Raw genomic sequence first — 72089 nt, forward strand, 5'->3', positions numbered from 1 at the left:
CGAGCTGAACATCCATATTTGTTTTGATGTTTTGTACTTTTCATTGTAAGAAAGATTTGTACTATGTTCAGTTGTAATAAAGTACTTTAGTGTTTATTTCTGCACTTTCCTCAGAACTAAATTTCGAGGACGAAATTTTTTAAGTGTGGGATAATGTAGTGACCCATAACCAAATAAGGTTATTAAGAGATTAATCACAACTAATTAAATAATTAAATAAAGGGAAGTTCGGAAGATCGGAAGCTCCGGAGGAGTTCGGACGATCCGATCAGATTTTGGAGGCTCCGATCTCTAGCAGCCAGCTGTCCGAAATATTACGTCATTGGTGACGTCATTGAGGGGACTTTGGATGCTCTGAAGAGGGGTTCGGAGGCTCCGAACTAGTTTTAGCAGGCGTCCTCTGGAAGCTAGACACGTGTATGGCCAGTAGAGATAGGACAGTTGGATCGAACGGTCCGAATCGGATCAGAGGCTCCGAACCCAAGATCAGACGCTCCAATCTCCGTCTATATAAAGGGTTGCCGTGCTCATTTCGGATTTCACCGAGTTCCTTTCTCCTCTCTTCTTCCTCTAGCTAGTTTTAGGCTTTCTAGGCATCCTATTGACGAGCCGCAAGTGGCTAGGCACTGCGGGGCTAGTAGCGGAGCTGTGCCTAAGTTTTGAGGCAATCGACAGCAAAGGGATGACGAAGGACGCAGGTATAGATTTGGATTCCTAAAAATATTTAAGAGTATGGAATAGCTTAGTTAAGGCTTTTAGAGATTATTTAAAGATGCATGGATGTTTGCATTGTAGGCTCAATAGAGTGGACTTGTAGGCATGGAACTAGACCAGTGGTGCTAGGATTTGGCCTAGAGTGTTAGAAGGTACGTAAGTACTAACCGAGTTAGCCGGCATGATATATATGCTTATATGTTGCATTTGTATGTGCTATGTGTTTTTCATGTTTTACTGCTTTAGCACATAAACACTTTTCATTGGACTACATCTCATGAGAGGTGAGTCATTGACAGTCTCCATAGGAAACTTGCACCTCATTTTGGACTCGAGTCAGGCATTGACAGTTTTCCATATGAGACTTGTATCTTATTTTGGATTCAGGTCACGATTTGGGGAGGCTCAGCCCAGGTTTTGCTATCACGAGGAGCGACCACGACGGTGGAGGAGACGCTATAGTAGGTAGGAGAATATACGAGTATCCCGTGGAGGCGCTCTCTTAGCACGATACTTTGTATTCATGGCGCCCTAAGCAAAGCGTGTTACCCTTGTTTTAAAGTCATTTATGTGTTGCATATTTGTTTATATATCATTTCTTTCGTATTGAGCGTATTCGCTCACGCCCCTGTGTTTGGTATTTTGGGATACCTTGTGGCGGGACAGGTTTGAGGCTGGACGGTCCTGGAGGTTCGCACTAGGAGTGAGACCGATGCCAGTTGCAGTGAGAGTTTAGTGGTAGGGATTGTTACCCCTAGAACTTTCAAATTGGTTGTATAAGAGTAATTTATACACTTTATTTGTCGTCGGTTGTATTCTGTCGATCAGATTTGTTGTATCTTAATTATCTACTTTTACGCTTCAGTTTAATTATTGCATGCGCTACTTTAAAACTCTGATTAGGTAGTGGATCCGGATTGGGTCGCTACAGGTTTTGATTGAGTGATTGGACTTGAGAGAGTTCGGAAGCTCCGAACCAGAGTTCAGAAATTCCAAACTGTGTTGACAGCAATGTGTTGTCCAATCAGAAACACACGTTCGATAGAGGGAGTTCGGAAGGAAGATCAGTTGTTTCAAAGTGCGTTCGGAACATCCGAACTAGGGATCGGAAGTTCCGATCATGGTCTATAAATAAGAGCCGAGAGTTCATTTTTTCTTTCCAATTCCTAAATCTCTCTCTCGACTTTGGAATGTTCTAGCTAGTTGGTTTTGGGCTTGTTTTAGACATCGTTTCGATGGTTGTTTGATAGTAGAGCGCTACAGGGATCATAGCAGATTTGTGCCTAAGTTTTTAGGCCATCACCATCAAAGAACTGACTACGGACGCAGATATATCACTAGCTTATGTTTAGATTCAGTGAGTAGATATTAGTTTAGTTAATAATTTTAGTAGACTTTTAGTGATACGGTGATTGTCTTCTTATAGGCTTGAACTAGGAGCCAGTATCGCTAGGTTGCTTGTTTTGAGGTACGGACGTACTATTCGAGATACCTTGATTGAGTATGCATGTTCTATGTTTGCATGGTTTATATGACATGTACATTTATTATGTCACGATTATTATGATGCATGCACTTATCACTTTGATCCTATACCTTGATATTACCTGTAGAGTAGTTGCTCAATCCCGAGGTTTTTGTGGATGGATGCCATGGATTTAGGTCTGGATAATCCACTTACTTCTTATGGTATGGAAGTACCTCCTGATGCAATGTCCCATTGTGCTACATAACATGGTGCCACTTTTCGAGCAAGAGTTTCTACTGTGATAGGATTTCGATACCCGGTCATTTGCATTTAGCATTCATAGCATGTGTATACTCATATTTTCATACTGAGCATTGTTCTCTCATGTCCTAGGTTTTGGTTCTGGACACCTGACTTCATGGGGCAGGACTTAGGTTGGACGGATCGGGTGAGAGCGATCTTTGAGCAGTAGCAGGGTGGATTGTACTGTACCAGGTTTCTCTTTGTGGAGTATTAGCATTATCTTCGATTGGATTGTATAACATTTATCGATACTTGTTTATTGGGACCGATTGTATTCTTGTCGGTAGTTTTTATTTGAATTGATAAAGTTTCCACATGTATATTTGGTAATTGCTTATTAAGTCATTTTGCATGCTTAAGCTTTGTTTACTTAGTGATTCTGGGATGGGTCACTACATTTTTGGTATCAGATCATTTGTTGATATTTAGGATCTAGGTAAACAGTCTTGAGGTTAAAATTCGGTTACTTTTATAGATAGCAGGACGTGGAGATGAGAGTCATGGGAGTTTCGGTGGTCGTTGGGGTGATGAAGAGGGGAGAGATCAACCTCGAAGACACCGTCTCCACAGAGAGGACATACACTGCTTTGACTTACATACGTTTGTTCAGATGACTCCTAAGCCATTAGCAGGAGGCGAGACTCCGAAAGACACGGAGAACTTGTTAGAGAGGTTGGAGAACTGCTTTGAGGTCTAACACTGCAATGTTGAGCATAGGATACAGGTTGTTAATTTCCTTTTGGAAGAGAGTGCCCGCAAGTGGTGGAGATCTACTTCCACGCCCTTTGTATTTGCGCGAGGCTCAGCTACTTGGGCCGAGTTCCGTGAGTTGTTCATGAAGATATACTTCTCTCCAGCACTCCGTCAGTCTAAGATGAACGAGTTGAAGAACTTTAGTTAGGGAAACATGTCTATCGACGAGTACCAACATAAGTTCTTTGAGCTGCTACCATATTTCCCGTATGTTGCCAACTGTTCCGAGGTCAAGTATGATCACTTTCTGCAAGGCCTTAACCAAGAGATACATGGCCGTATAATTATTTGTGATGACCCGATGTCATATAAGGTGCTGGTGAACCGTTGTCGGCAGGCTGAGGAAAAAATCAAGCGCAACAGGAACTTCTCCTCCTTCCAACCAAGTAACTCTTTAGGTCTTAAAGCCCAGTCCTTCAAGAAGCCTGTTGCGTATTCTTTTTCAGGTTCAAGTTCCGGTGGAGGTGTGTTCCACTTGAGGAAGAAGAGTTAGTGCGAGAAGTGTGGGAGATTTCATCCTACTGATAGATGTCGTGGAGCAAGTGGTGCTTGTTTCCGTTGTGGGTAGATGGGTCACATGAAGAGGGATTGTCCGCAGATGAGTGGAGTGTCAGCATCCAGCTTGGGTTCTCAGGCATCAACTCCGCAGAGGCCGTTAGGACAGTCATTTGAGAGAACCAACCAGAGGCCACGTATCCTCTGGAAAGTCTTTGCGCTGAGCCAAGATCAGATTCAGAAAGAGAATGTGGAGGTTATCGCAGTGACATTTATTTTGTGCGGAGTTCCTGCTTTTGTTCTCATAGATACTGGTGCATCGAATTCATTCATTTCAGCATGTTTTGTTAAGCGTCATAGATTATCATACATACCCATAGACATAGCTCTTTCTGTACCTACCCCGATAGGACATTCGGCCTTGGCCAAGCGTTTATTCTTGGGTTGTTCATTAGAGTTTGAAGCTCTGAGTAATCAGCAAATCTTATGATTTTAGCGATGGAGGATTTTAACTGTATTTTGGGTTTCGCTATTTTGACTTCTTATCGAGCTAATGTGGATTTATATCAAAAGGGTTTTCAGTTTCGTCTGGTTGAGGGCGATAGTTGGTTTTTCTATTGTGAGGGAGCGTGACCCTTTATGCCTCTGGTATCAGCTCTGAAGGTTTGTCAGGTTTTATAGGCGGGTGGGAAAGCTACCTTATCTATGCGATTGATGCGTCCGCAGGTAGTAGGTATGTTGAGGAGTTACTAGTAGTTTGTGAGTATCCAGATGTTTTTCCGGATGAGATTCTAGGGTTTCCTATAGTTCGAGAGGTCGAGTTTGGGATTGAGCTTGTTCCCAGGATGACACCGATTTCTTGTGCACCTTATTGTCTAGCATTAGCAGAGAAGAGGGAGTTGCAGCAGTAGTTGTAGCATTTGTTAGATAAGGGATATATCTGACTTATCGTTTCACCTTGGGGAGCTCCTGTTCTTTTTTTCAAAAAGAAGGATGGTTCCATGCGTCTCTGTATCGACTACATATAGTTGAACCAAGAGACAGTTAAGAACAAGTATTCTTTGCCACGGATTGATGATTTTTTTGAACAACTTTAGGGTACCTCTGTGTATTTCAAGATTGATCTGAGGTCAAAGTATCATAAATTACATGTTCAAGAGGCGAATGTTTTGAAGACAGCATTTCGTACCAGGTATGGTCATTGCGAGTTTCTAGTGATGGCTTTTTGATTGACTAACGCACTTGCAGTGTTCATGGATTTGCTGAACAGAGTCTTCCGCGATTATCTGGACAAGCTTTTTGTTGTTTTCATAGACAACATTTTGGTATACTCTTGTAGTATTGACGAGCATGCGCAGCACTTGAGGCTTGTATAGTAGATTCTCCATGAGAAGTTGTTATATGTCAAGTTCAGTAAGTGCGAGTTTTGGATTGACCGAGTGGTATTTCTTGGTCATGTCATTTCTCGGGCAGGTGTATCAGTGGACCTGAGTAAGACTGAAAATATATTGAATTCGTCGTGTCCTACGTCAGCTTTAGAGATTCATAGCTTTTTGGGTTTAGCAAAGTATTACCGTCGATTCATCAAGAATTTCTCACGGATTGCAAGACCATTGACACAGCTGACGAGGAAGGATGGTTTTTTGTCTGGTCGAGCGAGTGTGAGAAGAGCTTCGAGGAGTTGAGGAGTCAACTGACTACAGCGCATGTTCTTGCATTACTATCTGGACCCGGAGGCTATGTGGTTTACACCAATGCATCTCTTCAAGGGTTGGGCTATGTGTTGACACAGAATGGGCATGTGATTGCCTATGCTTCTAGACAATTTAAGACCCACGAAATGAATTACCCAGTGCATGATCTAGAGCTTGCAGCGATCGTGTTTGCATTAAAGATTTGGCGCCATTATCTGTATGGCGAGCGGTTCTAAATATTTTCGAAGCACAAGATTTTGAAGTAATTGTTCACCCTGACATAGTTGAACATGCGGCAGCTTTGTTGTATGGATCTTCTCAAGGACTATGGTTGTGAGATTAAGTATCATCCATGTACTGCAAATCTAGTGGCAGACGCACTTAGCCGTAAGGTGAGTATTAGTGCTCTCCGCACTAGTGTAGTGGCTAGTATAGTTCAGGAATGTTGTTATTTGGACTTCATGTTCCGACATAAGAGAGGACAACAGGGGATCCGAGTATTTTCAGTGCTAGCTGATCCATCTTTGTTTGCCCATATCCTAGAAGTGCAGTTTTCTGATGCGAAGACGCAAAAGTTAGCGAGACTTGCTCAGGGAGACAACACATATTGTGGACAGGTTGTCCAAATCTGCTCATTTTCTTCCATATAACCATGAGTTCACTTTTGATCGCATGACGAGGTTATACATCCAAGAGATAGTGCGATTGCATGGAGTTTCTTTGAGCATAATCAGCGATAGAAATCTGAGGTTCACCTTACGGTTTTGGGGTAGCTATCAGCGAGCTTTGGGTACTACTTTGAGTTTGAGTACTGCGTATCAACCAGAGACCGACGGTCAGTCTGAGAGGACTATTCGAACATTAGAGGATATAGTGATGGATTTTGTGTTATCCTGGTAGGATCACTTGCCGATGATAAAGTTCTCTTACAACAATAGTTATCATCGTAGTATTGAAATGGCACCATTCGAGTAGGGGTGTCAATTCGGGTGGGTCGGGCAGGTTCGGGTCGGGTTGACAAAATAATTTTTAAAAATTCATCAACTCGAACCCGACCCAAACCCGAATCAACCCAAAAATGCCCAACCCGAACCCAAACCCGGCTAACCCGATCAACCCGAACCAACCCGATTTTATTTTTAAATTTTTAACAAAATAATTAAATAAAAATTCAAAACACACAATAATAATATTAATATTTAATTTAATCACATAATAACAAAATCTAAGCTTATATAAAATTTAAATTTGAAATTTTAGTTGTAAAAAATTTAAAGTGTTCTTATTACAAAAAATAAAAAATTATTTTAAAAAATAAAAATTGTATAAAATAAAAATTAAATGACGAAAATCTATTATATCAATATACAATAAATTTTTTTCAAACATACAACGTATAAAAATGTAGAAATTTATCTTAATTTTATATAAAAATAATAATAATTAAAAGTTTCGGGTCAACGCGGGTTGACCTGAACCCAACCTGAACCCGATTAATTTTTTTGGGTTAGCTTTTGGGTCAACCTGATTCGACCCAAACCCAAAAACCCCCAACCCTAACCTGATATTTTTGGGTCGACTCGTGTCGGGTTGGCGGGTTGAGTTGAGTTTTGACACCCCTACATTCGAGGCTCCTTAAGGTCGCTGTTTTTGGACACCCTTATTTTGGGAAGAAGTAAGGGAACGACAGGTTGAAGGATCGAAATTGATCCAACAGATCGTTTACAAATTTGAGTTGATCAAGAAGAGGATCAAGACCACACAAGATAGACATGACAATTATTCCAACAACAAGCGCAGACCATTGAATTTTGAGGCGGGAGAACATGTTTTCCTACAAGTATCGTCTTTCCGGAAGGTGTTGAAATTTGGTCTGAAGGGAAAGTTAGCGCCTAGATTCATTGGAATGATCCATTTATAATACTAGAGAATGTTGTAGATGTGGCTTACCGTTTGGAGTTACCAATGTATCTCTCCATTATTAACAATGTGTTCCACTTATCGTTACTCTGTCAATATATTGCAGATGAGTCGCACATTCTGCATCTGACAAAGGTTTAGCTTGAACATGATTTGTCATACATGGAGAGGCCGCTCAGAATTCTCGACAGGAAGGAGAAGGTGCTTCGGAATAAATGCATTCCTCTAGTTATGGTTTAGTGGCAGCGATAAGACACTGAGGAAGAGACTTGGGAGAGAGTCGTATGCTTTCCGAACATCCAGAGTTGTTTTGATCGTATTTTGTTTTCCTTTGAGTAGTAGTTGTATTTGTAACTGCAGTATTTAATAACGTTGTTTTAGTGTTATTATTCTGATTATCTTAGTTTGGATTTCGAGGACGAAATCTCTTTAAGTACCCTTTAGGTACCTAGATCTTGATTAAACCTTTATGTACCCAGATCTGGATCAGTCTCACTAACTTACCATTTTCTGTGTTCCTAAAAGTTTGTGTAGATGTAGGTGTATGTGAACGTGGTGTGTGGTGAGCAGTTGATACTAAATATTTTTTAAACTTTTCCACTTCATCTAGTTGCCTGTATCTTTTCTGAACGGGCCTTTCTGTTATAATTTTGTCTTTGGTTTGCTCTCATAGAATTGTTCCTTGCCCCATTGAACCAATTAGGCATCCAGTTTGGCTTGGTTCTAGAATTCTCAAAAACAAAACCGATTCCAAACTTTTTCTCATTCGTCTTTTTATCTAGCCTTTCAACTTGAGGGATATATTTTTCTTGAATTATTCCATGTTCATTTCCCATATTGGACTTTACATATTGTATATCTTACATTTACACATGTTCAGTTTTGGGAGAGTACTCGACTCACCAATGCAATCATCTTTACCAAACCCGAGACCACTTTTGTCTCCAGCGGATTTTTCTCATTTTACGTCTTTATGCCAAGACTACAAAAATAGTTTTTAATGTCTTTGTGTGAAAACTCTCACTCAACTAATATTTACAAATCATCTCTTATTTGTGTGTGAGTGAGTTGGGTGTGAAGAATTTGACTGTGAAGGCTCAAGAAATCTGTTGTGTTTTTCACACCAAGGGAAAGCTCTCAAGAAGCTAACTAATCTGTTTTACATGCCCCATATGATTTATATCTTCTAATTTCATCTGATATTCTTTATATATGCTTCCCATGCATTTAATGCTCATGGAAAGTAGTTATTTGTTCTTCTCAATATTGTATTTATGATCAATTATTTGATCTTCTCAATGTTATATTTATGGGGTGTTGTTTGAGCTTCACAATTTTGTATTGGAATTGACTATATGATCTGGTTCTTCAACTGATCTCTCTCAACTAGTCTTGCTTCAACTGGTTCGCTCAAATAGTCTCGCTCAACTGGTTTCGTTTTGGAGCAGTCCGCCTTGAATGAAGTAGTCAATATTTGAAGAAGCAGTTGGAGCATGATTTGTTGATTTCTGGGCAAAGTGATGAACAATAAAGTTGTATCCCTTTCTCTTAGATTTCCAACGCATCAAGAATCACTCAATTTGGATTTGATATGAAAGAGTTAAACTTGAAATACCAGACTATGCCATAAATTCTGCTCTGCAGAATTTCAGTGCAGACAAAGATAATTAAATGCAGTTTATCATATTTTTATGCTCTGATTCAGATCTTGACTTGTGAAGATGACTTGTAGATCATGTTCTTAGATTTGCAATGCATAGTGAATCATTCCATTTGGATAACCTAGTTTCAAGATATGACCAAAATACCAGAGCTGATATGTCAAACTGCTTGTTTGTTGTCATCTTATTCGTCCAGTTCAATGTTGAGGAAGCAGTTTGACCTAGATAACATCCTAATTGAACCAACTAGTCTGAAATATAACTTGTAGATATTTGAGTTGGCTGTTCAATAGTTTTGGCTTCTGGTCATTTGGATCATTGATCTATGAGATACGCTCGAAACAAGAATCTGCGCCATAAACTCGGTTTGGTTGAATTCGAGTTCATTATCTCAAAACTTCCAAAATATGATCTACCAACTACACACTTAATTAAATATGTTAGAAACATAATAACAAGTTTTGTTATCATCAAAATCAAGATTGATCTATAAAACAGACCCAACAGCAAGACTGAAGACTTGTTCCAAGATCTTACCAAATCATTCAATTTTTTATTTTCAACAGTAAGCTTCAGGTAATTTGTCTTTACTTGCTCATTCTCAATTTTTAGTTTAGAAATCTTTGCTTCCAGACTTATTTTCTCGACTGATTGTTCTTAATTGGGTTCAATAAAGATTTCTCGTAGATCATGTTGTTTCGCTTTAACTTCCACGAATGCTACAAAGAGTTTTTGGTACTCAATTGCCATATCGTGAAGTGCATTTATCAAATCATCTCGTATAAATTCATCGGAACTAAAGTAAAATACATGCTCACAAGTTGACTCCAGCTCTCGATCATTGGCCATCAAGCAAGCTTCTTTATCATCACTCGAACTAGAGGAGCAGTCTGACTCAGATGAGTCACTAGCTATCAGTCTCTGCCCACTTGGATTTGCTTTCCTCAGCAACTAGAGTTTCATGTTTCTTTTTGGACAAATTTCCATCATCTATGGAACTTCTTCTCTTTTCATAAGGCTATTTTTTCCCTTGTTAGTTGACTTTCTCTCATCCTTCTTGGACTTTGAGTAGTCTGCTATGAAGTGACCAGTTTTCCCACAATTGAAAACTTCTTAAGACTCATCGACTGAATCCTTCTTCTAATAATTTCTTCTGTGAGAACCTCCTTGATTTTTTCGTAGGAATTTTCCAAACTTTTTCACAAACAGTGACATGGCATCACTGCTCAATTGTTCTGCAGTCCTTTCCGCCAAAACTGATGGTTCTAGTTTTACTGCTACAAGGGCTTTGATCAATTGAGGGGTGGACTGATCTTACTCTCTGGTCTTCAACTCAAACTTATAAGATTTTATATCAGCAAATATTTCATGGAGTTCAAGCTTGTTCAATTCTTTTGATTCACGCATTGCCATTATTTTGACATCCTCTCTTTGGGAAGTCCTCTGATAACCTTCAAAATTATTTTTGGTTTGGATACACTTTGCCAAGTTCATTGAGTTCGGTGATGATGCTGCTTACTCTTTCATCAAATCCGGTCATTTATTCTCTAGTCTTCATCCGGATGTTGTCAAATTTTTGTGTTGCCATAGACAATTTGTTCTCCTTGATTTGATCATTCCCTTCGCAAAGCTGAATGAGTTTCTCCCATATTTTCGTTGCAGTTTTGCACATATTGATTTTCTTAAAGGTATTTCTGTCAAGAATTTTATACAATATGTCCCTAGAAACATTATCCATATTAGTTTTCTTTTTGTCTTCATTTGTCCATTCGCTTCTAAGCTTTTCAACAGTTTAAGGAGCTCCTTCTATAATCACTATTGTTGTATTGGCCTTTGTGATGGTAATGAGACTATCAGTGATAACATACCACATGTCATCATCCAAAGCAGAAAAGTGTGCTTGCATCCTTATCTTACAGTCATCAAAATATTTTCTTGAGAACATGGAAATCTTGTTGAATGAAGTCATCTTGATGTTGTGTTCAGAGACAAGAAAGATCATGTGCTCTGATACCACTTGATATGATCGATTAAGGTTTAGAGGGGGTATGAATACATCACAAAAATTTATTCAACGAAAACTAGAATTGAATCTCCTCTTTCTTGGGTGTCGATGCTAATTGGAAAACAAATTTCATTCTGCGGAATAATGCCAACTAACAGATCTAAACACTAAGTATAAAAATGAAATGCTAGACTGAAAAAGATAGTAAACTGAAATGAAGAACACAAAAAAATGTTTTTGGATGTTCGGATAATTAAATACTCCTACGTCACCCCTTCTTCCTTGACAGGAAAGTTTCCATTAGAAGATTTTAAACTTTTCAACTCTTTGCAAAATCTCAATCCAAGACTAGGGCTTACACCACTGTCTATCTCAGAATTCCTAGTAACTCAACAATAAGACAGTCTTAGACCGGATCTATTACAAAGTGTTTACAACTTGATTAAACTAGCACAAAGTGACTCTTCAATGATCAGATAATTTCTTCGAATGTGTGCTTCGAGTTCTTGATCAGTTTTTTTAAGTATACTCTGAAAGCTTTGGTAGACTAATATAAGCGAGAAAGCAAGTTCGTGCAAGAGAGTCTCCAAAACTGATCTTGTTGCCTATTATAGGCTTTGTTGTCAACGATCATAAATATTTAAATAATATCCATTCCTCTCACGATTTTCCCGTTTCACTGTTTGTATTGTCACATCAACATTCTCTGATGAAATAGTACAATTGTGCACGGATGCGATTGAAATGTATCAGTGTACGGAAAAATTTATCCAATGGAGTAGACTGACATCAACCGATTATTTTGAGAAAGTTGATAGAATGACTTCATCAAATGCTTCTGAGTGACGTGCTTCAGTCTGGCTAAGATTCGGTTTAGGTCATCATCACTTTGGGTGTGCAGTCTGGGTAGGTAAACTGTTTGGTCCATATAGCAGTTTGGGTCTGGAACAGTTTACTCATCCAGTTTTGGTTTGTCTTGTCCAGTTCAGTTTGATGATGCAGTTTGGCTTTGCATTTGACTAAAAATTCCGAAACTTAATTTCTCCAACAGCTTAACATAAATAACAATTGAGAAATTGTGTCATAAAAATTTCATTGTTAATAATTCGAAATACTGAATCATAAGAATCAAATTATTTCCAACATGTCTTCAGTCTCTTCAAGAGATTTCTTGTAATGCATTTAACGCATGATAAGTGCATTTTGTATGCATTATTTCGTGATATTTTTATGTCTATTTTGTGTGCATTCATATTATTTTTATGTGTTTTAGTGCATTTATGTGTATTTCACTCTCCGGATTAATTTTGTAGGAAAATGGATTTTTGAAAAATAAATTACGGAGCAGCCTTGGTTAAAAAATTATTTTTAATTTTAGTGAATCCAAATCCAATCTCCACCGTTCAAAATGAAGTTCAATATTTTTGAAGCTGCTGCCTAAATTTCAGCTCGATCTGACGGCTGAACTTGAGATATGATTTTTTCAAGAAAACTGTGCGCTGGAAAGAACACATACACGGACCCTGGCACAGACCTGGCATGGGGTCCGTGCACATCGCAAAATTTTCAGAATTGGGACAGAAAATTTCTCGCTCGAGCGCACCTTGAGACCGCTCGAGCGAGAATTACAGACAGGAAAAAAATAATACAAAAGATCTCTCGCTCGAGCGCACCTTGAGCCCGCTCGAGCGAGATGGCGTGCAGAATTTTTATTTTTGGAAGCTCTTATTCGCGAAGGATGCAATCTTTTGAAGATATGGGGCATATAAATAGGGTTTTTATCATCAGATAAAGGGTTCCAGACGTGTTCTATCATAGAAGAGAGGCGGCTACAGGCTTGGGAGAGAAGATTTCTCATTTCTTTCTTATTTTCTTCTTATTATTTTTAGTTCATGATTAAAAACTTTGTTTGAATCATGATTTCGTTTATGGAGTAGTTATTTCATTTCGATCAAGGCCACGTGATTGGGCCGAACAAATTTATGTAGAAAACTTGGATGTTTGTTTGGGATTGTACATATTTGATTTGATTTTATTGATTGTCAGGTTTATATTTGTCCTGTGAATAGCATGATCAACTGTTTTCTTGCATGTTAATCGGTTTCAAGTCGACAGAAGAGGGATTGATTTTGATCATTCTGATAATTAACACATGGTAAAATCGACTAGAAATAGAATTCGGTTTCAGTGTGCGGTTTGGGTGTAAACTGAATTTTCACAAATATTTAATGCATTCAAATTTGATTAGAATTACGAAAGATTAATCCGTCAATATTTGAGTAGGTTTGATTGTTCTTAGACCTTTGAACAAGATAGGAGAATTCACGTGATCTAAGATTAAATCTAAATCCTAAATCTACTACTTGTTACATAATTTGTCTGTTGTCTACGTGTGTCCTTGAACGAGTTTTTCTTATATTGAATCTAATCCAAAATTTTTGTTGCGTTTTTATTGAATCGAATTTTATTTTCAATTTAAGTTTTTAGTTTAAAATCTGAATTTTCATCGCTCTTATTGATTAGTCTAGATTAAGTAAGAATAATCATATTCTGGTACTCATTCAAATACAGTCCCTGTGGGTTCGACATCTAATTTTTATTCAATATCTATAACTTGACCTGGTGCACTTGCCAGTAGATTGTTAATCAAACCAATTTAAGCGGTCAAGTTTTTGGCGCCGTTGCCGGGTACTGTTTTTATATCAGAATTTTTATTTCACTTGAGATTAGACTTAATATTTATTTATTTTATTAATTAAATCTGAATTTTCTTCTTTTCTTGGTGATTTTTAGGTACTGTCTGATTGTTTATGCGTAGCACTCGACGCACCAAAGATCTCTTACCACTTGACTTGGAGATCGAGCGTACACTGAGCATAATTCAAAAAGCAAAGAGGAATCTTAATCTAGTACTTGAATCAAAATCTGAGGAAGAGATGGCAAACGGAGTTGATAATCGTACAGTTCTTGATCTAATTCTTCCGCTAGTTGAAGGTTACGGATCTAGCATAGTTCGCTCGGCTGTTGAGGCAAACCCTTTCGAGCTGAATCCCTGTATTATTCAGATGATCCAGCTTCAGACACGTTTTGGGGGCACATCTATGAAAGACCCCTACGGTCATCTGGAGCGTTTTCTGTCAATCTGCGGCACGTTTACGTTCAATTGGCTAACCTCTGATGTAGTGAGACTGCGATTATTCCCATTTTCTCTACAGGAAGATGCACTTGAGTGGCTAGATGATCTGCCTGTGGGTTCCATCACTACTTGGACCCAACTTGTTTAAACTTTTTTGAAAAAGTATTTTCCTCCTACGAAGATGGCGAAGTTATTTTTTGAAATTATCTCATTCAAGAAAAAGGATGGAGAATCTCTACATGCGGCATGGACCAGATTTAAAAAGATATTTAGGATGTGTCCTCAACATAATCTTACTCAGAGCCAGCAGACTCAGACTTTCTTCAATGGGGCTTATCAGTCTGTTCGATCCATGTTGGATGCTGCTGCTAATGGAAAGCTTATTCAGGAAAACACCAGTAGATGCATGGGAGATCATTGGTAATATGGCAGAGAGTAATATTGGGTGGTTGGATGTGAAGAAGGAGAAGAAGGCTGGAGTTCTAGAGGTCGATGCTTTAATGACCCTAAATTCAAAGATTGACGCTCTAACCCACCAAGTGGCACTTATGAAAGTAGCGCCAATGACTCAAGTACAAGGGAATCTGCAAGAAGAACAACAGTTGTTTGAAGTTGAAGCGTAATTTTGCAGAAAATCAAGGACGACAATCGTACAACTCCTACAACAACACCTACAATTAGAACTGGCAGAGTCAACCTAAGCAAGAGGTGCAGAAGCCGAGCTTTGAGGAGATAATGATGAAGTAGGTGGTTGGTAAAGAAGCTCGGCTACAGAATTAAGAAGCTATGCTGCAGAAGTTGTAGACTCAGATGGCTCAGAAAGAACCAACTGTCTACACGTCCTACTGGAGCTTTGCCGAGTAACACTGAATTAAATCCCAGAGGTGTAAATGCTATCATGGTCGTGACTCGAGCACAATATAAAAAACCTGAGCAGGCGGACGAAGAAAAACTATGGAAGGGCCGAAAAATTCAGATTCCAAGAAGGATGCGCGTGCTGAAAATTCCTCCACGGCAGGTAAGAAAGGTAAAACTTCAAAATTTGAAGTTAATGCTGATGTTGATATTTCTACTTTACCTTTCCCCCATAGAGCTAAACAGTTATTGTTTGATTTTTAATTTAAAAAGTTTCTTGAAATTTTCAAGAAACTGCATATTAACATACCTTTTGCAGAACTTTTAGCTCAGATTCCAAATTATGCCAAATTTCTGAAGGATTTATTGAGGAATAAAAAGCGTTGAACAACGTGACGCAGGTTGCAATTAATGAGGACTACTCGGCGGTGCTGCATAATAATCTTCCAAACAAATCTCACGATCCAGGGAGTTTCTCCATACCTTGTCATATTGGAAGTTTATCATTTGATAATGTGTTGTGTGATTTAGGATCGAGCATAAATTTGATGCCTCATGCACTTGTTAAGAAATTGGGTATATGCAACATTGAACCAGTAAATATTTCTCTTAAATTTGCTGATGGATCTATTAAATACCCAAGAGGAGTCGTGGAAAATGTTTTAATCAAGATAGACAAATTTAATTATCCTGTAGATTTTGTTATTCTTGACATAGATGAAAATTGTGAAGTTCACATGATTCTAGGACGTCCCTTTTTAGCCATGAGTCGAGCATTAGTTGATGTTGAAAAGGGAAAATTGGTGTTAAGACGGAATGGAGAGCAAGTTGTGTTCCATATGTTTAAGTCAGCTAGCGAGGGCCCATATTTTAAGTCTAGTTTTGCTGTGAATTTTATTGGTATGATTCATGAAAATGTCTGTGCATATGTGCAGGGTAATATTCTGAAGGAATCGAGCCTATGAATTTTTTTGAGCAAAGCGGAACAAGAACAGGCTGCAAAATTCCTAAGAATTGTTCCAAAAGAGTGGAGGAACCACCTTGAATGTCGCCACTAAATAGAGGAATATAGTCGGGCTATAGACTATAAATTTAGCGTTGACTGGGAGGCAACCCAATGTTCTTTACCTTGATTTTTAGTTTTTTTTGCGTAGTTTTATTTTTTATCTTTATTTGATTTTTTCTTCTTTCCCATGCCAGTTTTCCGTGAATGCCGATTCACCCAGTCTGCTATTGTCACCTCAAAAGATGTCGCTGCTAGAGTGTGAAGAGGAAGAGAACGATGGATCATGCACCGCATTAGACCAGGGGAGTTTTGTTCATGTTTTGCATTTTGTTCTTTGCATTTGTTCGTTGTTAATTGTTGTTGTGTTTGTGTTTCTAGAGCAATGAGGGCAATGCTTTGGATAAGTATGGGGGTGTTATTTAGTTTTGTTTCGTTCATCTTATGTTTTGCATTCATATGGTTTAGTTCTTTGCATTTAGTTCGTAATCATGCATATCATTATGTTTTGTGTTTGTGTTGTGTGAATAATTAGAATGATGAATGTTGGCCGATAATGATAGAGTTGTGAATTTTTATTTTTTTTTAGAAAATGTTGTTTTTGATTGAACAAGAGAAGCTGTTGGTTAAATCGTGAATAATTTTAAGCATACATGTTAGACTGGTGTAATGTAGCGAAGTAATTGATGAAGTTCGTGTTTGCTCATTGCACGACAATAGATGTTTGTTGATCATGATAGTGTCTTTGGATTCCTGATGATTTTATAACATTTCATGTATGATTTTGGATGCACCTAGAAAATTTTTGAAATATTTTGGTTGAAACTTAAGTTAACTCCATCCGGGTTACGAGTAGGGATTGAAATCCTAATCCCTTGTTTTTGACTAAGTATGCGAAGTCCATGGGGTTAAAATTTTGAAAATTTTAAAAATAACAATTTCATCCGGGCTTGGAAAATGATTGAAATTCTAATCATTTTTCCATAGCTAAGTTTGCGGGCTTAATGGGATTGTAGCTCCATCCGGGCTATAGACGGGGGGATTGAAATTCTAATCCTATCTTAATCATAGCTAAGTTTGCGAGTAATTATTGGGACTTAAGAAAAACCGAGTGCAAAATCCGGAGGTGCGTAATTTATCTCAATAAAGTTGTGTTTTTGTTAGAAATTGTTGGGATGAAAGAGTGCTGAAGTGTGACACTTGCACTGATTTTTCATAGGTCGCTAAGCATTCTTAGGACAGATTCTTTTTAAATTGCATGAAACTTGAATGACATGGCACACACACACGTTTACGTTAAACTGATAGTGTATTGTGGTCAATCAGAAGTATTTGTGGTTTTTAGTTGTTGAAGTTGGAACTTATCTGAGGCTATGTTGTTCATGATTCATTCTTACTTATGTCGTTGTTTGCATATTATTTTTGCATGTCTTGCTCGAGGGCGAGCAAGAGTTAAGTATGGGGGTGTTGATGAGTGCATTTTGTATGCATTATTTCGTGATATTTTTATGTCTATTTTGTGTGCATTCATATTATTTTTATGTGTTTTAGTGTATGTGTGTGTATTTCACTCTTCGGGTTAATTTTGTAGAAAAATGGGTTTTTGAAGAAAGAATTACAGAGCAACCTTGGTTAAAATTTCATTTTTAATTTTAGAGAGATCAAAATCCAATCTCCACCATTCAAAATGAAGTTCAATATTTTTGAAGCTGCTGTCTAAATTTCAGCTCAATCCGACGGCTAAAACTTGAGATATGATTTTTTCAAGAAAACTATGCGCTGGAAAGAACACATACACGGACCCAGGCACGGACCTGGCACGGGGTCTGTGCACATCGCGAAATTTTCAGAATTGGGATAGAAAAATGCTCGCTCGAGCGTACGTTGAGCCCGCTCGAGCAAGAATTACGGACAGGAAAAAAATAATACAGAAGATCTCTCGCTCGAGCGCACCTTGAGCCCGCTCGAGCAAGACGGCGTGCAGAATTTTTATTTTTGGAAACTCTTATTCGCAAAGGATGCAATCTTTTTAATATTTGGGGCGTATAAATAGGCTTTTTATCATCAGATGAAGGGTTTCAGACGTGTTCTATCATAGAAGAGAGGCGGCTAAAGGCTTGGGAGAGAAGATTTCTCTTTTTTTTCTTCTTTTCTTCTTATTATTTTTAGTTCATGATTAAAAACTTTGTTTGAATCATGAGGAGTAGTTCTTTCATTTCGATCAAGACCACGTGATTGGGCCGTACAAATTTATATAGAAAACTTGGATGTTTGTTTGGGATTTTACATATTTGATTTTATTTTATTGATTGTCACATTTATATTTGTCTTGTGAATAGCCTGATTAACTGTTTGCTTGCATGTTAATCGACTCAAAGTCGACAGAGGAGAGATTGATTTTGATCATTCTCATAATTAACACATGGTAAAGCCGACTAGAAATAGAATTCGATTTCAGTGTGCGGTTTTGGTGTAAACTGAATTTTCACAAATATTTAATGCATTCAAATTTGATTAAAATTACGAAAGATTAATCCGTAAATATTTGAGTAGGTTTGATTGTTCTAGAAATAGACCTTTGAACAAGATAGGAGAATTCCTGTGATCTAAGATTAAATCTAAATCCTAAATCAACTACTTGTTACATAATTTGTTTGATACCTACATGTTTCCTTGATCGAGTTTTTCTTATATTGAATTTAATCTAAAATTTTTGCTGCATTTTTATTGAATCGAATTTTATTTTCAATTTAAGTTTTTAGTTTAAAATATGATTTTTCATCGCTCTTATTAATTAGTCTAGATTAAGTAAAAATAATCATATTCTGGTACTCATTCATATACCGTCCCCGTGGATTCGACATCTGATTTTTATTCACTATTTATAACTTGACCTGGTGCACTTGCCATTAGATTGTTAATCAAACCAATTTAAGCGGTCAATGCACAATCAATAACTTTTAACCCATAAAATTTGACTCAAAGCCAAAAAATAATAATAATTAGTTGAAATAATATTTATAATATTTGTTGCAGGCAACATATTACATCTCTAAAATATGACGTTATATTTTCAAAATCTATGGTCTATTAGTTGATTGAAGACATTTGATAATTAATCAACTAAACCATTTTACTGATTGTATATTTTGGAAATGATTCTCAGTAAATATCTTCGCAATCATCAGGTTCCGTCGAGTCGTATATCCACGTTTATTATATTATTTTTTCATTCCAGAAAAAATTGGGATCCAGTCCCATTTTGAACTATTGATAGTTATATCAAATTTAATAAGTAACACATGAGTAACACTTCTGTGACACAGTCTCACGTGAAACGGTCTCTCGTGAGACGATCTCTCACGTGAGACGGGTCAACCCAATACAATTAAATTACCCGATTAATTATTATGTGAAACTCGGATCTTAGGTCAGACAAAATCAGCTCATTGTTCAATTCTCTACGCAAACAAAATCATAAATTCTTCTTTGATTTTTTCTTTAATTCTCACCCAATTCATATCCAATTTTCGGTGAGAAACTAGATTCTTCTTCAATTACCGCGGAACATCAATCCAATTTCTGAGAGAAGATCGATGCTTCTTCAATTCTGATCAGCTGGATTCAAATAACTACGATCGGAGAAGATTCATGGAACAACTGATGATACTTTCATCACATCAGAATCTGATTATGGTTTATCGTGTGTTTTCAGTTCCATTTTTCTATGATTAACTCTAGTTTGACATCCTTCTCTTTCGATATTTGACGATGGGACTTGGTTAATTCACATTTACTGGGAAATTTTTCGTTGCTCTCCAATATGGGGCATGCTATTATATTATTGGAGTCTTGCTATTTATCTTTTCGGTTTCTCCCTTGTTTTTGCTGTAATGGTTTGATGGTTGAACTACTTTAGTTTTAGTTGCTCTGGTTTTCTCTGATTTTACACATTTTTGCTCATATATATTATCGTGTGTGATACTGTAGAATGTAAATATTTGGGTTTGCTATTCATCTGTATTTTTGGAGGTGGGGGTAAATTGATGGCGAGAAATGGTGCCACCGAGGGAGTCAATGACGACAGTGGACCATCTTGATTCCCGACGAGTTTCTTCCGGCCATAAAGGTTTGCACATTAGATTTAATTTGTTTTTTGTGGATTTCTTGAAAACCAATTTAAAATGACTGATTTTGGAATTTCTAATCTGTTTTTGGTTTCGGGAACAAGATTTCCTTCAAAATAGCCATTTAGCATATCTTTTAGTTCAACATTCGAAATGGCACAAGTGTTTCAGATAGTGTGATTGGAACTTTTTTGAAGCTGGTAAATTTCATTCTTAGTATGGGTGCATAAAATTTATGTATTAGAGCTTTATATTGATTTAGATTGCAATGATCTGGTATGTCAGCTCTTATATTTTAATTTGGATGAGATTATGGCCTTCTTACAACTTTGTTGAATCATCGCATTGCAGTGATGAAGGACTTGATATCACCTCATGGATATAAAAAGAGATTACGAACAACTAGAAGAAAGAAAAATAAGAGACGTTGCAGCCAGTGAAGAGGCAAAAGAAAAGAAAATGCTCTAGTGGAAGAAAAGTTGCGTCAAGAAAGGATTGAAGTTGAAAAGAGGTTCTTTCCATTTTTGTATCATTTAAATATTTTTTTTGTAAGCCTGATGCATGCTTAAACTCAAATATTTCTTTCTCTATTTTGACAACTACTCAGTTATATCTCAAATTTAGGCAATTCTTGAAAAAGTAATTCAATTGTATTGATAAAGTGAAGTGAATGTCACAGTCATTCATACATGTATTGTTTTTTTTTTCCACTGCTATCGTATCACTTAGTTCTTGTTTATATACCATAACATGAGAACAAAATTTTAATACATGATATTTATTTAGATATCATAACTTGGTATTGTCTCCCATATCTTATCATCATGTTATGTGTGCATCTACTCCAATAGCTTCCAACCATTGGAAAATTGCTCGGGAAAAGAAATTGTTGCTCAATCGTACGTACACAAAATTATGAAATTTGATGCCTTAGATTTAGCCAAAAAAATTGGTTGTAGCAAGGGTTATGTGCACATGTATCCATTCCATATCCACCATTTGTGTTTTGTCTTAACTAGCTGCTTTTTCTGGTATTTTTGAATCAATGCAGGCCAATCTTCAAGCCAAGAGAACTAAAATAGCTAAAGCTCTCGAAGAAGCTGAGAAACGAGCTGTAGAAAAGAATAAAAAACTGAGAAGCAAGCTGCTGAAACAGCTACTACCAAACATGTTGAAATATTAAGAGATGGTATTCACAATGTAGTAGATTCGAAGAAAACTTTTGTGTATTTAGTTATCTTAATTAATTAATTAATTAATAGGAATATAGAATTATATGTCTATGAGCATAATCTTAATGGTTTGGCCATTTTATAAACCCAAATTATCTAGGGTAACCGAAGAAATGGACATATCTAGCATCGAGGTCACTTGTGCATTTTTGAAAATTGTAGTTTGAACATTTTCCTTCTTGAAGTTTATTAGTATTTATCTGCTGCTTACTCTTAAGTTGTGTAAGTTGGTGAAGTTTTTACCGCTATGTATATTCAGTGTCGAATTCTCATGTGTAACTTGTAATTTTAGTTTCTAATTTTGTGAAAATTTAAAGATATTCTATTTGAGAAGTTACATAAAGTATAAGTTCAAAGACATGAATATCACATGTCAAAAAATATGGTGGGTAAAAATTCACCACCAATCATATGAAAATAAAGTATTACATTTTTTGTCAAAAGTATTAGTTTTTATGTGAAAAGTATTACTTATAACATATGTTAATTTGACATTGAAAGTATTGCCCTGCGAAAGGTATTATTTTTTATGATAAAAGTATTAGCTTTTATGTAACATTTATTACTTTTAACGTATGTAAGTTTGACATAAAAAATATTAATTTTTTGTTAAAAGTATTATTTTTTATCAAAAATATAAGTTTTTATGTTAAAAGTATTATAAAATTTGTGATTTAAAATAAAAAATATTAATTTTTTAGTAAAAACCATTGCTTTTTATATTAATATTATTAGTTTTAATAATAAAAATATTAGTTTTTATGTGAAAAATATTATCTAATTTATGCAAGTTTGACATAAAAAGTATTACTTTTTATGTAAAAATATTAATATTTTGACCAAAAGTATTAGTTTTTACATTAAAAACATTACTTATAATGTAAGGTCCAAAAAGTTCACTAATTTAATCACGATAAATTAATTTTACTATGTGAATTATTGAATGTTATTTAAAATATTTAATTATTATGTTTAATTATGTGATTTATGTTAATGCCTGAGAAATTTATGTGTTGTGATTATATTTTCAATGTTTTCAGGTTTGGTATTTAGTTCTGGATCGAAGGGACGAGGCTATCCTTCGAAACAAGTTAAAAAAAATATTTTTATGCTTAAAATACAAAGTTGATGCAGTGTATTTTGTGGTAAAGAGAGTTGAATTTTTAAAAGATTTATTTGCAACTAATGGGCCAACTCTCAAACCCATTAGTCATAATTTAGTTAGGAGTCAAAATAATTTCATCATTTTTTCTTTTCAAAATTTCTAATGCGGTTCTCCTTTCCTCTCTTTCTCTATTTCACGCTTCAAAGGCTGCATCAAGGCTAGTGCAAAATTTTTTCAAATTTATCGAGGCTAGATCGTTCTGCAGTACAGGTTAAATCCAAACAACCGAATCCAAACAAGTTTTTACTGTTTTGAAACCCATTCAAGAATATAGATATTTTCAAAGTAAAACCCCGGGTGATTAATTTGACGATCTATGCATGTTCTTTTGAAAAGCTTATGAATACGTTACTTGATTGTGATACGTGAAGCATTCCTGACGTGTTGGCTCAAGCTTATTGAGTATGAATGATTTGAGGAAAAAAATCAGATTTTTGGGAAATGTTGAAGGAAAGTTTTTGATTCAAAAATCTTTTAAGTTGTTAGGTGCTTTAGTTAGAATTATTTGACGCTTTTATGGTGTTGAATGGGATTTTGATGGAAAAGTGTTCCAAAATATTGTAGGGTTTGAAAAAGTGCAGAAAATAAGAAAAATGTTCAAAAATCAGCTGCGGCAGCACGCCCGCGCATGGGCTGTGCAGGCCTGCGTGCAGGTCGCACGCCCGTATTGCCAAGGACGAGTTCCCGTGCAGGACCTGCTGGTCCTGCACTCGGGCGGCTTGCCCCCGCTGCTGAAGCAGCGCGGCCGCGCATAGGGCTCGGGATTTCCCACACCATTTTACGTGTTTTGGATCCTAAAAATTATGTTATTGCTATTTTAATGTATTTTAATCATTTTTATGAATGTTTATGAAAAATTTTAAAGTTTAAAGGCCCGGGACAGATGAAATAACTCACGTGGATCAGTCAAGTTATGTATTGCATATTTATGTGACTTTCCCTTGAAAACTAATTCCTCATTAAATGTTTTGAAGTTTGTAAGTATTAGCATCACGAGAAGTTTTATAAACATCATTTTATGATGATATGAAATGATATGATAAAAATAATGCTATGGTACATGGAAAATACTTTGATGATTTATGTGCCTTGTGGTGATTACATGGGATATGCACTTTGGGACGAGCTCCGGAGCGGCTATCCAAACATGGCTCATGGGATGATTACACAGGGTATGCACTTCGGGATGAGCTCCGGAGCGGCTATCCAAAGAATGAAAGTTGCTGGAGTAATTTCATATGCTTGTTGTACAACAAAAAACTATGAATGACTCTTTATGACGGTTACCAAAATTCACATACGTCATCACCCTCAAATATTTTATGTTATGGTTACATCATTGATATGTTTGCATACAAGTTTATTGTTATTTCAAGTTTTAGTAAAACCTTTTTTTATGCATTTTCTTGCTGAGTTTTTAGACTCACTATACTTTAATGGTGCAGGTAATGATCATGTTGATGCATTCATTGATGACACGTGGGTGGACATGAAGAGGAGGCAGTGGTCGGTTCAGCGGGCGATGCATGAGTGCGAGATTTATGAATGAAAGTTGTTTAAAACATTTTAAGTTGATAAGAGGAAAACAAGTTCATTATTTCTTTTGATGGCCATGTTTCTTTCATTATTTTGTGCACCTTTTTAACCCTCTTATTTAATAAAGAAGATGATGCATCCGCAAAGTTTTTTTTTATTTTTTCAATTTTTTTTATTTAAGTATGTATGTTTGAGTAATGCTCTGAAAGAAAATTGGGACATTACAGCTTGGTATCAGAGCAGTTAGCTCTGGGTTTCATCGCACGCATGCATACTCGCCACGACCCTAAGCTTCGTCTTTATGTCTCCAAGTTTTTATGTTATGGATTGTTTAAGATGCATGATAGTAGTTGCAATTTAAGAGTTATGCATGTTCAAGTAAGATATTTATGTTTAAAAACGTAATTAAGTATGTGAACTATGTTGGACATCAGGAAATGGCTAACCGTTGGAATCCGAACAATGAGGGCGATCAAAACAACCAGAATAACCAGTTTTTGGTTGGGTTGGCGAATCTGTTACAAGAGCATAGTAGAGCCCAAGGAGAACAGATCCAACAGTTAATCCAAGCTCAAGCAGGCGGCCGGAACAACAATGAGCTGCTAACAACCAACTCGATCTTTAAGCAGTTTAAGGATTTATGGCCACCGGAGTTCAAAGGATGGGTTGATCCCTTTGTAGCAGAGGAAAGGGTGCAGTCAGTGGAGACCATTTTTGACTACATGCAGCTCATCGATGCAGACCGGGTGAGGTATGCTATCTTTATGTTCCATGATGATGCATGGGTTTGGTGGCAAGGAGACCGTTCTGTTGTGAATATGACTACGTTTACTTGTAACGGATTTAAAGAGGTGTTCTATGGAAAGTATTTTATGGTCAGTACCAGGACCAGACTTGCCAAAGAGTTTCTGGAGCTCCGTCAAGGGAGCATGTCCATTGCTGAATATGTGAAGAAGTTTGGGAGGGGGCGATACTTTGTGCCCATGATCTCTGGTAATGCTGCAGAGGAGTTGAAGCATTTCATGGAGGGTTTGAATGACTCTATTTGTCGTGATGTCAGATTAAGTGGGGAAACCACTTACCGGGCAGCAGTCGATGAGGCTATGTTATCTGAGAAGGATAGGAATGATATTATCAAAGAGTCACAGGCGAAGAGAGTTGGCTACCAGGGGAGAGATCAGCAGGGGCCTAGTCAGAAGCGATCGTACAAAGATCCAGCTCAGAGTAGACCGCAGCAACAGCAGTGCCAGAACCTCAATTAGGCGCGACCTCAGGGGCAGAATCAGTTGAATGCCAATGCTCCAAAGCCGGCAAATGTGCCTTTATGTCATAAATGCGGGAAGCCTCATTCAGGTAAGTGCATGCTGGGGACTAATACTTGCTTTAACTGCAATAGTACAAGACATTTTTTCAAGGATTGCCCGCAAGCTAAGGAGCCTACTAAAGGAAGAGTTTTTTCTATGACTCACGAGAAAGTTGACCCGGATTCTACAATCGTCACATGCATGATTTGTATTTCTGAATTACCTTTAATATATTTATAGATACGAGAGCTACACATTCTTTTATATCTGTTATTTTTATGATGAAATCGGGAGTTGTGCCAGAGGAGTTCGTTTCGGGGTTTTGTGTGTCGTTTCCCTTGGGAGAGGAATTAAAGAGCAACAGCGAGGTAAGAAATTGTAAGATTCAGATGCATGGTTTAGATTTGTTTGCAGATTTCATTATATTGGAGATGTCAGATTTTGATGTGATTTTTGGGATGGATTGATTGTCTCAGCATGAGGCTACCATAGATTGTAAGCGGAGAACAGTGTCTCTGAAGGTACAGAATGGGGAATCATTTGTGTTCTATGTTGCATCTAAGAAGAGCACAACGTGTGTGATTTCAGCAGGTAAGGCCTGGAAACTGTTGAATAAGGGTTGTACAGGTTTTCTAGCAATCCTATCGAGTGATCAAAAGTTGCAGCAACCGAAACTTGAAGAGGTGGAAGTAGTGAAATATTTTCCAGAAGTGTTTCCCGATGATGTTGTGGGATTGCCTCCAGTCAGGGAATTTGAATTTGGTATCGAATTGCTGCCTGGAAATAAGCCAGCTTCTAAGGCACCGTATAGATTAGCACCGACTGAGATGAAAGAACTGAAGGATCAGTTACAAGAGTTGCTGGATAAGGGGTTCATCAGACTGAGTGTATCGCCATGGGGTGCACTTGTATTGTTTTTTAAAAACAAGTATTGGTCAATAAGGTTGTGCATTGACTACAGAGAGCTGAGTCAAGTTACAGTGAAGAATAGATATCCCTTGCCCAGGATAGATGATCTGTTCGACCAATTACAGGGAGCGGTGGTGTTCTCAAAAATCTATCTACGATCGGACTACCACCAGCTGAAGGTGAAGGATGAAGACGTGCAGAAGACAGCATTCAGGACTCGCTATGGTCACTACGAGTTCTTAGTAATGCCGTTTGGGTTTACCAATGCACCAACAGTGTTCATGGATTTGATGAACTAGGTGTTTCAACCTTTCTTTAATTATTTTGTCATAGTTTTCATAGATGACATATTGATCTACTCTCGTAGTATGGAGGAGCATCGTCAGCACTTATCTACAATGTTGCAGATTCTGAAAGAGAAACAGTTGTATGCTAAGTTCAGTAAGTGAGAATTTTGGCTTGAGAAAATTGCATTTTTGGGTCATATAGTTTCAGCTAAGGGAATCGAGGTAGATCCGTCTAAAGTGGAAGCAGTTCGAAATTGGGTTACTCCGAAGAATGCTACAAAAATACGGAGTTTTTTGGGCTTAGCTGGTTACTACTGGAGATTTATTCAATATTTCTCCAAGATAGCTCTACCATTGACTTATTTAACTCAGAAAGGTATGAAGGTCTTTTGGTCTGAGCAGTGTGAGAAAAGCTTCGCAGAATTGAAGGAAAGACTGATGTCAGCGCCAGTGTTAGTAATTCCAAAAGGCACAGGTCATTTTGTGGTTTACACCAATGCTTTTAAGAATGGATTAGGGTTTGTTTTGATGCAGGATGATAAAGGTATAGAATATGCATCTCGACAGTTGAAGGTCCATGAGAAGAACTACCCGACTCATGATCTTGAGTTAGAGGCAGTTGTATTTGCTTTGAAGCTGTGGAGACACTATTTGTATGATGAAAAGTGTCAGATTTTCACTGATCATAGAAGACTAAAGTACTTTTTCACTCAGGAGAAGTTGAACATGAGGCAGAGAAGATGGCTGGAATTTGAGAAGAACTACAACTGTGAAATTAGCTACCATCCAAGTAAGGCTAATGTAGTAGCATATGCACTGAGTCGCAAGTCTGCGACATTGAACCAATTGAAAATCCAATAAGAGTTAATTGCAGATTTTGAGCGGATGAACTTGGAGGTATCGAACCAATAGAGGTGTGCACTCTATCAGCCTTAACAGTAGTACCTAGTTTGCTTGATAGAATTCGAGCAAGACAAGCTTCTAACGAACAGTTGATGGTGTGGAGGAATAGAGATGAGTCTAAAGGTGGTACACTGTATACCATCAAAGACGACATTGTTCATCACAGAGGTAGAATGTGGGTGCCAGCAGTAGACTTGTGAGACCCTTGTCCGGCTGTCCCACATGGGAAAAATGAAAGCTTTAAAATGGGCTACAATGGACTTCTATAGTAACTTGGGTTAATCATTTTCGTAAAGCGAGGATGAATACTAGGGGCCCATTGTGCAGTCGCGGGCCTGGGCTCGGGGAATGACAGAATGGTATCAGAGACCGATCACCAGCCGGCAGACCCTGGGAAATAAGTGTTATGCGGGTAAAGTGCTACGTGCGTGGGAGCCACCTCTTGAACCTGCGGGGCAAAGTGCTACACGATGGGAGCCACCTCTTGAACCCGTAGGAGCCACCTCTAGCTTCTCGGTGCTATTGGATCGATAGTTCAGGTCGTGATGAGGACGTCGCATTCTAAAGGAGGGGTGATTGTGAGACCCCTGTCCGGCTGTCCCACATGGGAAAATGAAAGATTTAAAATGAGTTTAAAACGGGCTACAATGGACTTCTATAGAAACTTGGGTTAATCATTTTCGTAAATCGAGGACGAATACAAATTAGTTGCTATAGGGGCCCATTGTGCAGTCGCGCAGACGCGGGCCTGGGCCCGGGGCGTGACAAGACTCACTGAGATTAGAAGTGATGACTGAAGCCCATACTATCCCGTATGACCTGCAATTTTTATATTTGTGGCCAAGTATGAAGAAGGACATTATAAGATTTGTTAGTGAATTTTTGACTTGTCAGCAGGTGAATATTGAGCACCAGAGGCCGGCAGGACTTCTGAAACCATTTCCAATACCCACATGGAAGTGGGAAGATGTTACGATGGATTTCGTGGTAGGATTTCCAGTTACACCGCGAAGAATGAAGTCGATTTTGGTGATAGTTGAAAGGTTAACAAAGTCAGCTCATTTCCTTCCAGTCAGAATAATTTCTCGATGAACCAGTATGCAGAGCTGTACATTTGGGAAATTGTCCAATTGCATGGAGTTTCAGAGAGAATAGTGTCTGACAGAGATCCTAAGTTTACCTCGAATTTTTGGGGAATTTTACACCAAGGTTTGGGAACGAAGTTAGCTTTCAGTACAGCATTCCACCCATAGACAAATGGTCAGTCAGAACGAGTAATTTAGATACTCGAAGACATGTTGAGGGCTTGTATGATCGACTTTGGAGGTGATTGGGAATCGAAACTTTCTTTAGTGGATTTCACCTATAAAAATAGTTATCAATCAACTATTGGCATGGCTCCGTATGATGCATTGTATGGGTGGAGATGTAGAACTCCCTTACATTGGGATAAAGTAGGAGAGAGAGCTGTTTTGGTGCCAGAGATAGCGACTCAGACGATAGATGTGATAGCCAAGATCAGAGACAGAATGTTGACAGCACAAAGTCGACAAAAGAGTTATGCCGATCAGCGGCGTAAGGATTTTGAGTTTGAAGTAGGTAACCATGTATTCTTGAAGGTGTCAGGTAACCATGTATTCTTGAAGGTGTCACCATGGAAGGGTGTTATGAGGTTTGGAAAGAGGGGTAAACTGAGCCCAAGATACATAGGACTTTTGAGATCCTAGAGAAAATTGGGGCTCGATCTTACCGAGTAGCTCTACCTCCAAGCTTGGAGGGTGTGCACAATGTCTTCCATATCTCCATGCTAAGGAAGTATGTGGCAAACCCTTCCCATGTTTTTCATCATGAGCCACTGGAGTGGAAGCCAAATTTGTCTTTCCAGGAGATTCCTGTTCAAATCTTGGACAGAGAAGTTCGTAGATTGAGGAACAGAGAGATCCTACTGGTGAAGATTCTTTGGCGCAACCAGTTGGTTGAGGAAGCTACCTGTGAGACTGAGCAGGATATGCGAGCACGCTATCCTGAGCTGTTTGGTAAGTCAAATTTTGAGGACAAAATTCTTTTAAAGATGGTAGAGTTGTAAGGTCCAAAAAGTCCACTAGCTTAATCACGATAAATTAATTAAATTATGTGAATTATTGCATGTTATTTAAAATATTTAATTTTTATGTTTAATTATGTGATTTGTGTTAATTCCTGAGAAATTTATGTGTTGTGATTATATTTTCAAAGTTTTCAGGTTTGGTATTTAGTTTTGGACCGAAGGGACGAGGCTATCCTTCGAAACAAGTTAAGAAAAATATTTTTATTCTTAAAATACAAAGTTTATGCAGTGTATTTTGTGGTAAGGAGAATTGAATTTTTAAAAGGTTTATTTGCAACTAATGGACCAACTCTCAAGCCCATTAGTCATAATTTAGTTAGGCGTCAAAATAATTTCATCATTCTTTATTTTCAAAATTTCTGGACGCCGTTCTCCTTTCCTCTCTTTCTCTATTTCACGCTTCAAAGGCTGCATCAAGGCTAGGGCAAAAATCTTTCAAATTTATCGAGGCTAGATCGTTCTGCAGTCCAGATTAAATCCAAACAACCGAATCCAGACAAGTATTTACTATTTTGAAACCTATTCAAAAATATAGATATTTTCAAAGTAAAACCACAGGTGATTAATTTGACGATCTATGCATGTTCTTTTGAAAAACTTATGAATACGTTACTTGATTGTGATACGTGAAGCATTCCTGACGTGTCAGCTCAAGCTTATTGAGTACGAATGATTTGAGGCAAGAAATCAGATTTTTGGGAAATGTTGAAGGAAAGTTTTTGATTCAAAAATCTTTGAAGTTGTTAGGTGTTTTGGTAAGAATTATTTTGAAGTTTTTATGGCGTTGAATGGGATTTTGATGGAAAAGTATTCCAAAAACATTGTAGGGTTTGAAAAAGTGCAGAAAATAAGAAAAAGTTCAGAAATCAGCCACGACAGTGCGCCCGCGCATGTGCTGCGTAGGCCTGTGTGCAGGCCGCGCGCCCGCGCTGCCAAGGCCGGGCGCCCGCGCAGGACCTGCTGGTCCTGTATTCGGGCGGCTCGCCCGCACTGCAGGAGCAGTGCGGCCGCGCATAGGCCTCGGGATTTCCCACCCCATTTTACATGTTTTGGGTCCTAAAAATCATTTTATTGATATTTTAATGTATTTTAATAATTTTTATGAATGTTTATGAAAAAAAATTTAAGTTTAAAGGCCCGGGACGGATAGAATGCCTCACGTGGATCAGTCAAGCTATGTATTGCATGTTTATGTGACTTTTCCTTGAAAACTAATTTCTCATGAAATGTTTTGAAGTTTGTAAGTATGTTAGCATCACGAGAAGTTTTATAAACATGATTTTATGATGATATGAAATGATATGATAAAAATAATGTTATGGTACATGGAAAATACTTTGATGATTTATGCGTCTTATGTTGATTACATGGGATATGCACTTCGGGATGAGCTCCGGAGCGGCTATCCAAACATGGATCACGGGATGGTTAGACGGAGTTTGCACTTCGGGATGAGCTCCGGAGCGGCTATCCAAAGAATGAAAGTTACGGGCGTAATGCCATATGGTTGTTGTACAACAGAAAACTATGAATGACACTTTATGACGGTTACCACAATTCACATATGTCACAACCCTCAAATATTTTGTGTTATGGTTACATCATTGATATGTTTGCATACAAGTTTAATGTTATTTCAAGTTTTAGTAAAACCTTTTTTTTATGCATTTTCTTGCTGAGTCTTTAGACTCGCTATACTTGAATGGTGCAGGTAATGATAATATTGATGCATTCATTGATGACTATGTGGGTGGACATGAAGAGGAGGCAGGGGTCAGTTCAGCGGGCGATGCATGAGTGCAAGATTATGAATGAAAGTTGTTTAAAACATTTTAAGTTGATGAGAGGAAAACAAGTTCATTATTTCTTTTGATGGCCATTTTATTTCATTATTTTGTGCACCTTTTTAACCCTCTTATTTAATAAATAAAATGATGCTTTCGCAAAGTTTTTTTTTATTTGCCCAAATTTTTATCTTTAAGTATGTATGTTTGAGTAACGCTCCGAAAGAAAATTGAGACATTACATATAATGTATTACTTATAATGTATGTTAATTTGACAATGAAAGTGTTACTTGTTTTGTGAAAGGTATTATTTTTTATGATAAACGTATTAATTTCTACGTGACAAGTATTACTTCTAACGTATGCAAGTTTGACATAAGAAATATTAAATTATCTTTTAAAAAGTATTAGTTTTTTAATTAAAAGTATTAGTTTTTACATTAAAAACATTACTTATAAAGTATGCTAATTTGACATAAAAAAATATTAATTTTTATGTGAAAAATATTATTTTTTATGTTAAGTCTACGTTTACTTTGAATGATGGGATTGAACAATGATAGATTAAAGTATGATTATTAATATAATTTGATATGATAGAGAATGATTATGGATAAATAATAATATGTTTAGTTGGATGGATTAATTTTGGGATTGAAATGATAATTAAGAACAAATTACGATTTCACCATTTAGCTATCATAATAATCATATGTTCGGCAAAGAAGGAAAAAATATGGAAGATAAAAATGAAGGACATAATTGATTTTTTTCATTCTCTCACTCCATAATATTTATAATCCCATTAAAAATTTAGGACTAAAAATCATCTCTCAATCCTATTATTAACGGGCCTAAAGATTTATACCATTTTTCAATTTTGCAAGTAAACATAGGATTAGTTGGTATTATCTATGTTATCCTTCATTTATCAAGGCAAGTAAACGCAGCCTAAGAGTATTAATTTTTATGTGAAAAATATTTTTTAAAGGAAGAAAGTTTGACATAAAACGTATTATTTTTTTGGTCAAAAGTTTTATTTTTTTATAATAAAAGTATTACTTCTTATATATGTCAATTTGAAATAAATTAAAAATATTTTTTCTGTGAAAATTTTATTTTTATGTTAAAAAGTATTAGTTTTTACGATATACGTATCAATTTTTTTGTGAAAATAATTGATTTTTATTTTAAAAATTTTGGTCAAGTTTACCTATGTCGTAAGATATATACAACATAAATAATGGGATGGACACATCAAATTTACAAGAATCGTATTATATAACAATAAATTAGTTAATTTATTTATGCTACATGAGATACAATCTCAACACATGTATCATAATCTTAACCACTCTTATATTGCGTGAACCACATAAAAGTTTGAAAGACAAAAAGTACATAAAATATCCTTGCTGAAAGAGATATCTAAAAGCTTTCACCAGCCATTATCTTTACCTTTGTATCTCATAAACAGACACAAAGAGCTGCAAGGATCAGACCAGTAAGAGGGTCATCCAAGGGTATCCACTCACAATTCATAACAAAACAAAAAGGGCCAAGCATACATTGGCAAAACATTGTCCATTGCTTGGATCAAACTAATGGAGTGTTGTCGGAGAACTACGTGAGTATTATGATAGATTTCGTATTCTTTATTTTATGCGATGGGCATAGTTTTTTATGTTAACAAATCCTTAATATTTAAAAAATTATGATAGATTCCATAATCTTTAATATACTCCCAAGTCGGCAAAGAAACTAATAATATAACCGCAAAATACATATCCATAATATTTTAAAAAAATTCAAGAATGAAATATTCAAACTGCATAAAAACATTTGACAGAAATAAAACCAAGAAATCTAATATCAGCAAGCAAACAAATCTGATCTTTTCAGGGAAAAAACATTAATTTTAAATTCAAAAACTAATGAATTGAGGTTTGATTTTCGTCTAGGCTTTTAAACACAAAATTTTGTGCAATGTGTTTGGAAACTATAATATAAAAATAATAAAAGGTAAAACTTTTTGTGCAATGTGTATGGAAACTAATATGAAATGATGTTCTGGAAAAATTAATCATTTTGTATGTAACAAATTTTGTATGTAACAAATGAAAGTAATACATTTTCAATATAAACAAAAACATTTGTACTTCAAAAAGTTAAAGAGTTTGTTAAAATGAAAAAAAAAATATTACCTTCCTGAATATGAGTTTCAGCTTCATTATCCATATCTGATTTTAATTAGCCAACAGCAAAACAAGAAAAAGTATGAAATCCACTGAGAAGATCTAGCCCTTTCTAATGCCAAAGATACAATCAATCAATTCAAATACTACATATTTGGTCGTTTGCTTGTTAACTTTTTAACAATCAATCAGTTCAAATACTAGTGCATGCAAGTCACCTGTTCTGTGTGCTAAAGCACAAATGCCTTATGATAAGTCCTCAAACTCAAGAAGCAGCAAACACTAGCTTGTAGAATCTGTAGAAAAATCTAAAATAGTTAAAAGGCTAAGAAGGTTGCCAAGCATGGAGATCTCAATTGGAAAGTTACTCCAGAATCCAATGATCAAATTGTTGCTGGAGTTCAAAGAAAAATTCAAAGAATCACCAAAATATAACCAAAAACAAAGAAAAATTCAGTTGAAACAGTTAAACTTTCTTGTAGAACTAAGTAATTAAACTCCATATCAATGCAAATAAGCTATCTTTGCTAAAACATGCTTATGTTACTCTTTTTCATACATGTAAGAGAAATCAAGCAAACACGGTATGAAAAATTCAAAGAATCACCAAAACGCAACCAAAATCATAGCAAAAATCACAACAACCTTTAAAATAAGTTTTTTTAATCTTCACCAAATGACAACAATAGATGATATGATTAACTAGTTTGGGTATAAAGAAGTGGCACACAAATTATGAGCAGAGACGGGGATCTATGGTTATGCTAGTTTGATTTAATATTGATCGATATCGAACCAATAAATTCCTCTTAATCATTGCTTTTCAAACCATCGTCACCATTTTTTTACGCAATTTATAGATCAACAGAATTCCATTCCACATGAATGAGAAAATATATTTAAATAACAAACCTAGGACCCATAAGAAGGAATACAAACCGAATTATTAAACATAAACATCTAGAAGCCAAACGAAATACATTACATAAATTAATACCAAATGGGATCATTAATTTGAGTGAAATTTATTTAATAATTATCAATTTAATTTAGTGTCAAGCATTAGACGAGTAGTTCAGGAGAAAACATTGAATAGAGATGGAATAGCAAATAGTGTCTTTAATGTGGAAGACAAAGAAAGAAACAAAATACAACGGAATACGATATACCACAAAACCAGAATCAATAAAAGACCCAACAGTGAATGTTACATCTCTGTGTAATTAGACACAACCACTTGCAATTTCACACTCTACATGCTAAATCACGCGCGAGCATTTAAATGCAAAGTTCCAATATACATTCTGAATCATCAATGGAAATTACAATGTAATTAGTGTCATGTGAATCAAATGTGTACCAACCTGTAACGAGGATTTCAACGGCAAAATCTGTGTAATAGAGGACAGAAAGTAAGGCGGAGAGGCCGGAGATGAAGTAAAACAGCACGCCGGCGGCACCGGCATGTAGGCTCGCCTTCTGGCCGGTGAGGACGAATATTCCGAAGCCAAATTAGGGGATTATTATTATTATGTAAGGTCCAGCTCAGTTTTCTACCTGTTAGGTCTTGTCAGGACATGGGCTGCTGTTAATGGGCCGACCCGAGCTGGGGCCCAATGGGCTGGGCATACATTTCTAGTTCAAGTAGGACTCGGATGCCTTGAAGATAAGCTTGATTATTCTACAGATATTCATGAGATAGGGATAGACTCAAAGACGGTCCAATGAGTGAAGAGTCCTACCACAGGACATGTTATAATCCGACTAGGTAACTTACTCTATTTTCTCCTATAAATACAGGTACTGTTATGGTTGTGTTCATTCATTATTCATTACTCATTATTCATCACACATTCACTCTCACTTTTACATTCGCGCACTCATATCTATCAGTTTTCGCATTAATCATACCATCTGCCTTCAAGACACTGACTTAGGCATCGGAGGGGTCACGCCAAAAACACTTTCGGCGCCCCTTGACCTAGTTGTTGGTTGTGCAGAACTCGGTGGTACCCGACCCGACCTGTTTCATAAAGGATATGAAGGATCCATTCTACCAGACCGAACCCGAGGTATAAAATCGACATCATCAATTGGCGATGTTTGTGGGAATTTGAAGAAAAAGAGTTTCGATGACTAATCAAAATGGAGAGAACCCAAATTTGGATCAGTTGATAAATCAAGCCGTCCAGAGGGCTTTGGCATAAAGGGGTAAAGCCAATACTCCGCATCCCGATCAGAATGCCCACCTTGAGGAGATCAAAAAGTTGAAAGAAGTGATGGAGCAACTTAAGAAAAAGCAGGCCGGGTACCTAGCTACCACAACAAGAAACATTCCTTTTAACTCAGGAGATATTGGACGCCGACCTTCCCAAACAATTTAAGTTGCCTCACGTCGGGGAGTATGATGGTAAAGGAGATCCAGAGGAAAATCTAGCACGCTTTGAGAATGTAGCTCTGTTGCACAAATATTCTGACCAGATCAAGTGTAGGGATTTCCTTACTACTCTTATAGGACCATCCCAGCAATGGTTCAATACGCTATGCCCTGGGGAGATCAAGGAATTCAAGGATTTTAGTAAATCTTTTTTGCATCACTTCGCTAGCAGCAAGAAGCATCCTACTACAACTTTCAGCCTCTTTGCAATCAAGCAACGTGAACATGAAAATTTATAGCATATATTCCCAGGTTTAGTGCTTTGGCTCTGGAGGTACCCATGGCTACCCCAGACCTGCTCATCAGTTCCTTCATGCAAGGGATGGATACAAAAGATTTTCTCAAATCTTTAATAAAGAGGCCGCCTGAGACATACGAGGAATTATTAACCCGAGCTGAAAAATATGTCAACATGGAAGAAATACAGACTTCCCGAGCAACTATAAAGAGGGAGCGGCCCAAAAGTCCGAAGAATCACAGGTCCCGATCGAATAGCAATTTGGGTACGGGACAATCTTTCCGACCCTCGCTGTTAGTTGAATTCACATCTTTCACTCCTTTGCGCATAAGCAAATCCCGAGCTCTACAAATTTGTGATGATCGGAAACTCACACAAAGGCCTCCATGGACTGAGAAGGGACCTCGAAATAGGGTATCTGATAAATATTGTCACTTTAACAATGAGTATGGGAATACTACGGAGGGCTGTCGTCAATTAGATCAAGATATTGAAAGGATAATACAACAACATTCTGTATTAAAAAATATATTGATCCGTCAAGAGGGGTATCGCCCGAACAGGAGACAACGAGGAAGATAGAGACAGAGAGCCACGACTGCTCCTCCCCACGAAGATTTCAATCGCCCAAATCAGGGCCAGCCCAGGGATGACCGAGCTCATCAAAGACTGACTCCGCCTGCTCGAGGAATTATCAACATGATTTCTGGAGGTCCTACTGATGGAGATTCCAATCGAGCTAGGAAAACTAGCAGCAGAAAATTAATAAATATGGAGATTGACAATCAGATTGTCCATAATGGCATGACCCTCTCTTTTGGGCCGGAAGATTTGAAAGGGGTTTCTAGCAACCATAATGATGCGCTGGTAATAAGGGTCATGGTCGCAAATTATGATGTAACCCGGATATTTGTGGATTCAGGCAGTTCTGTCAATGTTCTATTCTAGTAAGCAATAAATCAAATGCATCTGGGGCAGTACAAGATGGAGCCCGTCGTAACATCACTCTTTGGTTTCACGGGTCATGCAATTCGACCTGTTGGGTTAGTGCATCTACCCCTAACTCTTTGAAAAAGCAACGGTCGCAAGACCAGGATTGTGAGTTTCATTATAGTAGATGCTCCATATGCATATAATTTCATACTAGGTAGACCTTCCATGACCACTTTCATGGTTGTCGCATCAGCTCTGCATCAGAAAATGAAGTTCCCAGTTGGTAATGAGGTCGGTGAAGTACAAGGTGATCAAGTTATTGCTCGCAAGTGTTATGTGTAGGAGGTCAGAATAGAGCAAAAGGTGACCAGGACTGATAGTGATGACATATCTGGACTTTTTGGCATGGAAAAGGGCAACCTGATAGAGGACACATCTGTCACTGCTGAAGAAGAAATTGAGGAAATCATGATCTCACCTCCTTCTGTGATGGTAAAAATTGCTCGCACCCTTGAAGCACAGTTAAAGCAACCTTTATTGGAATGCTTGGAAAAAAATAAAGATTTTTTCGCATGGTCAGTGTCAGACCTGATAGGGGTACGCCGGGAGGTAACAGAACACAAGCTTAATGTAATAAAGGGTTGTCGCCTTATTATCCAAAAGAAACGACATTTTGGTCCTGAAAAAGATGCGATAATAAAGGAACAAGTAGACGAGTTACTCAGGGCTGGACACATTAAGGAAATCCACTTCCCAACCTGGTTGTCTAACATAGTTCTAGTTCCAAAGTCTTCTGGAAAATGGCGCATGTGTGTGGACTTTTGGGATTTGAACAAGGCCTGCCCGAAAGACTGTTACCCTTTACCTAGAATCGATTAGCTTGTCGATTCAATTGCAGGTCATGAACTACTCAGTTTCTTAGATGCTTATCAGGGGTAACATCAGATCCTTTTAGCTAAGGGAGACAAGGACAAGGTGAGTTTCGTAACTTCTATAGGAACGTATTGTTACGAGGTCATGCCATTTGGGCTCAAAAATGCCGGGGCTACATATCAAAGGTTGATGGACAAAGTATTCAAACACCAAATTGGCAAAAACATTGAAGTTTATGTGGATGATATCCTAATCAAGACCCGAACTGCCGACCAGTTCATTGCCGACCTAACTCAAACCTTTCAGACATTGAAAAATTATCAGCTGAAGTTAAATCCTAACAAATGCACCTTTGGAGTCAGGGCTGGCAAGTTCTTGGGTTACATGGTTACAAGAAGGGGAATTGAGGCCAATCCTGAAAAAGTGCAGGCTATCATCTCTATGAGTTCACCCCGTAATATACAGGAGGTACAAAGGTTAACATGAAAAATTACAACATTAGCTCGGTTCATAAGTAGGTCGGCGGACAAAAGTCTCCCTTTTTTCAAAGCATTACAAAAGACGAAAATTTTTGAATGGAATGAGGAAAGTGAGAAGGCTTTTCAAGATTTGAAAGCCTACTTAAAGCAATTGCCCGTCTTGAATAAGCCCACTCAAGGGGAGGAACTGTTCCTCTATTTGGCGGTTACTCCTCGAGCAGCCAGTTCGGTCCTAGTCAGGAAGGAAGGAATAAATCATCAGCCCGTTTACTTTGTGAGCCATGCCTTAAAGGGAGCCGAACTCCATTACTTAACTCAGGAGAAGCTGGCCTTAGCTCTAGTCATCACAGCAAGAAAATTAAGGCCTTGTTTTCTCTCGCATCCCATTACCATACTCACTAATAGTGCTTTGGGAAAAATTACATCTAACCCAGATGCATCAGGCAGATTGGTCAGGTGGATCACAGAAATAAGCTAATATGATATAAAATTTGAGCCCAGATCAGCCATAAAATCTCAAGCCCTAGCTGACTTCTTGGCAGAGACAGTTCAGTTAGATCAAGAAGAGCTATGGAGGATTTTTGTCGACGGGTCATCATGCCAAACAGGAAGTGGAGCTGGAATTGTTATCATATCGCCTTGGGGGGAAGAAACTAATATCTCCATTAGGTTGGACTTCCGAGACTCTAATAATAAAGCAGAATATGAGGCATTATTGCTTGGACTCAAGGCGGCGCGGAATTTGGGAATTTCCCGGGCTACTCTATACTCCGATTCCCAATTATCCATTCAGCAGAGCAATGGAAAGTTTGAAATCAAAGATGATAAGATGATGAAATATGCTAAGGCATTAGACAAAGCCAAGGAAGGATTTACCGAGCTGAACTTGGAGCTCATTCCCCGAGCTGAGAATATCAAGGACGACCATTTGGCTCGCATAGCCAGTGCCTTGTGTGACAAACCTGAGCCCATTGTTTCAGGTCAGGAGCTCGTATCTCAGTTGGAAACTCTTGATGACATGCTAGCTCAAGTACCAGAAGGGGATTGGAGATATGATATACACAAATATCTGACTACGAAAGAACTACCGAGTGATAATAAGAAAGCTAAGGAGATAAAACTAAGGGCACTTCGTTTCGTCATGATCGACCAAATTTTGTTCAAGAGATCTTTCTCTCAACCTTTATTAAATTTTTTGGGTCCCGACAAGGCAAATTATGTATTACGGGAAATTCATGAAGGTTCTTGCGGAAGTCACCTCGGCAGTCTTGCCCTAGCTCGGAAAGCTCTTTTAGCTGGTTTCTTTTGGCCCACTATGCGAAAAGATTCATCAGTCCTGGTCAACTCATGTTATAATTGACCGAAACATGCTAACTTACAATGGAGACCTGCAGAATACATGAAGACAGTGGTGGCTGCATGTCCTTTTAATCAATGAGGAATGGATATTGTTGGGCCATTCCCCATCAGCACGGGACAAAGGAAGTTCTTGCTAGTTGCGGTTGATTATTTTTCTAAATGGGTAAAGGCCGAACCTCTAGCTAAAATTACAGAAAAATAAGTGCTCAATTTTCTTTGGAAAAATTTAGTGTGTCGTTTTGGGATCCCGCGCAGGTTGGTTTCAGACAATGGGAGATAGTTCTGTGGACTAAAGTCCGAGCATGGTGTCAAGAAATGAATATTGAGCAAATTTTCACGTCTGTAGCGTACCCACAATGGAATGGACAGGTCGAAGTCACCAACAGAACAATAGTGCAAGCCCTCAAAACAAGACTGGATACAGCCAAGGGCAAGTGGGTGGAAGAACTCCCTTCAGTACTCTGGTCATACCGGACTACAGCCTGATCTGGGACGGGCGAAACACCGTTCAGCATGGTTTATGGCACTGAGGCTATCTTTCCAGCAGAGATAGGGCAGGAAAGTGCGCGGATAATGGCATATGGAGAAAACAACCAAGAGTTGTGGGCCATGGATTTGGACTTGCTGGAAGAACATAGGACCCGGGCAGCAATAAGGCTTACAGCTTATTGCAAGCGAATGACCCAGGCCTATAATAAAAGAGTATACCCTAAGGTCTTCAAGGAAGGAGACCTGGTCATGCGAAAAATCCAACATCAAGGAGAAAGAGGAAAGCTGGATGCAAAGTATGAAGGGCCATTCAAGGTGACAGGAAAAGCTGGAATAACTGCTTATTACTTGGAAGATGCCCAAGGCAAGAAAGGTAAAAGACCATGGAATGCTCAACACTTGAAAAGATACTACCCTTAATAGCTCAGTTCAGGTCTTTTTTTGTGTTACTGAGCTGGTCCCCGTCTATATAGTCATATTTTTGCTATTTAGTCTTTAATTATGTTTCAAGAGTCAGTCCTGTTGCTACAAGTTAGTATGTTTTATTATAATTTTTGAAAAGCACTCTCTTATTAGCATTTTATCACTTGAAACATCACTCAAAGCCCAGACAGGTCTGACATACAAAGTTCACATCAATGGCCCACATCAGTGGAACTCAAAGTCCAGGCAGGTCTGACATACAAAGTCCACATCAGTGGCCCACATCAGTGGAACTCAAAGCCCAGGCAGGTCTGGCACTCAAAGTCCACTTCAGTGGCCTACATCAGTGGAACTCAAAGCCCAGGCAGTTCTAGCACTCAAAGTCCACTTCAGTGGCCCACATCAGTGGAACTCAAAGCCCAGACAGGTCTGTCACTCAAAGTTCACTTAAGTGGCCCATATCAGTGGAACTCAAAACCCAGGCAGGTCTGGCACTTAAAGGCCAAGCAAGTCTGTCATATCAAATTCATATCAGTATTATTAAATGATCAGCCAGGACTGGTTTAAAGAACCCACATGTACGGTACAAAAAAGTCCAAATAGTATTCGATCTCAAAGACTGCAGTCGGGCCCTTATAAATTTATACTTGATAAATTTTATGGCTTTTGTTATACAGCCAATCCGGATGCATGTAGGTCGGGACCTTATAAATTGACATGATAAATTTTATGGCCTGTTATTCAGCCAGTCCGGAATGCATGTAGGTCGGGACCTTATAAATTTACATGATAAATTTTATCTGTTATTCAGCCAGTCCGAAAAGCATGTAGGTCGGGACCTTATAAATTTACATGATAAATTTTATGGCCTGTTATTCAGCCAGTCCGGAATGCATTTAGGTCGTGACCTTATAAATTTACATGATAAATTTTATCTATTATTAAGCCAGTCCGGAAAGATGTAGGTCGGGCCATTATAAATTTACACTTAATAAAATTTTATGGATTCAGTTAGTCAGCTAGTCTGGGTGTATGTAGGTCAGGTCCTTAAAAATTTTCATTTAACAAATTTTTGTGCTCGAATGATATTCACATTTTAATCAATGTTAGAATATAAAAGGATCCTTGTAGAAATCAGAACAGGGCAAAAACATTCATTCGGGAAAAGAAATGACAAGCAATGTATAAGCCCGACCTGGGCAACCAACAAAATCAATGACCACGCAGGGTCTATCATACAGAGCATATTTTTAAACATTGTTTATAAAGCAGAAACAAAGAAAAATCAAGGGGAGGAGGAATCTTGTGGCTTTGAGTTCGGGTAGGGATCTGTTGTTTTTTCTGGCTCGGCCTCCTCCGAATCTTCATCGGGCATATCATCGAGCTCCTTGGTACAGACCAAGAAAAGGGCAGGGTGTTCGGTCTCTGAGAGCTAATGGGTGTTCGGTCTCTGAGTACCCATTAGCTCTGAACTGGGCTAAGAACCCTTTGAAACCCTCATCAAAGAAGGTAGCCGCCTTCTCAGCTACTGCATTAGAAAAATCTGCAGAGTTCAGGAACTCCTTTTTCCCGACCTCCTTCGCAGCCTCAAGTTCCTTGGTGAGGGCCCGCACTCGACTTTCTAGCTCAAGTTTGCCCTCCTCCAGTTCGGTAGTCTTTTTATGGGCAGCCTCAAGAGCATCTCGCCCGGACTCAATCTCCACCCTCATCTCGGTCACCTTCTCGTCATGCTCATTCTTCATCTCACGAGCTTTACGGGTTAGCTCGGAAATGCGTTCCACAAAAGCCTCTTGATTGGCAACATGATCTTCCCGGGTTTTCAGAGATCGGATGGTAATCTCTCCCCCCCAAGGCAGAGCCTGTAAAACAGAGAGAAGTAGTTAAGGCATCATAAAGTTTTTTGCAGATTAATACAGATACATACCTGCATAAGAGTCAAGGCAAAATTTTGCTCAGCCTCTAGGTCTGGCACTAACCGGTTAAATCGGTATGATAAAAAATCAAATGGCAAGCGTACCAGGTCAAGTTATAATATAGTGGAAAAAAGTCCAGATGTCGAACCCACAGTGACTATATAAATATGAATACCAAAATATATTTATTCCTACTTAATCTAGACCAATGAATAAAAGTGATTCAGATTTTAAACTAATAATTAAAATTGCAACTAAAATAAAATTAATTAAAACTCAGTAGAAATTTGGTTTAATTCAAATATGGGAAAAGTTCGATCAAGGACTCACGTAGGCACCAGATAATTCATGTAACAAGCGGTCGATCTAAGACATCAGACTTAATCTTAATTCACAAAAATTTTCCTAATTTGTTCAAAGGACTATTTTTAGAACAATCATACCTATTCAAATTTGACGGATTAATCTTTCGTAATTCTAATCAAATTTGAATGCATGAATAGCTGTGAAAATTCAGTTTACACCCAAACCGCATAATGAAATCGAATTCTATTTCTAGTCAATTTTACACTATGTTGAATATCGAAGTGATCAAAATCGAAACCTCCTCTGTCAAATTGGAATCAATTAACATGCAAGCAAATAACTGGCCAGGAAATTCACAAGACAAATATAAACACGTGGCCTTGATCGAAGAAAAAAAACTACTCAAGAATCAAATTCATAATTCAAAAAAAGTTTTAATCATGAATTGATAAAAGAAAATAAAAGAAAAGAATAAGAAAAGAATTCTTCTCCCAAGCCGCCTTGCATCTGAAAATCTCGAACTCTTGAACCCTTTCTCACGTCTGAATAAGTCCCTAAAATATGAGTTTAAAAAGCCAATGAAAAATGGCCCGTAAAATAAGACTTTTTAATTTCCGAAATTCTGATTTTTTTCTGATTCCCGACGTCTCGCTCGAGCGAGCAACTCTCTGCTCCAAAGAATTTCTGCTCCCGTATTTCTCGCTCGAGCGAGCACAAATCTTGCTCGAGCGAGACATTTTCTGTCTCAAGAAACCTGGGCAACACGAACCATGCGCGATTGCTCCATGTTGATGCGCGATAGCGCTCTTCTTGCGCTCTTCCTATCTCATCCATGCGCTATAGCGCTTCTCTTTCACCAACAGTGCAACTTCATCCTCTTTCTTTAGGTTTATAGCGCTTGTTTTAGGGAGATAGCACTAAATCTAGTGCTAACTTTTAGAGCGATAGCACTAGAAGTAGTGCTAACTTTTCATTAGCGCTTGAATTCCTTTTTTTCTTTTCTTTTCTTTTTTTTTTTCTTTTTTCTAGCCTTCAAAACTCTTTTAATTTTCATTGTTCCTACAAATAAAACCCGGAGAATAAAATACACATGAATGCAATAAAATACATAAAAACACACAAAAAAATATAAATGCACACAAAATAAACATAAAAATATCACGAACCAATGCATACAAAATGCACTTATAAACACCCCCATACTTAAACCTTGCTCGCCTTCGAGCAAGACATACAAAAATAATATGCACACAAAACATATGTAAGGACGATTCATTAGAGTGCACAGCCTCCGAGAAGTTCAATCACAAAAACAAAATCACCGACATGCTCTCAACTTTTCATAATACACCTTCGGTTTAACGTGAACGTATGTGTGTGAAATGTCATTCCAGTTTCATACAACTTAGACCGAATTCGTTTCAAAACTACTTAGTGACCTATGACAAATCAGTGCAAGTTTCACTCTTTTGCACCCGGTATTGCATTAGCCCCAATAATTATCCGCAAACTTAGCTATAAATAAGATAGGATTCAAAAAAATTTCTCTCTTTTTTTTAATCCCCTCGTCTATAGCCCGGATGGAGCATCAACCTCATTTTACCCGCAAACTTAGCTATGAAGCAATGATTAGGATTTCAATCATTGTTCAAGCCCGGATGGAGTTGTAAAATTTTTTTTTTTAGGTGCGCCCAAGATCATAAGTGTAAACTAGAACCTCATCAAAATTCATAGAGCACAATCAAGATCCACAACCCACCTATTTCCCTGCAATGGTCAAACAGACAGAAACTTCATCAAATCTTTCGTTACAGTCCACTGGTCTAACACAAGTGCTAATAAATATTCACAGTTCAACCTACAGTTTCTCATGTCCAGTCAAGAGAAAATTTTTTTCTCAAAAATCCATTTTTTTTTCAAATAAGCTTCATCATCATAGGCTACCATGACTCATCCTACTCATAACAATGCAAACAACAACAAACACAAACTGTATGCAAACAAATACGAACAAATACGAAACACGACAGATGCAAAACAAACACAACCAACAATAATGCAATAACTAGTCTACCCCCCATACTTATCCAAAGCATTGCCCTCAATGCTTCAGAAAGATGAACAGAATGCAACAAACACACAAATGCAGGACAAACAAAAACACAATGAAAACAAAAATAAAACTCCCCTGGTTTTTGATGCATCCTCTTCCTTCTTGACAGTATCCTTTGGGACGGTATCAGCAGTCTAGACATATCAGCAGGCATGACAACTGGCATGGGAAAGAAACAAAAATCAAAAAAAATAAAAAAATAAAAACCAAAAACAAAAACAAAATAAAAAGCAAAAGCAAAAGCAAAAGCAAAAGCAAAAGCAAAAACACTGGGTTGCCTCCCAGTCAGCGCTAAATTTATAGTCTATAGCCCGACTATACTCTTATCTTCGTGGCAAAATTCAAGGTGGTTTATCCACCGTCTTGAAAAAACTCAGATCAGTCCTGCACTTGCATGCTTCAACTCTATAGCGATTTTGCAATGGACCAATTCCTGCAGACAACTGAACCTGCTGAAATTCATCACCAATATCATGAAACACATCAATAAATTCGACGGTAGAGCAAGATTTTAAATTTGGGCTATCATTAGCCAACTTAAGCATATTAAACACCACTTGCTCATCATTCATTCTCAACACTAACTCTCTTTTTTCCACATCAATTAAGGCTCTACTAGCAGCAAGAAAAGGACTCCCTAGAATCAACGGAACCTCCCAATCCTCATCCATGTCAAGAATGACAAAATCTACAAGATAAATCAACTTGTCTATCTTTACTAGGACATTCTCACTATCCCTCTCGGATATTTAATAGATCCATTAGCAAATTTGAGAGAGATAGAGACAGGTTCAATATTTTCTATGCCTAATTTTTGAGCAAGAGAATAAGGCATTAAATTGATGCTCGATCCTAAATCACACAAAACATTTTCAATAGATAGACTTCCAATTTGACAGGGTATAGAAAAACTCCCTGGATCCTGAGATTTTCGTGAAAATTTATCTTTCAGCACCGCCGAGCATTCCTCATTCATTGTAAAATACGTCAGATCATTCAATTTCTGCTTGTTCCTCAATAAATCCTTCAGAAATTTTGCATAATTAGGCATTTGAGCTAAATCATCTGGAAAAGGTATGTTAATATGTAGTTTCTTGAAAATTTCAAGAAACTTTTTAAATTGAGAATCAAATAACAATTGCTTAGCTCTAAGGGGGAAAGGTAAGGTAGAAATATCAACATTATCATTAACTTCAAATTTTGAAGTCTTACCTTTTTTACCTGCCTTGGAGGAATTTTCAGCAAGCAGATCCTCCGTGATTTCTGACGGTTTTGACCCCTCCTTCATCTTTTCCTCGTCCCTCTGCTGCTACTCAGACTGTGCTCGAGTCACGACCATGATAGCATTCATGCCTCTGGGATTTGGTTCAGTGTTGCTAGGCAACGCTCTAGTAGGACGAGTAGAGAGTTGGGTTGCTATCCGAGCCATCTGAGTCTCCAACTTCTGCAGCATAGCTTCTTGATTTTGTAGCCGAGATTCTGTACCAGCCACATACTTCACCATGATTTCCTCAAAACTCGGCTTCTTCTCCTCTTGCTTGGGCTGCCAGTTCTGATTATAATTTTTGTAGGAGTTGTACCACTGTCGTCCTTGATTTCTTGCAAAATTAGCTGCTTCAACTTCAAACAACTGCTGCTCTTCTTGCAGATTCCCTTGTGCATGATTTACTGGCGCTGCTTTCATAAGCGCTACTTGATGTATTAGAGCGTCGATCTTAGCATTCATGGCCATTAAAGCATCGACCTCTAGAACTCCATTCTTCTTCTCTCTCTTCACATCCGACCATCCAATGTTACTCTCTGCCATGTTGTCAATGATCTCCCAGGCTTCAGCTGGCGTCTTTCTGAACAAACATCCATTAGCTGCAGCATCCAGCATAGTTCTAACCGACTGATCGGCTCCATTGTAGAACGCCTGAGTCTGCTGGATTTGAGATAAATTATGCTGAGGACACATCCTCAACATCTTCTTGAATCTGGTCCATGCCGCATGTAAAGATTCACCCTTCTTCTGTTTGAATGAAATAATATCTGAAAATAATTTCTCCATCTTCGTAGGAGGGAAATACTTGTTCAGAAAATTTTGAACAAGGTGGTTCCATGTAGTGATGGAACCTGCAGGCAGATCATCTAACCACTCCGTAGCTTCGCCTTGTAGAGAAAATGGGAATAACGGCAGTCGCACTTCAACAGATGTTACCCCATTAACCTTGAACGTGTCGCATATCGATAGAAAACGCTCCAGATGAGCGTAGGGGTCTTCCACAGATGTGCCCCCAAATCTTGCTTGCAGTTGGATCAGCTGAATAGTAGAGGGTTTCAGCTCAAAATTGTTTACCTCAACAGCGGGGCAAACGATGCTAGATCCATACCCTTCAACTGGCGGACGGATTAAATCAAGAACAGTACGGTTGTCTGCCATCTCTCCTAGCACCTGAAAGTTACAAAGAAAAGAGAGGAATTCAGAATTTAATAAAATAAATTAAAGTAAAGTCTAATCTCAAAAAAAAAAAAAATTCTGATATCACAATAGTCCCCGGCAACGGCGCCACAAACTTGATCGGCTAAATCGGTATGATAAAAAATCAACTGGTAAGCGTACCAGGTCAAGTTATAATATAGTGGACAAAAGTCCAGATGTCGAACCCACAGGGACTGTATAAATATGAATACCAAAATATATTTATTCCTACTTAATCTAGACCAATGAATAAAAGTGATTCAGATTTTAAACTAATAATTAAAATTGCAACTAAAATAAAATTAATTAAAACGCAGCTGAAATTTGGTTTAATTCCAATATGGGAAAAGTTCGATCAAGGACACACGTAGATACCAGATAATTCATGTAACAAGCAGCCGATCTAAGAAATCAGACTTAATCTTAATTTACGGGAATTTTCCTAATTTGTTCAAAGGACTATTTCTAGAACAATCAAACCTATTCAAATTTGACGGATTAATCTTTCGTAATTCTGATCAAATTTGAATGCATGAATAGCTGTGAAAATTCAGTTTACACCCAAACCGCATAATGAAACCGAATTCTATTTCTAGTCAATTTTACACTATATTGAATATCGAAGTGATCAAAATCGAAACCTCCTCTGTCGAATTGGAATCAATTAACATGCAAGCAAATAACTGGCCAGGAAATTCACAAGACAAATATAAATTCGATAAACAATAAAATCAAATCAAGTCTGAAAATCTCAAATAAACAAACGAGTTTATACATAAATTGTCTGGCCCAATCACGTGGCCTTGATCGAAGAAAAAAAACTACTCAAGAATCAAATTCATAATTCAAACAAAGTTTTAATCATGAATTGATAAAAGAAAATAAAACAAAAGAATAAGAAAATAATTCTTCTCCCAAGCCTCCTTGCGTCTGAAAATCTCGAACTCTGGAACCCTTTATCACGTCTGAATAAGTCCCTAAAATATGAGTTTAAAAAGCCCATGAAAAATAGCCTGTAAAATAAGACTTTTTAATTTCCGAAATTCTGATTTTTTCTGATTCCCGATGTCTCGCTCGAGCGAGCAACTCTCTGCTCCGAAGAATTTCTGCTCCCGTATTTCTCACTCGAGCGAGCACAAATCTCGCTCGAGCGAGACATTTTTTGTCTCGAGAAACCTGGGCAACACGAACCATGCGTGATTGCTACATGTTGATGCGCGATAGCGCTCCTCTTGCGCTCTTCCCATCTCCTCCATGTGCGATAGCGCTTCTCTCTCACCAACAGCGCAACTTCATCTTCTTTCTTCAGGTTTATAGCGCTTGTTTTAGGGCGATAGCACTAAATCTAGTGCTAACTTTTAGAGCGATAGCACTAGAAGTAGTGCTAACTTTTAGAACGATAGCACAAGATGTTGTGCTAACTTTTCTTTAGCGCTTCAATTCCTTTTTTTCTTTACCTCTATTTTTTTTCTCTTTTCTAGCCTTCAAAACTCTTTTAATTTCCATTGTTCCTACAAATAAAACCCGGAGAATGAAATACACATGAATGCAATAAAACACATAAAAACACACAAAAAAAATTTAAATGCACACAAAATAAACATAAAAATATCACGAACTAATGCATACAAAATGCACTTATCAGGCACCGCTCGCAAAATTTTTAAATCTGAACGAGAAATAAAATTTTGCATTATGCCCAAAGTTCCTTGGGGGTCGGGCTTTGAAAAAAAAGACATATCTGGAACCTCGGGCAGATCAGGCATCCCTTGAGGCTCAGCATCAAGTAGGGATTCGAACTCCACTATGGGGCCCTTGCCGCGAGCTCGGAATGAAGAAACAATAGGCGGTTGCTAAAGCTCGGGTAGACCAGTGCTGCATTGCTCCTTGGCCTTGGAGGTTTTCTTCTTAGATGGCTTGGTGGGAGGGGGCTCGGGATGAACACCGGCCTCGACGTCTTCTGTTTTCTTCCTCTTCAGATTCTTTAAGGCAGCTCTGAAATTGGCAGGCATGGCTGCAGATCTGATCCCGTCGTCTAAAAAAATAGAAATATAATAATTAAATGAATTGACAAAAGGAATAAATAAATGTAGTACATGTGAGACCTCGATTCTAAACCACTAATCTCGGATTAAACAACAATTAAGCGAACAAGAATCCAAGAGTAAAACAATTCAAAGTTTTTTTTTTTTTTTTTTTAAACGCCGCGCGCCCGCACGAGGAACCAAGCTCGCGCGTGCGCGGGCTTCAACAACCGAGACCAACCAAAGGCTCGCGCCCGCGCGAGGTACCAAGCTCGCGCGCGCGTGGGCAAACAATTCAGAGGCCCAACAGAGGCCTCGCGCGCGCGCGAGGAACGCCTCGCCCGCGCGCGGAAGGCCTGGGCAGAAAATGCTCAGGCTGCAGAAAATAAAGAAAGGATTCCGCGCTTGGTCCGACATGCCTTCAAATACATATGCAATAACAGGGTGTAGGGAAACATGCCATAACAAGTCATGCTTTCAGAAGGCCTAAAAACAACCAGAAGTCTAAATCGATACGACAACAACATACTTCGATTTCAGATTACAATCCGAATACAAACTAATTCGAATAACAAAACATATCAAGTTCGAGTTCTAACATGCTTCAATCTTAAACTAGATAAACATGCTACTTCGACTTCTAAACCGAGTCTCACTCCTACTACTTGCCCTCGAAGCTAACCATGCCTCTTTTGACTTGTTCCTGCCCCACCTGTTGCCAAGTACACATACAAAACAAAGCAACAGCCGGATAACCGGTGAGAACGACATTCCCAGTAAAAGCAACATAACAAGTAATACAAGTAACAAACATGCTTTCAATACAATAACGAACTCAATAACATCGTAATGAAATGCATGTCTTTAAACAGGGATATCAAATCTGATAACGAGGGATTGCTGCTGTGCCTTTGGGATCCCGAGGATAAGATCACGTAACAACTCACCGACTCTCCCAATCGAGGTGGTGCCACGTATCTCACTCCTCTAGACTTTGAGCAACTATAATGAGTATGCTAGCACCAGACGAAACGACTACGACCTGGGCCACTCAGTCATAGTTCCCAAACGTCTAAACAAAAAGGATGGTTATGCCCGCTGAAACAAGACTGGCTCAAGATGAATGCATAACAGAAACATAAAACATAATCCTTTTAACAAAACCAATACAATCAAACAATACACAAGTTCCTCATGCTAGAACAAGTGTAGATGCAAGTATGAGATTTCAAAAGGGAAAACTCGAGAACCACAGTCCCGAGTATGCTATCCCGCTACGATGACTGCTTTTACCTTTCAATGCAGTAGCTCCAACTCTGGATAAGCTACAAAAGAGATTGTATAAACAACTACACAATCTAACAACAACAAGGCAACGGTTCAAGGAAAACTCTTTATACCGTTCTTCGTCCAATTCTCTGAAACGATCAAACAGCTGCTAACTCTGGGCTTGACAACTCCGAACGAATCTGTTCAGATACAAGAGATGATTGATCAATAACCACGATCAACTTACAAGCCAAGTTCAAACTCAAAAACGGTTCAAAATCTCCAAAAACTCAAACCGACGGCATAACGGCTATAACTGAACAACCGGCAACGCAGACAGCAGTTCAATACTGATAACAACTCAATTCAATGCTAATACAACAACAACAAGACAAACCCAACAAATCTCAAAACCATGATTTTCGAAAATGGCTTCCAAAAATCATAACAAATCCGAACGTCGCTCTATTTCAAAACTGACAGATAATAAACGATCAGAACTCTGTAGAGAACAACATAATCGAATCTAAATCGATTCTAACAACATCCAAAAACTAGAATGTATCTGATCGTTGAAAAACTTACGGTATAACGGAGCTCTCGCTGCAGTGATCGCTAAACTGTCTTCAGAAATAATTTCTAACGGCCGGATCGAGCTCGGATGGAAATCCAAAAGCTTGAAAAGGAGATGGGGCGTTTTAATGGAGGAGGAGCCGGCTAAGGAAGGAGAAGGATGAATGAGAAAAGTCAAAAGTTGAGTAGATAATATAACAAATCCATTATTTGCGTTTTAGTCCCTGAAATTTCCAAAATTTGCAAAAAGGACCTTGATCAAAATCAAGTCGGCTCGTGAACTCTGCAATCTCCGATTAACTCAAATAAACTCATTTAAGATAAAAACGGGGCGTCATAATTCTCCCCCACTAAGAAGAGATTTCGTCCTCGAAATCAACGAGAACCACAACTCAAAGATAGAATAAAGAACTAAAGACAGTAAGAAGAACTCACGTCATCCGAATAGCTCTGGAAAACGCTGTCTCATGTCAAACTCTGTCTCCCAAGTCGCTTCCTCAACACCGTGACGGCTCCACTGCACCTTCACTAACGGAATCAACTTGGTCCTGAGTTGATTTTCTTTCCGATCAAGGATCTGAATCGGTCGCTCAAAATAGCTCAGAGTCTCGTCTAACTCGGCTTCGTCAGGCTGAAGGATATGAGAAGGATCTGGATGATACTTTCGCAGCATAGAGACGTGAAAAACGTCGTGAATACCAGATAAAGACGGAGGAAGTGCAAGTCTGTAGGCAAGATCGCCTATCTTCTCGAGAATCTCGTACGGACCGATGAATCTCGGAGATAACTTTCCTCTCTTACCGAATCTGACGGTGCCTCTGAACGGAGAAATCTTAAGGAATACACGGTCTCCCTGCTCAAAACTCAGAGGTCGACGTCTGACATTCGCATACTTTGCTTGTCTATCTTGAGCTGTCTTCATTCTGGTCTGAATGACCTTAACCTGTTCTGCCATAACTCAAAGCATATCCGGCCCCAAATCTGGTGACTTAGATTAATCATCCCAAAACAACGGAGATCGGCATTTCTTACCATATAATGCCTCAAAAGGCGCCATACCGATACTCGCTTGGAAGCTGTTGTTGTAAGAAAACTCGACAAGAGGCAAAGAATCCTGCCAACTAGTACCAAAGTCTAGCACTACCGCTCGCAGCATATCCTCCAACGTCTGGATAGTCCGCTCTGACTGTCCATCTGTCTGAGGATGATAAGCTGTACTCAGATGCAATCGAGTACCAAGCGCCTCTTGCAAACTATGCCAGAAGTGCGAAGTGAATCTCGGGTCTCTGTCTGAAACGATCGACTTCGGCACCCCATGCAATCTCACAACATTGCTAACATAAAGCTCAGCCATCTGATCATGACGATACGTCATCCTGTAAGGAATAAAGCAAGCTGACTTCGTCAATCGGTCGATTACTACCCAAATGGCATCGCATCCTCGAACGGATCGTGGTAGCTTCGTGACGAAATCCATAGAAATGTGATCCCATTTCCAATCAGGAACAGATAAGCTGTGCAATAGACCACCTGGTCGCTTCCGCTCTGCTTTCACTTGCTGACAGTTCAAACACCGTGACACAAACCTCGCGATGTCGCTCTTCATTCTCTTCCACCAGAACTGACTCTTTAGATCATTGTACATCTTACGACCTCCAGGATGAATGCTAAACCGACTGCAATGAGCCTCTCGGAGAATACGCTGTCTCAACTCCGAAATATCAGGCACAACAATACGGTTATTCACAAACAAAACGTCATCTCTAACCTGGAATTCTGACTGATGCCCAGTTGACTTTCTCTACTGAAACCTGAATGCTCGGCTCAGACTTCTGTGCTTCTCTGATTGCAACAAACAACTCCGGCTCGGCTTGAATAGCAAACACTCTGATAGTCTCCCTATCTGTTTCAAACTCTAAACCAGAAGTGCAACAATCATCGACCAACTGAGAAACACCGATAGTTGAAAGAGATAAAGAACAAAGCTTTCGGTTCAAGGCATCTGCAACTGCATTCGACTTCCCTGGATAATACTTGATCTCACAGTCAAAATCCTTCAACAGATCTAACCATCTTCTCTGTCTCATATTCAGCTCTGCCTGTGAAAACAAGTACTTAAGACTCTTATGATCAGAAAAGATCTCGAAAGACTCACCATAAAGATAGTGACGCCAGATCTTCAAAGCAAATACAATCGCTGCAAGTTCAAGATCATGAACAGGATAACGAGTCTCGTGCGGTTTTAGCTGCCTCGATGCATACGCTATCACATGCTTATGCTGCATAAGAACACAACCCAAACCTCGGTTAGAAGCATCACAATACACTGTGAAACCTCCAGTACCCTTCGGAATAGAAAGAATTGGAGCACTGGTCAGTCTCCTCTTCAGATCAACAAAGCTAGCCTCACAATCTGTAGTCCAGACAAAAGGCGCATTCTTCTGAGTCAGCTGGGTAATAGGCTTGGCAATAGACGAGAAACCCTCGATGAAACGATGGTAATAACCAGCTAAACCCATGAAGCTTCGGATCTCAGGTACTGATGTCGGTCTAGGCCAATTCATAACCGCTTCGATTTTGCTGGGATCGACAGAAATCCCATCTTCAGAAATAATATGACCGAGAAAGACAACTTGATCTAACCAGAATTCGCATTTCGATAGCTTGGCAAACAACTGCTCAACTCGTAAAATCTGCAAGACGATTCTCAAGTGCTCTGCATGGTCAGTACGGTTCTTCGAGTAGATAAGAATATCATCGATGAAAATAATGACGAACTCATCTAAATAACGCTGAAAGATACGGTTCATCAAACCCATAAAAACAGCTGGAGCGTTAGTCAAACCGAACGGCATGACTATAAACTCAAAGTGACCATACCTCGTTCTGAATGCGGTCTTAGGAACATCTTCCTCTCGCACTCTCAGCTGATGGTAGCCTGACCTCAGATCAATCTTAGAGTAGACAGAAGAACCCTGCAGTTGATCGAACAAGTCATCTATTCGGGGTAAAGGATACCTGTTCTTAACTGTAGCCTGATTCAATTGACGGTAGTCGATACAGAGCCGCATAGAACCATCCTTCTTCCGAACGAATAGAACAAGAGCACCCCAAGGCGATACACTAGGTCTGATGTATCCCTTGGCAATCAAATCTTCAAGCTGCTCCTTCAACTCTCTCAATTCAACAAGTGCCATACGATAAGGAGCTTTTGAAATAGGTTGAGTACCTGGCACTAAGTCAATGCTGAATTCAACCTCTCGAATGGGTGGCAATCCAGGAACATCTTCCGGAAACACATCAGCAAAATCTCTAACCACTGGTAAGTCAACCAAAGCTGGGCTAGATTTCAGTACATCAACCGCATAAACCAAAAATCCTTCTGCACCTCTCTGTAACAAACGAGTCATAGATAACACTGAAATCAAAGGAATTCTAGATCGAGAACCCTTACCAAAGAATTTCCACTCGTCTGCCATTTCAGGTCTGAACCTGACAACTTTCAGAAAACAATCAACTGTTGCCCTGTACTTGGTCAAAGCATCTATACCGACAATACAATCAAAATCTGACAACCCAAGCACAATACAGTCGAATTCTAACAAATTCCCCTCGAAACAAAATTCACAGTTCCTGACTAGTCGGACAGAAACAATTCCTCCACCCAAAGGTGAAGTAACAGCTACTACTGTAGGCAACAATTCAGTTGGCAAAGCATGCAATAACACATATTTCTCAGAGATAAAGGAATGGGAAGCACCTGTATCTATCAAGACATGAGCAGAATGACCGAAAATCGAACAGTTACCTGCTATGACATCGTTAGGTGCTGCCTGAGCCTGATCTTCTGTCAATGCAAAGACTCGTGCTTGCTGTCTCGGAGGCTGATTTGCACTAGAGCTACCTCCCTGTCTGTTCTGCTGTTGCTGGGGTTGGAAAGAGTGCACTGCAGACGACTGCCTCTCCGGCTGAGCTGCAGGTCTAAACGAACTCCCACTCTGAGCTCTATCTCTATTACGTTGAGGGCACACTTTAGAGAAGTGTCCCGGTTGCTGACATGTGTTACAATTGCCGAAGACTCCCACACACTGATCCGGTGAGTGTCTTCCTCCACACTTGCTGCAGTACAAGGATGATGACCCAGAACTCGGTCCTGAACCGAATTGCTTCGAACCACTGGAACTGGACGAACTGTTCCCCTGTCTCTTGAACTGTTTACCTCTTGCCTTGTACTGATCCTTTCTGTTTCCCCCACTGTTTCCACCTTCATACCTCTGCTGCTGGTTCTGATGTTGAGGTGGCTGATTCTGGTACTGAGATGGTTGGTTCTGATACTGCCTCTGCTGCTGAGGTGCCCCCTGATTACCTCTTTGCCTCCACAAGCCTGCTTCTGCTCCCTTTGCGTAATTCATGGCATCCGCAAAGTTGCTAGGCCTGTTGGTGTTAACCAACGTGAAGACATCGGGGTTCAACCCGTTGATGAACTGATCTGCCTTAGCTTCTTCATCTCCGGCAATTAGCGGTGCAAAACGCAACAGACTATCGAACTTAGCCACGTACTCTTCAATGTTCAGATTCCCTTGCCTCAGATTTGCAAACTCTGCTCCCTTATCCTTACGATACGAGATAGGGAAAAACCGCTTATAAAACTCAGATTTAAAAAGAGTCCAAGTAACCTCTGTACCTCTACTCTCAAATGCTTTCTTTGTCATGATCCACCAGCTCTTAGCACCACCACGCAACTGATGAATTACTAACCTGATTCGGCGGTCATCTGTGTAGTCAATGGAATCAAACAACTGATCCATATCATCCAACCAACTCTCACAGTCAACTGGATTTTCTGAACCCATCAACAATGGCGGATTGAATGACTGAAACCTCTTCAGCAAGGTTTCCATAGGAGTTGCTGAAGCATCCAACTGATCAACCTCAGTGCTAGCTTGCTCAGTCGCAGGGATAACTGGTGGTGTGTTTCTGTTTATCACTCAACGAGGACCCATCTGATAATCAAAGGTTAGCACACGAGATATCTCAATCGCTACCATCAGTGCCCTTACAACCGCTTGGAATACCGAATACCAGTCGAGAACAGAAACAGTTATATCTCAAGTAGATCATGCTTTATTAATTTAAATCACACAACCATGTAATTCAAATAATGCTCAAACAATAAAGCATGCTCGCATGGAATTAAGTACACAATTAAATAATTCAAACACATGCGAGGAGTCATTACACACAGACTCGATCTACCCCGCTCACTCTAGTTCGACCAAGAATCTTAACGCTCTGATACCACTTAATGTGAGACCTCGATTCTAAACCACTAATCTCGGATTAAACAACAATTAAGCGAGCGAACAAGAATCCAAGAGTAAAACAATTCAAAGTTTTTTTTTTTTTTTAAACGTCGCGCGCCCGCGCGAGGAACCAAGCTCGTGCGTGCGCGGACTTCAACAACCGAGACCAACCAAAGGCTCGCTCCCGCGCGAGGTACCAAGCTCGCGCGCGCGTGGGCAAACAATTCAGAGGCCCAACAGAGGCCTCGCGCGCGCGCGGAAGGCCTGGGCAGAAAATGCTCAGGCTGCAGAAAATAAAGAAAGGATTCCGCGCTTGGTCCGACATGCCTTCAAATACATATGCAATAACAGGGTGTAGGGAAACATGCCATAACAAGTCATGCTTTCAGAAGGCCTAAAAACAACCAGAAGTCTAAATCGATACGACAACAACATACTTCGATTTCAGATTACAATCCGAATACAAACTAATTCGAATAACAAAACATATCAAGTTCGAGTTCTAACATGCTTCAATCTTAAACTAGATAAACATGCTACTTCGACTTCTAAACCGAGTCTCACTCCTACTACTTGCCCTCGAAGCTAACCATGCCTCTTTTGACTTGTTCCTGCCCCACCTGTTGCCAAGTACACATACAAAACAAAGCAACAGCCGGATAACCGGTGAGAACGACATTCCCAGTAAAAGCAACATAACAAGTAATACAAGTAACAAACATGCTTTCAATACAATAACGAACTCAATAACATCGTAATGAAATGCATGTCTTTAAACAGGGATATCAAATCTGATAACGAGGGATTGCTGCTGTGCCTTTGGGATCCCGAGGATAAGATCACGTAACAACTCACCGACTCTCCCAATTGAGGTGGTGCCACGTATCTCACTCCTCTAGACTTTGATCAACTATAATGAGTATGCTAGCACCAGACGAAACGACTACGACCTGGGCCACTCAGTCATAGTTCCCAAACGTCTAAACAAAAAGGATGGTTCTGCCCGCTGAAACAAGACTGGCTCAAGATGAATGCATAACAGAAACATAAAACATAATCCTTTTAACAAAACCAATACAATCAAACAATACACAAGTTCCTCATGCTAGAACAAGTGTAGATGCAAGTATGAGATTTCAAAAGGGAAAACTCGAGAACCACAGTCCCGAGTATGCTATCCCGCTACGATGACTGCTTTTACCTTTCAATGCAGTAGCTCCAACTCTGGATAAGCTACAAAAGAGATTGTATAAACAACTACACAATCTAACAACAACAAGGCAACGGTTCAAGGAAAACTCTTTATACCGTTCTTCGTCCAATTCTCTGAAACGATCAAACAGCTGCTAACTCTGGGCTTGACAACTCCGAACGAATCTGTTCAGATACAAGAGATGATTGATCAATAACCACGATCAACTTACAAGCCAAGTTCAAACTCAAAAACGGTTCAAAATCTCCAAAAACTCAAACCGACGGCATAACGGCTATAACTGAACAACCGGCAACGCAGACAGCAGTTCAATACTGATAACAACTCAATTCAATGCTAATACAACAACAACAAGACAAACCCAACAAATCTCAAAACCATGATTTTTGAAAATGGCTTCCAAAAATCATAACAAATCCGAACGTCGCTCTATTTCAAAACTGACAGATAATAAATGATCTGAACTCTGTAGAGAACAACATACTCAAATCTAAATCGATTCGAACAACATCCAAAAACTAGAATGTATCTGATCGTTGAAAAACTTACGGTATAACGGAGCTCTCGCTGCAGTGATCGCTAAACTGTCTTCAGAAATAATTTCTAACGGCCGGATCGAGCTCGGACGGAAATCCAAAAGCTTGAAAAGGAGATGGGCCGTTTCAATGGAGGAGGAGCCGGCTAAGGAAGGAGAAGGATGAATGAGAAAAGTCAAAAGTTGAGTAGATAATATAACAAATCCATTATTTGCGTTTTAGTCCCTGAAATTTCCAAAATTTGCAAAAAGGACCCTGATCAAAATCAAGTCGGCTCGTGAACTCTGCAATCTCCGATTAACTCAAATAAACTCATTTAAGATAAAAACGGGGCGTCACAGTACAGGTACAGGGGTACTACCTACATCCCCTTGAATCTCTACTCTCTTCCCACTGAAGCCGTAATGACAGAGCAGATCATCCTCAATTAGAGACTCGATATCGAAGATTTGCGCGGACATTGTGTTGATAAAATTTGTAAAGTCATGAGTGGTAGAGCTGGGGGATCAGGAGTTGTAAAATTCATAGCCAAATTGGACCGACATTCCCAGGGCTGGTTTAATTTAACAAAGAAATATCTGTTTGTCCAGCCCTTATGTGAGCTAGGCTTACCTCTCAAAAATGGGTATTCGGGTCGCATGGAAATATAAAAGCGGCCCGAGGCAGTTTTCTTAATTTGCAGGAAATAGATGAAATTTCCTATGTCTAATGGAACTCGAAAGAAACAGAAGAGGACACCTAGTGATAAAATCGAACTAAAAGAATTCGGGGATAATTGACTTGGACACACGCAAAAATATTGACATAGGTGTGACACACAGCTTGGGATAGGAAATCTTAAACACATTTTTACCTGATCTAGGCTAAAACTTAAAAAGTCAAGGGGAGGCTTGTGAGCTCGGTCCTTCCGACCTGGGATTAGGAGGTCATAACCCTCAGGCATCCCCGATCTCTCCCTAATGAAGGAACCTAGGTCGGGACTTAGATGGGAGGCCAATACCTCAAACCATGGTTTACCCCTAGCAGATAATTGGGCTTCGTCTGACCTAAGTCTGTGCAGTCATTTCAATTTTTCCTCTCGAGTCTCGGACAAATCCGGATCTAAGCTGGGATTATCAGATTCGGAAGCCTCAGGGTTGTTATGGGGAGAGTTAGGTGCTTCAACAAATTCTACTATTTCCTTAACAGAAGTTTCATCCGGGGAAGACATATTAACTAACCTAATGAAATGGAGCTAAAACTTACAAATGGAAGGACTGTAGTGTGGCTCGGGAATGATACAACAGGTCAAGAGCAAGCAGTCTGGGTCGGGCAAGATCTCAAAATTTTGACAGCGTAACAGTGCAAATGAAAGGTAAAAATAAAAAAAATTTACTGACCTATTTATAGAGGTGGTGAATTGATATAGACCATTGATTGTTACCCCAATCTACGGCTTGGGACGGGACAATTCAGGGTCATTTAGCTTTGGGAGGTGAACCGTTAGAAGGCATCTGGGCCGTTTGTAGAAATCACATCACGCGGATCCCGATCTGGACCGTTCAAAGGAAACACATACCGCGGAATCAATTCAGGGCTGTCCGAATGAAGGACGAGCAGTTCGGGGTCAGGTCGGCATTATTGGTCTAAATTCATTCTTCTTTTAGACCAGTTAGGGAGGTACTATTGATACCCCATGAAATTATTTTAACCTGAACCCGTTCATTATGAGTTTATGAGGGTTGGTCCAATTAGAGGATTATTATTATTATGTAAGGTCCAGCCCAGTTTTCTACCTGTTAGGTCTTGTCAGGACCTGGGCTGCTGTTAATGGGCCGACCCGAAATGGGGCCCAATGGGCTGGGCATACATTTCTAGTTCAAGTAGGACTCGGATGCCTTGAAGATAAGCTTGATTATTCTACAGATATTCATGAGATAGGGATAGACTCAAAGACGGTCCAATGAGTGAAGAGTCCTACCACATGACATGTTATAATCCGACTAGGTAACTTACTCTATTTTCTCCTATAAATACTGGTACTGTTATGGTTGTGTTCATTCATTATTCATTACTCATTATTCATCACACATTCACTCTCACTTTTACATTCACGCACTCATATCTCTCAGTTTTTTCATTAATCATACCCCCTGCCTTCAAGACACTGACTTAGGCATCGGAGGAATCACGCCGAAAACACTTTTGGCACCCCTTGACCTAGTTGTTGCTTGTGCAAAAATCGGTGGTACCCGACCCGACCTGTTTCATAAAGGATTTGGAGAATCCATTCTACCAGACCAAACCCGAGGTAAAAAATCGACATCATAAGATTTCGTATTCTTTATTTTATGCGATGTGCATAGTTTTTTATGTTAACAAATCCTTAATATTTAAAAAATTATGATAGATTCCGTAATCTTTAATATACTCCCAAGTCGGCAAAGAAACTAATAATATAACCACAAAATACATATCCATAATATTTAAAAAATTCAAGAATGAAATATTCAAACTGCATAAAAACATTTGACAAAAATAAAACCAAGAAATCTAATATCAGCAAGCAAACAAATCTGATCTTTTCAGGGAAAAAACCTTAATTTTAAATTCAAAAACTAATGAATTGAGATTTGATTTTCGTCTAGGGTTTTAAACACAAAATTTTGTGCAATGTGTTTGGAAACTATAATATAAAAATAATAAAAGGTAAAAATTTTTGTGCAATGTGTGTGGAAACTAATATGAAATGATGTTCTGGAAAAATTAGTCATTTTGTATGTAACAAATTTTGTATGTAACAAATGAAAGTAATACATTTTCAATATAAACAAAAACATTTGTACTTCAAAAAGTTAAAGAGTTTGTTAAAATGAAAAAAAAAAATTACCTTCCTGAATATGAGTTTCAGCTTCATTATCCATATTTGATTTTAATTACCCAACATCAAAACAAGAAAAAGTATGACAGCCACTGAGAAGATCTAGCCCTTTCTAATGCCAAAGATACAATCAATCAGTTCAAATACTACATATTTGGTCGTTTGCTTGTTAACTTTTTAACAATCAATCAGTTCAAATACTAGTGCATGCAAGTCACCTGTTCTGTGTGCTAAAGCACAAATGCCTTATGATAAGTCCTCAAACTCAAGAAGCAGCAAACACTAGCTTGTAGAATCTGTAGAAAAATTTAAAATAGTTAAGAGGCTAAGAAGGTTGCCAAGCATGGAGATCTCAGTTGAAAAGTTACTCTAGAATCCAAGGATCAAATTGTTGCTGGAGTTCAAAGAAAAATTCAAAGAATCACCAAAATACAACTAAAATCAAAGAAAAATTCAGTTGAAACAATTAAACTTTCTTGTAGAACTAAGTAATTAAACTCCATATCAATGCAAATAAGCTATCTTTGCTAAAACATGCTTATGTTACTCTTTTGCATACATGTAAGAGAAAACAAGCAAACACGGTATGAAAAATAAGTTTTTTTAATCTTCACCAAATGACAGCAATAGATGATATGATTAACTAGTTTGGGTATAAAAAAGTGACACCCAAATTATGAGCAGAGACGGGGATCTATGGTTGTGCTATTTTGATTTATTGATCGATATCGAACCAATAACTTCCTCTTAATCATTGCTTTTCAAACCATCGTCACCATTTTTTTACGCAATTTATAGATCAACAGAATTCCATTCCACATGAATGAGAAAAGATATTTAAATAACAAACCTAGGACCCATAAGAAGGAATACAAACCAAATTATTAAAAATAAACATCGAGAAGCCAAACGAAATACATTAGATAAATTAATACCAAATGGGATCATTAATTTGAGTGAAATTTATTTAAGAATTATCAATTTAATTCAGTGTCAAGCATTAGATGATAAGTTCAAGAGAAAACATTGAATAGATATGGAATGTAAAACAGTGTCTTTAATGTGGAAGACAAAGCAAGAAACAAAATACAACGGAATACGAAATACCACAAAACCAGAATCCAGAAAAGGCCCAACAGTGAATGTTACATCTCTGTGTAATTAGACACAACCACTTGCAATTTCACACTCTACATGCTAAATCACGCGCGAGCATTTAAATGCAAAGTTCCAATATACATTCTGAATCATCAATGGAAATTACAATGTAATTAGTGTCATGTGAATCAAAAGTGTACCAACCTGTAACGGGGATTTCAATGGCAAAATCTGTGTAACAAAAGACAGAAAGTAAGGCGGAGAGGCCGGAGATGACGTAAGACAGCACGCCGGCGGCACCGGCGTGTAGGCTCGCCTTCTGGCCGGTGAGGACGAATATTCCGGAGCCAAATTATAGATAAATTAGAGAAAACTGGTGTAAAATTGGGAGAAAAATCAAAATTAGGGTATGTAAGATTTGTAATAGATGAAGGGTAATCTAACGCGCGGGTTGCATAAGCGGGTTAGTTCCGACCCAAATTAGGATATGTCGCACGAAATATAACCCGTGCAACGGTTTCATACAAGTGTTTTCCTTAACAAATAATAATTCTTGAAATCTTAGAATCTTCTGGTTCTTTAATTCAAGAATATATATCTTATTTATCGATCCAAAAACTTTTAGTTAATTGGATAAGACCATTGTACACTATCAATAATTTATTATATTATTGTGTAATTGAGATGTCAAAACCAATCAAATATGTCAAACTATGAAAGTATTTCTATCAATAAGTTTTACTGGTATGTAAACTTTTAGTTTTCAATAACAAATTTAAGTTTGTGACATCAACAAAATTTTATTTACAATATTAATAAACTTCAAGTTTACAATATCAGTAAATTAAAATGTCAAAAAACTTTTGGTTTATTGTAATGTATATTTTATCATATTGACATTGATACAATTCTATTTTTGAGAAATTGAGTTTGTGTACCGCCGTCCAATTTTATTTTGATATCTGATGGATCAATTGTCTCGATATTATATTTATCTATGAGAGACACAAAAACAATATTCATTCTTAACAATAAAATTATTGTTTTTTCTTCAAGAAAATACATATCATCTCCTTTAGAGTACTAAAGCTCTTCTAGAGAAATTTTGTAATCATATACTATATTAAATGAATATTACCATTGGATTCCAAAACTCAAATACTATCAAACACATCATTTTTCATTGATAACCAAATGATCTTCTGGATCCTTAATACATCTATGTTAAGTTACTTTTGAAAATATAATTTGAGTAGTAATTAATTTCCTCCACAAATTATGTATCATGTTTGATAGAGATCTTTTAACGTACTTGATGTACGATTTAATAAATTCTTATGCCTCATATGTCGAATATAAATTAATATCGACTATTTTGAGTCCTTATATCTTAATTCACTGCGGGTGAATTATTATTTATTTGAAATTATAAAACCTAAACAATCTTCTGAATCATTAAATAAATCCATATTAGGTTACGATGTAAATGCTATTTTGGATTATACCAATTGCCCCCACAAATTTATATCATTTAAATCTATAAAATCTTTAATGTACTTCAGGTATGACGGTCTATAAATATGGATACGAGAAATCAATTTATATATAGTACAATATTCGATTACTATACTTTTTTATCGTATTAAATGTATGAATTTTTTTACAATACTTGAAACATATAGTTTTCAACTATTTATGCTGATATTATATATATATATATATATATATATATATATATATATATATATATATATATATATATTCCACCTCCAGTGAAATAAAAAAAATCATATTCTATGAAAAATTAATCTACATATGACACAATGTATAAACCATGTTCATTCACTTCAGATAATGGATCACATCAATCAAGCGACTTTCAATATTAATCGATCTTTATTTACTCATGTTTTTGAAATAATCGGAATTGAAACTACATATATCATTCTTTACCAATCTCGACACACATCTTTTCTCGGGCGATGTTAATCTTCCAAGACAACCATTTACCTGATGAGTCTCCGCACAAATATTGTTAGGGGTGAATCCCACATTAAGTATAATATTAAGGAATCCCACATCAAAAGTTTGAAGAAATAAGAATGAAGGAAACATTATAAATAGAGTCATCTTCTTTCAGTTATTGTATCACATTCCTCTCTTTTGTATTGACATTAGAGAAGAAAATAAAGAGAGAAAAAAAAAAGAGTTGTTTTTTTCCGGTTATTTCTTGTGTGAGTTAGAGAAATATTTTCTCGGTAATACTCGAGGCTTGGGTGTGGAGAGATATAGTGTTTTGTATACACTTGTAATATTTATCCGGTAATAAAGATTTGCAGCAGCTCCGTGGACGTAGCCTATATTGGGTGAACCACATAAATATTTGGTGTTCTTGTTGATTATTTTATTCCGCAATTTCTATTATCGTCATGTTCTCTTCGGTATAATCCATAACAACTGGTATCAGAGCTGTTACGGTGTTCGGGAGCCTTGGTGAAAAATTTCTTAAAATTCAGAGTATGCTCTGTGGTTGCAGCTTTGTCTGATTTTCCACACCAGAAAAGATTTTTTGAAATTTTATTAAGGCAGGAGAAGCGATGGCCGGAAATGACGGTTGGGACCTGGAATCAATAAGTTCGACGGTACAGATTTCACGTTCTGGCGGTTACAGATTAAAGATTATTTGTATAGCAAGAAGCTACATCAACCTCTATCCGGGGTGAAGCCAGAAAAGATGGAGGATGATGAGTGGGAGCTCCTTGATCGACAGGTGTTAGGGGTAATACGATTGACCCTAACAAAGAACGTGTCACACAACGTGGCGGAGGCAAAAAACAATGGAGGAGATGATGTCTATTTTGTCGGACATGTACGAGAAGCCATCAGCAAATAATAAAGTGTTTCTCATGAAAAAGTTATTCAACTTGAAGATGGAGGAAGGTGCTTTGGTGGCGGCACACATCAATGAATTTAACACGATTGTTTCCCATCTAACATCGGTTGAAATCAAGTTTGATGATGAGATCCGTACACTTATTCTTTTGGTGTCTTTACCAAATGTTTGGGAGCCGATGCGGGCAGCGGTTAGCAATTCTTCTGGAAAAGGAAAGTTACAATTCAATGATGTCAAATATCGAATCCTTGGTGAAGAAGTTCGCAGGATGGATTCGGGAGAAGTAACATGATAAGTGCATTTTGTATGCATTAGTTTGTGATATTTTTATATTTATTTTTGTGTGCATCAATATTGTTTTTATGTGTTTTTATGTGTTTTAAGTTAATGTGTGTGTATTTTACTCTCCCGGTTAATTTTGTAGGAAAATGGATTTTTGAAGAGTTAATTACGGAGCAGCCTTGATCGAAAAATCATATTTAATTTTAGAAAGATCCAAATCCGATTTTCACTGATCAGAATGAAGTTCAAGATGTTTTAAAGCTGCTGTCCAAATTTTAAGTCAATCCGACGGCTAGAATTCAAGATATAAATTTTTCAAATTTGTCGCTTGGAGTAGGTTGAAAGTTGCGCTGATGGTGAGTGTGTAGCGCGTTTGCCCTTGTTTTCGGCGCTAACAAGAAATGGTGGAGGCGCTATCGCACTTAGAAGAAGGAGTTTGGTGGTAGAAAGAGTGCTAACGCGCTAAGGAAGGGCGCAAGGAAGTCTGTGCGTGAGTTTTTTGGGCAGAAACATGCTCGCTCGAGCGAGAGCTTGTGCTCGGTCGAGCGAGCGAGACGGGAGCAGAAATCCTCAAAACAGAGAGTCTGTCGCTCGAGCGAGAGGTTGTGCTCGCTCGAGCGAGATGTCGGGAATCAGAAAAAATCAGAATTTCTGAAATTAAAAAGTATTATTTTACGGGCTATTTTTCATGGGCTTTTTAAACTCATATTTAAGGGACTTATTCAGACGTGAGAAAGTGGTTCCAAGAGGCATAACGCAGACGCAAGGCGGCGGCTGGGAGCAGAGAAGATTTCTTCGCTATTTCTTTCTTCTGTTCTTTCTTTTTACTTTATTTTTGTTTAATTCTAGTTTCAATTATTGAGTAGTTATTTTTCAACCAAGACGGCGTGATTGGGCCGAACAAATTCATGTAGAAAACTTGGATGTTTGTTTGGGATTTTTTAGAGTTGATTTTATTTTATTGATTGTCAGATTTATATTTGTCTTGTGAATAGTCTGATCAACTGTTTGCTTGCATGTTAATCGATTCCAAGTCGACAGAGGAGGTTTCGATTTTGATCACTTTGATAATCAACATATTGTAAAACCGACTAGAAATAGAATTCGGTTTCAGTGTGCGGTTTGGGTGCAAACTGAATTTTCATAAATATTTAATGCATTCAAATTTGATTAGAATTACGAAAGATTAGTTCATCAATATTTGAATAGGTTTGATTTTTCTAGAAATAGTCCTTTGAACAAATTAGAAGAATTCCCGTGAATTAAGATTAAATCTGAGTCCTGAATCGACTACATGTTACATGATTTGTTCGGTACCTACGTGTGTCTTGGTTGTCTTTGTTTTAATTATTTTTATCTTTAGTTATTTTTATTCTTATTTATTAATCAGTTTTTATTTTATATTCTTATTTTATTTTAAATCAAATTGCTCTTTATAATTTTGTCTAGATTAAGTAAAATAATTAATTCTTGAGAATTGACTGCAGTCCCTGTGGGATCGATACTTGGACTCTCTGTCCACTTTACAATTACTTGACCTGGTATGCTTGCCAATAGATTTATATCACACCGATTTAGCCGTTCAAGTTTTTGGCGCCTTGCCGGGGACTGTTTAGCTAATATTAGGATAGATTATTTGCTTGAGGCTAGAAATTTTTTTTTCTATTTTTTTCGTTCCTTTGATTATTTTTTTTACATTTATTTTTTTTCTCTTTTTCTTGTGAGGTACTTGGAGATGGATCATCGACAGGTGTTCACAAGGTTTGGCCAACAATACTCAGAGCCATTCTTTGCTGCTTGGGGGAGATTCAATGATTTGGCGAACAAATTTCAATGCCATCAGTTTTCGATTTACACCCTCACTAAAATTTTTTATGGTGGTTTGGATGAGATTACAAGAAGTTGGGTAGATTCTGGAGCTTTGGCCACTAACAGTCAATTGTTTAAAAGAGATGAAGACAGTGCGATGCACTTGTTAAATGATATGGCAGATTTCGACTACCATTGGCATTGTGATCCTTCATTGCAAGGTTGGAGTCACAAATATCCTCTAGATATCAACTCTAAAAATTTTGCAAACCAACCACCGGAGAGTCAAGAAGAGTGTGTAGGGTGTTCTGAAGATTATGTGGCTCAGTTGGAGAATCTTTTGCGGCAACAGACAGAGACAAATCAATTCTTAGAAATCCGTATCAAGTCTTTGAGTCTTTTGGATGAACAGATTGCGCTTTTTAGAGAACCAATTTTTGAGATCTGCCAAGAGAATGAAGTAATTGAGTCAGAGCAAGAGAAAATATTTTTTGAGGAATATTCATGTGAAGATGAGCTAAAAGTGACAGTGGAGGAGGAATAAACATTCAAGGCGGAGGACTTGAACTCGTCAATGGACTTTACAAGCACACCACTTGAAGATCCATTATTTCCATTGACGTCAACACCACAATATTACATCCTCGATGAGCTTCAGCCTATATTCGGAGTCTCTTTCCAAAATAATCAGTTCTTGAAGAGTGTTGTTGGACCGACGAGCTTTCCATGTCAATATCATGCCAAGCTTGAGGGCGAAGGAAATCTAGACCCATACGTAGAGTCGTATGATTCTTACTATGGGCGGCAGCCGCTCTTTGATGGTGGCTTCTGCATAGTCGGGCTATAGACTATAAATTTAGCGCTGACTGGGAGGCAACCCAGTGTTTTTGTTTTTGCTTTTTATTTTGTTTTTGTTTTGTTTTTATTTGATTTTTACTTCTTTCCCATTCCAGTTTTCCGAGCCTGCCGATATACACAGTCTGCTGCTGCTGTCCCAGCTGATACTGTCAAGAAGGAAGAGGATGAATCGAAAACCAGGGGAGTGTTATTTTTGTTCTCATTGTGTTTTTGTTCGTCTTTGCATTTGTGTGTTTGTTATGCATTCTGTTCATTGTTCTGAAGCATTGAGGGCAATGCTTTGGATAAGTATAGGGGGTAGACTAGTATATTGCATTGTTTGTTATGTTTGTGTTGCATCTATCATGTTTTGTGTTCATTTGCATTTATTTTATTTTTGTTGTTGTTTGCATTGTTATGAGTAGGATGAGTCATAATAGCCAATGATGATGAAGTTTATTTGAAAAATAAAAATTGGTTTTTTGAAAAAAATTTGCTTTTGACTTGACATAAGAAACTGTAGGTTGAACCGTGAATATTTTTAAGCACTAATGTTAGACCAGTGAATTGTAGTGAAAGATTTGATGAAGTTTCTGTCTGTTTGACCATTGCACGGCAATAGGTATTTTGTGGATCTTGATTGTTTTCTATGAATTTTGATGAGGCTCTAGTTTACACTTATGATCTTGGGCGCACCTAGAAAAAAAATTTATTCAATTCCATCCGGGCCTTGAAAGGATTAAAATCCTATAAAAAAAATTAAATTTAAGGCTAAGTATGCGGATTAAATGGGATTGATGCTCCATCCGGGCTATAGACGAGGGGATTAGAAAGAAAAAATAAAATGATTTTTCGTATCCTAGCCAGTTATAGCTAAGTCAGCGGGTAATTATTGGGGCTAAAGAAATACCGGGTGCAAATTCCAGAGGTATGTAATTCATTATCTCAAGGGAGGTGGGTATGTCTAGAGGTCGTTGGAAGGAATGGGCACTTGAAAAGTAAAACTTGCACTGATTTGTTATAGGTCGCTAAGTAGATTTGAGACGAATTCGGTCTAAGTTGCATGAAACCGGAATGACATTTCACACACACATGTTCACGTTAAACCGAAAGTATATTATGAAAAGTTGAGAGCATGTCTGTGTTTTTGGTTTTGTGATTGAACTTCTCGGAGGCTGTGCACATTATTGAATCATCCTTACTTATGTTTTTGTTTGAATTTTGTTTTTGCATGTCTTGCTCAAGGGCGAGCAAGAGTTAAGTATGGGGGTGTTGATAAGTGCATTTTGTATGCATTAGTTTGTGATATTTTTATATTTATTTTTGTGTGCATCAATATTGTTTTTATGTGTTTTTATGTGTTTTAAGTTCATGTGTGTGTATTTCACTCTCCCGGTTAATTTTGTAGGAAAATGGATTTTTGAAGAGTTAATTACGGAGCAGCCTTGATCGAAAATTCATATATAATTTGATAGAGATCCAAATCCGATCTCTACCAATCAGAATGAAGTTCAAGATGTTTTGAAGCTGCTGTCCAAATTTCAAGTCAATCCGACGGCTAGAACTCAATATATGAATTTTTCAAATTTGTAGCTCGGAGCAGGTTGAAAGTTGCGCTGATGGTGAGTGTGTAGCGCGTTTGCCCCTGTGTTTGGCGGTAACAAGAAATGGTCGAGGCGCTATCGCACTTAGAAGAAGGAGTTTGGCGCTAGAAAGAGTGCTAACGCTCTAAGGAAGGGCGCAAGGAAATCTGTGCATGAGTTTTTTGGGCAGAAACATGCTCGCTCGAGCGAGAGCTTGTGCTCGCTCAAGCGAGCGAGACGGGAGCAGAAATCCTCGGAACAGAGAGTCTCTCGCTCGAGCGAGAGGTTGTGCTCGATCGAGCGAGATATCGGGAATCAGAAAAAAAATCAGAATTTCGAAAATTAAAAGTCTTATTTTACGAGCTATTTTTCATGGGCTTTTTAAACTCATATTTAAAGGACTTATTCAGACGTGAAAAAGTGGTTCCAAGAGGCATAACGCAGACGCAAGGCGGCGGCTGGGAGCAGAGAATATTTCTTCGCTATTTCTTTCTTCTGTTCTTTCTTTTTATTTTATTTTTGTTTAATTCTATTTTCAATTATTGAGTAGTTATTTTTCAGCCAAGACGGCGTGATTGGGCCGAACAAATTCATGTAGAAAACTTGGATGTTTGTTTGGGATTTTTTAGAGTTGATTTTATTTTATTGATTGTCAGATTTATATTTGTTTTGTGAATAGTCTGATCAACTGTTTGCTTGCATGTTAATCGATTCCAAGTCGACAGAGGAGGTTTCGATTTTGATCACTTTGATAATCAACATATTGTAAAACCGACTAAAAATAGAATTCGGTTTCAGTGTGCGGTTTGGGTGCAAACTGAATTTTCATAAATATTTAATGCATTCAAATTTGATTAGAATTACGAAAGATTAGTTCATCAATATTTGAATAGGTTTGATTGTTCTAAAAATAGTCCTTTGAAAAAATTAGGAGAATTCCCGTGAATTAAGATTAAATCTGAGTCCTGAATTGACTACATGTTACATGATTTGTTCGATACCTACGTGTGTCTTGGTTGTCTTTGTTTTAATTATTTTTATCTTTAGTAATTTTTATTCTTATTTCTTAATCAGTTTTTATTTTATATTCTTATTTTATTTTAAATCAAATTGCTCTTTATAATTTTGTCTAGATTAAATAAAATAATTAATTCTTGAGAATTGACTGCAGTCCCTGTGGGATCGATACTTGGACTCTCTGTCCACTTTACTATTACTTGACCTGGTACGGTTGCCAGTAGATTTATATCACACCGATTTAGCCGGTCACAACATCATCGAGATATGCCCTAAATCTCAAAAACAAAAGTAGGGGCAGGAGTAGCGAAAAAGGTTCTAACCGATGGCGTGGCAGATCCAAATCAAGAAGTGGAAAAGACAAAAATAAATTCAAAAAGAAATTAAAGTGCTGGAGCTGTGGTGAAACTGGTCACATGAAAAAGGACTGCAAATCACCTAAGAATAATGCAAATGTTGTTACTGAGAATGTACATGATTCCTTTGTACTATCCATGGAAAGCCCGGTTGATTCTTGGGTTATGGATTCGGGAGCTTCGTTTCATACTACTGGTGATTGTGAGCTATTCAGTAAATACACTATTGGTAATTACGGAAAAGTTTTTCTGGCTGATGGAAAACCTTTGGAAATGGATGGTATGGGCGATGTTAGTTTGAAAATGTCAAACGGGTCTATCTGGAAGTTCAACAAAGTGAGGCATGCACCAAAGTTGACCCGGAATCTGATCTCAGTGGGACAACTTGATGACAAGGCCATAAAGTGACCTTTGGTGATGGCTCTTGGAAAGTTAGCAAAGGAGCCATGATTGTTGCTCGAGGAATGAAAACTGGAACTCTTTATATGACTTCCAATTGCAGAGACATGTTAGCAGCTATGGATGCTGGAGTCAACTCAAGTCTATGTCATTGTAGACTTGGACATATGAGTGAGAAGGGAATGAAGATGCTGATATCAAAAGGTAAGATGCCGGAGTTAAAAACTGTCGAACACAAACTGTGTGAAAGTTGTGTTCTTGGAAAACAGAAAAGGGTGAGCCTTTTGAAACGGGATAGGGAACCAAAAGCATCAAAATTGGAGTTGGTTCATACTGACGTGTGGAGGCCATCTCCTGTGACATCCCTTGGCGGCTCACGATATTATGTCACATTTATCGATGATTCGAGCAGGAAAGTTTGGGTTTATTTTTTGAAAAATAAATCTGATGTTTAC

The 72089-nt window shown here is 38.1% G+C and overlaps 5 protein-coding genes and 1 long non-coding RNA gene across 6 annotated transcripts; all 6 read left to right on the forward strand.

Moving 5' to 3' along the window:
- The first annotated feature begins 19482 nt into the window (after positions 1-19482).
- Positions 19483-21583, forward strand: LOC140892495 (uncharacterized). Its single transcript, XR_012152843.1, has 3 exons — positions 19483-20136; positions 20486-20645; positions 21186-21583. It is a non-coding gene; the product is annotated as an uncharacterized lncRNA (long non-coding RNA).
- Positions 21584-26945: 5362 nt separating this feature from the next.
- Positions 26946-36234, forward strand: LOC140889124 (uncharacterized). The gene is made up of 6 exons (XM_073296832.1): positions 26946-27368; positions 28368-28513; positions 28846-29142; positions 29283-29506; positions 31289-31350; positions 35908-36234. The coding sequence occupies exons 1-6, from the start codon at positions 26946-26948 to the stop codon at positions 36232-36234; spliced, it is 1479 nt and encodes a 492-aa protein (XP_073152933.1).
- Positions 36235-37004: 770 nt separating this feature from the next.
- Positions 37005-38045, forward strand: LOC140889125 (uncharacterized). Its single transcript, XM_073296833.1, has 3 exons — positions 37005-37180; positions 37310-37457; positions 37509-38045. The coding sequence occupies exons 1-3, from the start codon at positions 37005-37007 to the stop codon at positions 38043-38045; spliced, it is 861 nt and encodes a 286-aa protein (XP_073152934.1).
- A 138-nt stretch (positions 38046-38183) lies between these two features.
- LOC140889126 (uncharacterized) lies at positions 38184-39878 on the forward strand. Its single transcript, XM_073296834.1, has 3 exons — positions 38184-38515; positions 38558-38974; positions 39020-39878. Exons 1-3 carry the CDS (start codon positions 38184-38186, stop codon positions 39876-39878), a joined length of 1608 nt encoding a protein of 535 aa, XP_073152935.1.
- Positions 39879-39959: 81 nt separating this feature from the next.
- LOC140889127 (uncharacterized) lies at positions 39960-40363 on the forward strand. Its single transcript, XM_073296835.1, has 2 exons — positions 39960-40040; positions 40133-40363. The coding sequence occupies exons 1-2, from the start codon at positions 39960-39962 to the stop codon at positions 40361-40363; spliced, it is 312 nt and encodes a 103-aa protein (XP_073152936.1).
- Positions 40364-40450: 87 nt separating this feature from the next.
- LOC140889128 (uncharacterized) lies at positions 40451-40786 on the forward strand. The gene has a single exon (XM_073296837.1). The coding sequence runs from the start codon at positions 40451-40453 to the stop codon at positions 40784-40786; it is 336 nt and encodes a 111-aa protein (XP_073152938.1).
- Positions 40787-72089: the final 31303 nt, after the last annotated feature.

The sequence above is a fragment of the Henckelia pumila genome, chromosome 3 (assembly GCF_033568475.1).
Source record: "Henckelia pumila isolate YLH828 chromosome 3, ASM3356847v2, whole genome shotgun sequence".
NCBI classification, from domain to species: Eukaryota; Viridiplantae; Streptophyta; class Magnoliopsida; order Lamiales; family Gesneriaceae; genus Henckelia; species Henckelia pumila.

Excerpts from the sequence above, each read along its gene's own strand:
- LOC140889125 (XM_073296833.1), top strand. The coding sequence starts at position 37,005 with ATGGAGATTGACAATCAGATTGTCCATAATGGCATGACCCTCTCTTTT. Across the intron at positions 37,181-37,309 it reads TCTGTCAATGTTCTATTCTA|CAACGGTCGCAAGACCAGGA; the intron begins GTAAGCAATAAA and ends TCTTTGAAAAAG. Across the intron at positions 37,458-37,508 it reads AGTTCCCAGTTGGTAATGAG|GAGGTCAGAATAGAGCAAAA; the intron begins GTCGGTGAAGTA and ends TGTTATGTGTAG.
- LOC140889128 (XM_073296837.1), top strand. The coding sequence starts at position 40,451 with ATGGCATATGGAGAAAACAACCAAGAGTTGTGGGCCATGGATTTGGAC.
- LOC140889124 (XM_073296832.1), top strand. The coding sequence starts at position 26,946 with ATGAAGGTCTTTTGGTCTGAGCAGTGTGAGAAAAGCTTCGCAGAATTG. Across the intron at positions 27,369-28,367 it reads ACCATCCAAGTAAGGCTAAT|GTGAATATTGAGCACCAGAG; the intron begins GTAGTAGCATAT and ends ACTTGTCAGCAG. Across the intron at positions 29,507-31,288 it reads ACGCTATCCTGAGCTGTTTG|GTAATGATAATATTGATGCA; the intron begins GTAAGTCAAATT and ends TGAATGGTGCAG.
- LOC140889126 (XM_073296834.1), top strand. The coding sequence starts at position 38,184 with ATGCCATTTGGGCTCAAAAATGCCGGGGCTACATATCAAAGGTTGATG. Across the intron at positions 38,516-38,557 it reads AATATACAGGAGGTACAAAG|GTCGGCGGACAAAAGTCTCC; the intron begins GTTAACATGAAA and ends GTTCATAAGTAG. Across the intron at positions 38,975-39,019 it reads GCATCAGGCAGATTGGTCAG|ATCAGCCATAAAATCTCAAG; the intron begins GTGGATCACAGA and ends ATTTGAGCCCAG.
- LOC140889127 (XM_073296835.1), top strand. The coding sequence starts at position 39,960 with ATGGATATTGTTGGGCCATTCCCCATCAGCACGGGACAAAGGAAGTTC. Across the intron at positions 40,041-40,132 it reads TTGATTATTTTTCTAAATGG|GTTGGTTTCAGACAATGGGA; the intron begins GTAAAGGCCGAA and ends GATCCCGCGCAG.